At 40.7% G+C, this 72,089-nt stretch overlaps 2 protein-coding genes across 3 annotated transcripts; one reads left to right on the forward strand and one right to left on the reverse strand.

The window, feature by feature from the left end:
* Positions 1–9,867: 9,867 nt before the first annotated feature.
* On the reverse strand, positions 9,868–45,601 carry VWA5A (von Willebrand factor A domain containing 5A). 2 transcript variants are annotated; one of them, XM_053659443.1, is made up of 19 exons: positions 45,524–45,556; positions 45,031–45,155; positions 42,924–42,981; positions 42,602–42,816; positions 42,074–42,296; positions 41,781–41,953; positions 41,445–41,559; positions 36,411–36,580; positions 36,071–36,159; positions 35,728–35,872; positions 35,202–35,281; positions 26,013–26,127; positions 25,089–25,253; positions 24,748–24,848; positions 24,034–24,284; positions 20,976–21,104; positions 19,175–19,305; positions 15,296–15,422; positions 9,868–14,774 (listed from the first exon to the last, which is right to left on the reverse strand). In XM_053659443.1, the coding sequence occupies exons 2-19, from the start codon at positions 45,037–45,039 to the stop codon at positions 14,695–14,697; spliced, it is 2,376 nt and encodes a 791-aa protein (XP_053515418.1). In that variant the 5' UTR covers positions 45,040–45,155; positions 45,524–45,556; the 3' UTR covers positions 9,868–14,694. The 2 variants fall into 2 exon arrangements, with proteins under 2 accessions (XP_053515418.1, XP_036989851.2); XM_037133956.2 differs by lacking the exon at positions 45,031–45,155 and having other exon boundaries at positions 45,524–45,601.
* A 15,209-nt stretch (positions 45,602–60,810) lies between these two features.
* On the forward strand, positions 60,811–61,738 carry LOC119040842 (olfactory receptor 148-like). The gene is given in 2 exon segments (XM_037133954.2): positions 60,811–60,833; positions 60,835–61,738. Coding segments are annotated over 2 exon segments (927 nt in total).
* Positions 61,739–72,089: the final 10,351 nt, after the last annotated feature.

The following is a 72,089-nucleotide window of genomic DNA, read 5'->3' on the forward strand; positions in this document are numbered from 1 at the left end:
CTGTAATTATGTTGCTGTCAATATCTTTCTTGAAGTTCTGTAAAATTTTTAACATATATTTGGGTGCTCTTATGATGGATGCATATATATTTACAATGTTTATGTCTTCTGGGTGGAATCTTCCTTTGAGTACTATGAAGTGACCTTCTGGGTCTCTCTTTATGACCCTTTTTTTAAAGTCTATTTTGTCTGATATGAGAATTGCTACCCTAGCTTTTTTTTCTTATTTGTTTGCTTAGAAAAGTTGTTTGCAGCCTTTAACTTTTAGTCTTTAATGGTATTTTCTCCTGGGGTGGGTCTCTTGTAGGCAGCATATGTGTGGGTCATGCTTCCTTATCCATTCACCTATTCTATGTCTTTTAATTGGAGCTTATAATCCATTTGTGTTCAATGTTATTATTGAAAGTTACTCATTCATTGCCATTTTTGTACCTGTGTTCCTCTCTGTCTCTCTCTTTCCCTTCCTTTCCTTAGAGAAGTCCCTTTAGTATCTCTTGCAGAGCTGGTTTAGTGGAGTTGTATTCTTTTAGGCTTCTTTTGTCTTGGAAGCTCTTTATTTGGCCTTCTATCTTGACTGAGAGTCTTGCTGGGTAAAAAAGCCTTGGTTCCAGGCCTCTGGTTCTCATCACTTGAAATATTTCTTGCCATTCTTTTCTTGCTTGGAGTCTCTCCATTGAGAAGTCAGCTGCTACTTTTACCCAGGCTCCCTTGTATGTTATATCCTGTTTTTCTTTTTGCTTCCTTTAAGATTCTCTCTTTGTCTTGGAATTTAGCCATTTTAATGATGATGTGTCTTTAAGTGGGCCTTTTTCAGTTTCTCTTGATTAGGACTCTGTGTTTCCTGAATGTGTGTGACTTCTTCCCTTATCAAAATAGGGAAGTTTTCCATCATTACTTTTTCAAATAGGTTTTCTATCTGTTGCTCTCCTTCTTCTCCTTCTCGTATCCCTATTATACAGATATTATTACATTTCATATTGTCTTCCATTTCTCTTAATCTCTCTTCATTCTTTCTGAGCCTCTTTTCCTTTTCTTGCTCTTTCTGGGTGTTTTTCTCTACTTTGTCCTCCAACCTGCTGATCTTATCTTCTGCTTTATCAATCATTTTTTGATTCCTTCTACTGTGTCCTTCAGTTCAGAAATTGTATTCTTTCTTTCCTCTTGGTGCTTGTTAATAGTTTCTATTTCTTTTTTTCACATTAATATAGTTTTCAGTGAGTTAATTGTAGTTTCCCCGTAGCTTTTGGTAATTCCCTGTGAGCTCATTGAGCTCCCTTATAACCATTGTTTTGAGCTCAATATCTGGTAGTTGACGTGCATCTACTTCATCTAGCATTCTTTCTGAGGCTTCCTCCTTTCCTTTCATTCTGGGATTGTTTCTTGTCTTGCCATTCTTTGTGAGACTCTGCTTGTTAGCTTCACCTTCTTAAATTGATTTGTTCAGGCTCTCTGGGTTTATGGTTTGAACTTCTGTGGTAGAATACCTGTGAGATTCAGTGGTTGGTGTAGTCTCCTTGAACGGCCCAGCTCACTGGTCTTGGGCTGTCCTTTAAGTTGGCTCTGTGTTTATCTTTGTCTTTTGATTGTTTTCTGGTCTTTCTTTTGGGGGTCCTTCCACCAGCTGGTTAACTGATGGTCACTCTGTCCACCACCTCTTGTAATTTGTTGTGCTGGTGAGGGCAGGTTGAGTACAATCTACTTCTCCCATGTGTACAAGGTTTTGAGGATTCTCTTTTGATCTCGTGCAGTTGTTTGTACTCAGTAATTTCTTCACTGTTTAGTTGTATTTCCAGATAGGTCTTGGGTTGAGGTTTGTGTGGTTTCCCTCCCTCCTTCACCTTCTTCTGTTATCTGTTGTTGGGTTTCCTCTTCCAGTGGGTATCCTGGTGTTCACCACTTCCACCTACTCTTTTTTTTTTTTTGTGATCAGTTGGAGAGGAAGGCAAAATGGTTTATGATAGTAGGAGAGTATTCTATGATATTTACAGTAGCAGCTGGTAGAGAAGAGGTAAGAGATCCTTTGGCTATATACAGTGTTAACCTTGATCTTCAACCCAACTAGCCATTTTTAAGAAAGAATGGAAAGAAGATAAGATTTTTGTTGGGTAGGTAAGGCTTGTGAGTTGGATCTAGAAAGCAGTGAGGTTGTGGGAGGTCAGATTCTGAGATAAGGTGAGAGTAAAGGATAGTAAATAGGTGTAGTGCGTGAGACAATAGAGTTAACCACTGCAGTAATAGAGTTCAGGAAACTGTGAAGTGGGCTAAGGTCCAGGAGGGGTGTTGTGAAGTATTTACAGTTGTATAGAACAGCTATTATTTACAATAATATTAGACCAACAATCATATGACAGACTCTATGTGATCTGGATAACATGAATAGGGGGGTATAGAAATTTAAGTAGTGTGCTAAAGGAACACAAATGACATGAAGTAAATTGAATACACTGTGGAAGAGAGAACAGGGGAAACCTGTCAAATGATACAATATAACCAGCCAAGCAAAGAAGACTATACAGAAAGAAGGGGGGATACAAAAATACTATTAAAATAAAAGATGTAAGTATAATAAAAAATAATACTACAAATATGCAGCAACTTGTAGTTTTTCTGCACCAGCAAAGTGGAATTTGTCTCACTGTCTCAACTGTTGGGATTCTCCCTCTTCAGGTCCAACTCTGGTCCTTTCACAGTTCCAAGTTTTTTGTCTCACTTGTAGGTATTTTTAAAAAGTCACTAGAAGGGAGGAAAAAGAGATAAGATTGGAAAGAAAGGAAGAAGGAATAAAACAAGAAAGAGAAGGAAAGAGAGGGGGGAAAGTATTGAAAGATAAAACAATAATAAAATTTTAAAAATAAAAGCTTACTTTAAAAAAAACACCCCTCTTGTTGGTTTCCAACTGGCCAAACTGCTTTTTCTGGTCTTGCTGGCTACAGCAGGCTGAGGGGTGATTGGTGTGGCATTGCTACCTTCCAACGTGTACTCAGCCAGTCTTGGGAGTACTGTCCCAAAAGCCAGTCTGGTGCCTTTCCCCAGAACCTTAGGTCGGGGTTCCAGGTCTTCTCCAGAGCACTCTTTCCCTGGGGGTCATCACCATGGACTGGGTTGTGGGTGTGCACACTCAGCCAGGCTGCCTCGGTCTCACAGGTTTGGGCTCAAACCCTTCCCAGTGCTATGAGGGAACGCAGGTCCTTCTGCCCAACCTAGGGCTTGCTGCCTGGCTGGGTGGGGAGTAGGCTGAGCAGGTGTCACAAGAGAATCCCCGAGACAGTTTTACTTTTTGAGAAATTCATCCTACTGAAGGCTACCACTAAATACAGCCCAATTGTCCAGCCAGACCAGTGACTATCAGGGTCAGAACCCAACACTGCAACTCTCAACTCTCCCAAGCCAGTGACCACAGACTCCAAGTGTGATCACAGCCCTTGTGTGTTTTCCTCTTTTTTCTTATTCCCCTCTCTGCAACTTCAAGCATCAGGTCTTTCCTGGTGGTGCTCAAACCCTGCTTGGCTGTGGAGGGAAGGAGCAGTTGACCCAATTCTCCACCAAGGACTCTGGGGCAGGCCTGCTGCTCCCAAGGAGTCTGTGGTAGACCCAGAGCCAGCACCAGGAGCCAGGTGCAGGTCACCGGGCCTGAGGCTACAGCTGCCCCTGTCCCTGAGCTGGTCCCTGGCACCTTATTGTCCTGCAACCGTCTCCTTACCATCTGGTTTTTCAGTGCCCACTACAATTTTTGGTCTCTTATTTTCATATATGCTGGAATATAGTTGGCAGTTTGCTCTGTTCCTCCCTAGATCAGCCAGGGTTTTCTCCCAGGTGTAAAGGAAAGTAGAATATGCTCCCTCCTACTCTGTGACCATCTTCCAGCTCTGATTTCTTCCTTTGAATTAAAAAAATTATAAGGTTATAACTAATTCTGATTTTCAAATACTCATTCATAATTAGGATCACCTTACATTTGTGGTTGCTCAAGTTTTCCAATATACTTTTATATCGTTTTAATTAATTTTCTCAGGAAATATACAAAGTGGCTCTAATAACCTCGTTTTGTGCATAAGGAACAGTGAACACAAGCAATTCTGACTTTTCTAAAGTTAAATTGTAGAAGAGCTCAGGCCAAGCTTCACTCTCTTTCCAGGGCATTATTGCTGTTTCCCAAGTGACTGGAAATGACCAGCCCTTTATGAGAGCAGGATTATTAATAGATTTATTTCAGAGATTTGGAGGAGTGTTAGGTACAGCCTTACAGTCATTACTGTGTTTGTCTTATATTCCCTGATAAGATTATGGCCTCAAACTGTGGGAAGGAGGGAGAGAGGAAGGGGGAGAGAGGAAGGGAGAGAAGAATGCAGGGAGAAAGAGAGAGAGAGAGAGACTTGCTCACCTCATGTCTTGTTTCATCGGAAACCAATCACACAAAATTCAGAGCTGTTTTCCTATGGTATACTTGGACAAAAGTTTGCCTTACATGTGACTCATCCTTGTTTTACTCAGAGAAAACAGCCTGTCTTATTAAAGCTCCTTTTCTCTACTCTACAGGAATTGAACTCAGTCACTGGCATATCCTAACAACTCCTGGCTCCTCAATTAATTACTTAGCAAAAAATTTCTATTAAATAGCATGGCTAAACTGGGACAACTGTAATAGCATGAATAATAAAATATTTTTAAGCCCTATTAAAATAAAAGGAATGAGTAGCAATAAAAAATACATAAATGAAACCTTAACAAGAGACAAAAAAGCACCCAGCAATTCCACTTCTGGGTATTTATCTGAAGAAACCCAAAATACTAGAACAAAAAGACAAACACATACATATGTTAAGTTCAGCATTATTTACAATGACCAAGGTACGGGACCAACCTAAGTGTAGGCTTGACTTGGTATGATAAAGGCATGATATGGTCTACAGATGATGTATTATAGAATCCTATGCCTGAAACATATGTAAATTTATTCATCAATGTTACTCCAGTAAAATAAAGTTTATTTTATTTTTTATTTTATTGATTATGCCATTACAGTTGTTCTATTTACCCCCCAATCCCCTTCACCCTGCACGCCTCGGCCCCAAACATTCCCCCCCCCCCCTTTAGTTTGTGACATGTCTCAAGTTCTTTAGATTCTATATTTCCCATACATGCTTGCCCTCACCCCAATCTATTTTCTACCTACCATCTATACTACTTATTTTCTGTACCTTCTCCCCCCTTCTCCTCCTCCCACTTTCCTGTTGCTAACCCTCCATGAGATCTTCATTTCTATGTTTCCCCTCCTGATCTAGCTGACCTTTAATTTGCTTTTGTTTTAGGTGTGGTTATTAATAACTGTCAGTTTGCTGTCCTTTCACTGTTCATGTTTTTATATTCTCTTTCTTAGATAAGTCCCTTTAACATTTCATATAATAAGGGCTTGGTGATGATGAACTCCTTGAACTTGATTTTATCTGAGAAGCTCTTTATCTTCTCCTCCATTCTAAATGAAAGGTTTGCTGGGTAGAGCAATCTTGGATGTAGGTCTTTGGATTTCATGACTTGGAATACCTCTTTCCAGCCCCTTCTTGCCTGTAAGGTCTCTTTTGAGAAATCCGCTGACAGTCTGATGGGAACTCCTTTGTAGGTGACTGTCCCCTTATCTCTTGCTGCTTCTAGGATTCTCTCCTTCATTTTAATCTTGGCTAATGTAATTATGATGTGCCTTGGTGTGTTCCTTCTTGGGTCCAACTTCTTTGGGACTCTCTGAGCTTCCTGGACTTCCTGAAAGTCTATTTCTTTCGCAGATTGGGGAAATTCTCCTTTATTATTTGTTCAAATAAGTTTTCCACTGGTGGCTGTTCTTCTTCCCCTTCTGGTACCCCTATAATTCGGATGTTGGAGTATTTAAAGATGTCCTGGAGGTTCCTAAGTCTCTCCTCATTCTTTTGAATTCTTATTTCTTCACATTTTTCTGTTTTGTCATTTTTTCTTCCTTCTGGTACACTCCCTTGATTTGAGTCCCTGTTTCCTTTCCTTCACTATTGGTTTCCCTGTGCAACTCCCTTCATTACAATTATTTCAGCCTTCCTGTGTTCCTCTAATCTGTGACTAAACTTAACCAGTTCTGTGAGCATAATGATCACCAGTGTTTTGAACTATGCTTCTGAAAGTTTGGCTATTTCTTCATCGCTTAGAGTTATGGGCTCTGAGACTTTGAGATCTTGAGCCATTTTTCATCTGTTTGCACCCAGTAAGTATGAGGAGCAGAGTGTTAGGTGTTCATGAGGGCGTGGCTGCCCAGGTCTTTGGGTTGTGACTCTGTATGTTGGGGGCAGGGTCAGAATGGGGAAATAGCAGCCCCTCTGCTGCTTCCCGCTGCTGGGGCCTGTTCGTTTCGTCTTACTGCTCACTCCTTCTCAGGTCTATATGCAAACAAACGTGTGACCGCATTCAGCCTGCCGCCCTGCGCCCTCCCTGGGTCCACCCATTGCAACTCCACACCTGGGATCCCCGCAAGTGAGTCCGTCTGACCGAGTTTTCCTGTGCAACTCTGCTCAACCAGCTACTGGCTTCTCCCCTCTTACCAGTCTGGCAGAAGAATTCATTGTTATCAGACTTCAGAAAAGTTCAATTTTATGTGTTTGGCTATGTTTTCTATTGCTAAAATTTTGTTGTCTCTAAACTTGGTTGTGTGAGAAGGTACAGTTTTTCACCTATGCCCCAACTTAGCGGAAGTCCCAATAAAAGAAATTTTAAAAAGATAAATGGATAAAGAAGTGATGTGTTAGTTCGGAGTCTCTCAAGGAACCTGAAAGATGAAATGAGCTCTGGAGAACAGGGTTCATTAGTGGAGAATAAGGGAAAGTAGCCTTACTCCAGTCAGAATGGGCACATAAAGAAATCAACAAATGAGTATTGCACAGGATCTGGAGGAAAGGGAACCCCAGTGCACTGTTGGTGGGAATGCAGACTGGTTCAGCCACTGTGGAAAACAGTATGGGATTTCCTCAGAGAAATAAAAATGGAACTGCCTTTTGACCCAGCAATTCCACTGCTGGGATTATATCCTAAGAACCCTGGAACACTAATTCAAAAGCACCTATGCACCCCACTGTTCATAGCAGCCCAATTTACAATACCCAAGTGCCAGAGCAACCTAACTACCCATCAGCAAATGAGTGGATCAAACACTATTGTACATTAACACAGTGGAATTCTATGCAGCAGAAATAAGAGGGAGCTCCTACTCCTTGTGCAGCATGCATGGAACTGGACAGCATTATGCTAAGTGAAATAGGCCAAGTGGTGAGGGATACCATCTGATCTCACCTGTAACTGAAACCTAATCAACAAAATGAACAAGCAACCAAAATATAGACAAAGATATAGGAACATGCTGACAGTGATCAGAGGGAAAGGGAAGGGGGTAATGGGGGAATAGGATGAAGGGGCATGGGAACAATTATAAGGTACACATAGAATAACAAGTGGATGAAAATAGGGGGAGGAGGTGGGGGAGGGCTGGGATAGCGGGGAAGGATGGCAGGGAAAGGCAGAAAACTGTACTTGAGCAACAATAAAAACTAATAATTAACTAATTAAAAAGCCAAACCAGCAGATCTGTAAAAAGCTCATAGATACAGAGAACATTCTGATGGTTGCCAGATTTAAAAAGGGTTGAAGGGATGAGTGAAAAAGGTGGAGGAATTAAAAAGTACAATGTGGCAGTTAGAGAATAGTCATGGGGCTATAAGGTACAACATTGGGGAATACAGTCATTGTTATTGTAATAACTATATGTGGTGTCAGATGGATACTAGTTTTGTCAGGATGTTCACTTCATATACTGTATAAATGTCTAGTCACTCTGTTGTACACCTCAAATTAATATAACAGTGTGTGTCAATTATAATTAAACTATTTAAAAATTTAAAAATCTTAATTAAGGGAGAAATATATACCTCGCTAATGCTAATCAAAGAAGGCTGGAGTGGCTATATTCATTTTAGACAAAACCAATTTCAGAATGAGGAAAAGTTCAGAGTAAATGTGAGAATTATATAATAATAAAAATGTCAAATTCTCTAAGAAGATACCAGAATTTTAAATTTGTATATTCTTAAGATGAGAACATCAAAATACTAAGGCAAAAACTGACAGAACTAAAAGAAAAACAAACAGAATATAGAGTTAACTCCCTACATAGGCTTTTTTCTTGGTTTTTGTCTGGACAATCAGAATCTTCAAACAGATGGACTGTTTGTAAGAAAGCAATGGCTGGGACTTGGGAGAGGAACAGTACCTGCTACGTGTTTCAGAGCGTGGCTGGGTTGGAATTGGGGAAGACAGGCAATGGGTTTCATTCCCAGGTGTATGTAGAACATGGTGCCCTGACCTGGAAGCAGGGGAGGGGGCTCAGTCTGGGCAGGTGGACCCAGAGGCAATGCTACCTGAAGTTCTCCTAGTAGTGAAGGCTGGGGTAGCCAGGAAACCACTGCAGGGTGAGGACAGCCAATGGGAGAGATGAAACAGCTCCTCCCTTGGGCTCCTTGTGCAGACAATTACAGTGGTTTCAGAAAGCACAAGTGTTCCTTCATATTTCCTTAACAGGTGAGGCACCAAGCCCTGAAAGTGGCCTTCAATAAACATGTCTGTTGATTAGGTGACACTTGTTTACATAATCCACTTGTTCGAGAAATTTACAGTTGGTAGATTTTACAACATAAGAGCTCAAATGGAAAACTGAAACCATGTGACTTTAGAACTGTAGTTGAGCCCTGGCTGGTGTAGCTCAGTGGATTGAGTGTGGGCCTGTAAACCAGAGGGTCGGTGGTTTGATTCCCAGCCAGGGCACGGGCCTGGGGGATTGCAGGCCAGGTCCCCAGTTGGAGGTGTGCAAGGGACAACCACACATTGATGTTTCTCTTCCCTCTTTCTCCTTCTCTTCCCCTCCATCTAAAAGATAAAGCCTTTTCTTTAAAAACCTCTCATTGATTCTGCATGACATAGAAGACAGAACACTGGTTTTCTTGGGTTTTGTTGGTTTTGTTTTTTGGTTTAGAAATTCCCAAACCCAAGCTCAGTCTGGAAGCTGAAGGGTGAGGAAAGAAGAGGTAAACAATGTAATAATACTTGCTCTGAACAGTAAATGTAAAGGGCTATTTTTTGTGGGCAGAGGGTAGTTCTACATATTTCATGGTCCTTAAGAAAATGTCTCTTGTCATTACATCAGTGTGGCCTATCAGTGTGGTAGACTTAGATACAGCCTATTTCATGAAAAGTCTTCACTTCAACTCTAATGGGCACATACATCACCTGGAGACTTTGTTAAAGCTAACACTTTAACACAGTAGTTCTTGTGGTTGCCTGAGAGCCTGCCTTTCTAACAAGCCCTACCTACACAGGCTACTCTCAGCTGCAGGCAAACTAGGAAGAAAGTCCAGGGAGATCAGCCTCCACCATGAAAGCCAGGCCAATCTTCCTAATATGAGTTTAGTCCGCAATTTCATGGAACTCAGACCTTGGCAATGCTCTACCTTAGTGAACAGATATCAAGGTCCTGTCGGAGTTCTCATGTGTTCAGGTGAAGTCACGAGAGTTCTAATTCACTCAGTCAGTTTCACAGATGGAGACACGAAGTTCCTAAGGCATTGAATCATTTGTTTATTATCCCATAACCATTTACGTGTATGGTCCGAATTATAATGGTGTATTTCTATGTAGGGCCCTTTATCTACTTCATATAAGACAGGAAAAGAACCTACAACACAAGATATGAGGACAGAACTCAATGTGAAGAGTGGAGGCATCAGAAAAATTGGGAGGGAACAAAAGGAATTCAAAAACCAACACAGATTCAATGACGAAAACATAAAAAAATCAGATACAACAAAGTATGGTGTAGAGATCGTTGTTTTATTATTGACATTACAGTATTTTAGGAAACAATGCATCAAGTAGGGTCATTTCCATTGAAATAGAGCATGTGGGACAGAATTAGCTCCTTTTGTTCTCTTAGCATGAGTGATTCAGTTCTTGGGCAAAGCTGTCATTAAAGCTGCTTTTTTAGTATACCAGATCACAGCCTGACTAGAGACTTCATGGGTCCACACTAGGACCAGATTCCATTATCATCCTCTTACTGAAATGTTTTCTATAGGGAACCTATCAGAGTGTCATAGCAGATGTAGCCCAGACCCTGAATTGGAAAACTGGCAGGGAGACATGCAGCACACAGGAGTTGAGCCCACAGATCAGTGTTCCCGTGGGGAATCAGGCCTGCACTGTACCTAGGCTGCTTTGAGGCTTGCCTTTTTCTAAAACTCTCACACCCTGAATTGAGGTAGAAAATGTTTACTGTAACTTCCTAAAGTATGTGCTAAACCTCCCCAGTATGGAAAGTAACCGGTTCAACCACTTTTCCCCTTGGTCTGCAACACCCTTCTCTTTGAAGTAATTAGTGGCATTCTCTCCTAAAGCAAACCTGAGCATAGTAAATGAGGATCATCCTCGATGTAATGTACCCAGAAAAGCAATAAAAGCCTGTCCAGGCAGGGGTTGGGGCCCTCTCTCACTTAGAGAGCAGCCATGCCATCCCTTTTTCTCCACAGGACTTTTGCAGTCCATGTGAATTTGTTCGTCAAGCCACAACACAGACCCCATGGCCTGGAGTCCGCATCATCCGGCGCCCAGGAACAGACACCCAGGGCTACAAGCTGCAGTTGTGGACAACACACCAACTTGGAGTGCATGCTTCAGCCCAGGTAAGGGCAGATGACACTGAGTACTTTTCATTTAGGTCATAGGGTGTGTTGGATTTCAGAGAAAAAAGGGATTTCTCCCAAGGTTGACCACTTTTGTGGATGCTTTACATCTGCACCCTCTTTAGTAAGCAGGAGCCTTGCTCTCTCGCCCAAGTATCTGCTGCATTTCATAGGTCTGGGCTTGGGAGAAAGAGCAAAGACCTCCCCTTTAATCAGCTTTAAAAACAACTAGTTACAGGGCTATTTACAAGCATCTCAGCAAATTCTTTCAAGCCGCCTCTTGCAGTCCTTTTGATTTTGCCTTTTCCCTCCCTACACCTGCATAAGGAAAAGCAGATAGTGAATGAGTGTTTTGGTTTCAACTCATGATCTTCAGATTCTGAAGACTGCTTTCCAGAAGAGTTTAGTGTTAGTCCCAGGTTTTGTATGAGAGCATCTGGCATTCGCCAAGCTCCGAAGACAAAAGGCACTTCCTCCCCTCCGCTCCAGAAATCGGGTGTTCCCACAAGTCAGAACCTTGCGAGGGTGTCTGGGATCAATTCCCAAGATGTGCAGGGGCCTTATACGGACCTCCAAAACAACTTAATCTAACTTCTGGGTCACCCGGGGAAGCACAATATAAAGTCTGGTCATCTAGCGCTTTGAGCCCCCCTTGCAGCCCTAAACGCTTGGAGAAGAACCAAAACCTGTAAGTGGGGTTAGCCTGGAATGCCCAGTACCCCTCCCTGACTGTCTTTCACCAACAGCACATTTTGACCCACCACACTATATTCCCCAATAGCTAACTAGCTAGAGTTCAGCACAGGCAGTGGAAGGAATTTCAGAAAAGGTTCTTTTATTTGTTAAAAAAATTTCTTTAACAGTTTCTATGAATCCTCTACCAAGGGAACAGGCTCTCTCTAATGAACAGAAGCAAGGTTTTTGGTTAATTCAGCAACTTTTTAAGGCTGCTGGATGTCTCCCAGATAAGGGATCTTTAGATTTAGAAATATAGGGAAAAGGGCAGAGAAGCTCTCATAATCAGGAAAACAGACAAAAAGAGAAGGGACCGATGCATCCCAGCCAGACCCTTCCCATAGGTCCCCCCAGCTGCAGTGGGCATCACGGCTCGGTCTGGTGAGCCCAGCCATGGTGCAAGTGTGCGGGCACTCACAGCAAGGGGGGCGGGGTCTCTCTGTCAAGGACCGGCAGTGGCAGAGAGAGCGTTGGTCCCCCTTGGGCCCCCTCCTCCCTGTGCGTGCACAGGAGCAACCTCTTCTCTACCCAGTGGCTGCAGTCTGGATCTGCCCCAGGGCAGGAGTTCCACACTGTGCCTCACCTCAGCCAGGCACCTAGCAGCAGACTTAGAACTGGCGCAGGCAGCACGTCACAAAGGGGAGTTCCAGCTAGGCCATCCTCGAGGTAAGAGACAACAGCCCCCATGCTTTGGGTAGCTACCAGCGTGCTTAGTTTTGAAAAAGAGATTTCTATTTTATTTATATTTCTATAACTGGAATGGGGGCATTTCTCAACCCTGAAAAAGTGTGCAGTCTCTTAAATGTTTTGGTCCAAATGGGCAAGTTGAATGAATTCAGCCTTACATCTTTCATGCCCCACTTAATATCTGGGGCAGGGACCTCCTCATTCAGTGAGGAATGGAAATCACCCTACTCTGAGTGTTAGCCCTGGAGGGTTACAACCTCAGATGATTTGGCAATCAGATGTTAATCCTGGACCTAGGAACTACCAGGTCCTGAGAACAGTACAGTAATTAACTCGCTGCTCAAACTCACTGCAGCTTACAGAAACAGCAGAGGGCCTGTCTTTCCCAGCAGACACTAACTCAAGTGCTCCACAGGCCCCTCCCCTCACTGGGGAATTAGCAGAGAATGTTAGAGCTGGAGGCCTTCAGTCACTTAGGCCGTCCACAAGAAATCAAGACTAATAATGGCCTGGGATATATTATACAAACCACTCAGGCTTTCTTAGAAAAATGGGGAATTTGGCATAAAACAGGAATCCCCTATAATCCTATGAGTCAAGCAATTGTTGAAAGAGCTCACCAAACCTTTAAAATATTATTAAACAAACTAAAAAGGGGGAGTCAGGTAATATCCCCCAGGAATTTAATCATGCTGGCAATATATACATACAATTTTTTTAACTTGTGATAATTTAAAGTCACCCATAGGCAAACACCTTGTGCAAAACATGCCTGCAGGCCCACACCCCTTGGTCTTGTACAAAGACCCATTAGGGGAAGGAAGATGGGAAGGCCCAGTTGAACTATTAACTTGGGGAAGAGGGTTGCTTGTGCCTCCTCCCCAGAAGGACCTTTGGAGCTTCTGGCAAAGAGGGTGAAGCCATATCATAGAAAAGGCTTCCCGGCAGCGACCCACCTCTACCCCATTGGACTCTCCTGATCCAGACTTCTCCAAGCTGTGCGTCACTCTGCTCTAGTAGAATCCCAGCAGTACTCCTGGAGCGATATTCAACATCATCTAAGAGGGAATTTTTCTACCAATTTAAAAAGACAAATTGATAAATTGCAGTTAGAATTACGTCAGCAGCTGCAGGACATTCAATGCTTGACTAAGCAAGAGTTTTTCAAGCCCTCCATGACAATCTCAGTGGCTAAATCCAAAAAAAATGGTTTCATGGACTTAGCCTGAGAGCATGGGTCTTTGGAGCCATTGGTTGCTTACTGATTATAATAATGCTCTGTGTACTTTGCTGCATTTGCAATTTTTTTCCCAGGGTCCTGTGAGAGACCAGCAAGTAGCAAGCTTTGTGGGATCTATAGTGGTCCTAACTAAAAACAAGAAGGGAAATGTAGGGAACCTATCCAAGTGGTATGGCAAATGTAGCCCAGACCCTGAATTGAAAACCTGGCGGGGAGCCAGCAGGCACATAGGAGCAGAGCCCACAGATTGGTGTTCCGATGGGGAATCAGGCCTGCATTGTAATAGGCAGCTTTGAGGCTTGCTTTTTGCTAAAACCCCCACACCCTGAATTGAGGCAGAAAATGTTTACTGCATATCTTTAAAATAACTTCCTAAAGTCTGTGCTAAACCTCCCAAGTATGGAATGTAGTGTAACCAATTCAACCACTTTTCTCGTTGCATCTGAAACATCGTTTTCTTTGAAGTAATTAATTAGCAACATTTTTTTTCTTTCATTATCAGTAAAGGGTAACCACCTAAAGCAAACCTGTGCATAGTAAATGAGGACTATCCTCGATGTAATGTGCCCAGAAAAGCAATAAAAGCCTGTCCAGTCAAGTGTTGGGGCACTCTCTCACTTAGAGAGTGGCCATGCCATCCCTTTTTCTCCACAGGACTTCTGCAGACCATGTGAATTTGTTTGTCACAGCCACAACACACAGACCTCGCTGGCCAGAGTCCACATCAGTTTCCTAATCCAGAACATCATCTCCAACAGGTATGACTCAACCCTTAGGCATGCAGTAAAGGCTAGTAAAGCCCAAGCAGAATTCATCTAGAAGTTCACCAACAGTGCCCACTCTCACAGCGGACCCTTGCAGCTCTCTCTATCATCCTGAGGTTATAAATCCCAGTGTCGGCTTTCAACCTCCCTCCAACCCTTCATTGTATCTAAGAATAGAAACCTGTATAGTTCACCAGTCTTGTTACATCAGTTCATAAAATCAAAAGCAAATAGACAAAAATGATAAAGAACTTTCCGATTCAGGCATTTACTAACATCAATGTTTCCTAACGTCAACCTTTAGTCTGGAGTCCCTGCTACCTGTTTTTCATGTTGTCACTCTGAGGACATGTGCTGGGGAAAGGAGAATGACATCCATAGGGAACCTGGGACACAGAGGCAATGTGGGCTGGGCACCCTTTACTTTTATGACAAGAAACAGCTTCATGACAGCAGAAAAAAAATGGTAAAGGAAAGGACATGAGCATAAGAGAGGCAGAAAAGGAGGCACTTGTTCTTCTGGTTGGTATCCTCAGGGGGAAAAGACAGCTGGATCAACAGAGGATCTCAGAAGAGCAGTAGCAGCTTCAATGAGCACATGCTGGATGGAGCCTATTAAGAAGAGAAAAAGAAAACGAGAGCTGAGGGGCAATGATGAGATGCATGCCTTTCCCCCAGTCCCCTCTAACCTCCCTGCTCATCACTCAAGCCCTGCTTTTGACTCTCTGCAGTACCCCTGGCTTCCGGTCACCTAGACTTCTGTCTGGCCCAGAAACAGTCAGCCGTGAGACAGTAAACTCTCAGGAGTGCAGTCTCACACTCAGCACAGTACTGACCTAGTGAGGGGAGTAAATGCCACTCCATGTCCTTTTCACAATTCACACTCCCCATCCACAGCCCTTTCCCTCTTCACATACCTCCCCACCACCCCCAGTGTCACACTGCACCCTCCTCCTGCCAAGGGGCACAACTAGCTGGGAGACCAGAAAAAGCCTCGACCAGGATAGTCAGGGGGATGGACAATGGTGTTTCTCTCCTGGGCACACTCTTTAAGGCCTGGAGGCTCCCTGTCTGGGAAGATGCCCAGCTTCCTAAGGAGGGAAGAACATGGGGACTGAGGATTAAGTTCCTACCTGCATGGACGTGAATCCAAGTCACAGCTTTCCTTTCCAGAAGTTCCCACTCACATTTCAGATCCTTATAGTTGTCATGGAGCCAGATCACTGCCAGGACTGTGGCCCAGCCTGAGGGATCCACACCCTGCAACAAGCAGACTTCCCTGAAGCCCCCACTCCCTCCTCACTTACCAATGCCCCCACACTGCTACTAAATGAGACTACCTGGTCTCCCTAAACCTTATTTATGACTTGCAAGGCATAATTCCAGGCCATAAACCTCAGGGCAAGGATACATTGCATCTTAGGATACAAAGATCTTAAATTTTAAAGCCAGTGTAACCACGAGGACAGTGCTTGAAACTCCTGAACATACCCCTAATGAGAATTAGCCATCTGTGATCAAAGAAACACATGCAGCCCTGGCTGGGTGGCTCAGTTGGTTAGAGCGACACCCCATACACCAAAAGGTTGCAGGTTCAATTCCCAGACAGGGCATGTATGGGAGGCAACCAATTAATGTTTCTCTTCTGGCCCCCACTAAAATGGATCCTCAGGTGAGGACTGAAAAAGAAAAAAAAGCACAGCTGTACAGTTGCTTTATATTTTCTGAAGCATCTTCAGGATGTTTTTATTTGAACTCTCACCAAAACAAAAAACGAGGAATCACAAATGTTTAAGAGAGAGAACTGATTCATTCCAAAGTGAAATGATTTGCCCAAAGCTTGCCCTCTAAAACATGATGGAGGTGGGACCAGAGGCCAAATATTCTGGTTTAAGTCACATTGCTCATAAAACTCAACAGAAAGTCTCATGCATAAAAACAGAAAACAGGTTCCTGCGAGTTTTCACCCACGACCCCACAATTTCAATGTTTAGAGACAACAGATCCTCTTTTATCATGACCTTTAAAATTTGCAAACAGCTATCATGTCCTCTGAGTAGTCTTGTTTCACATCAAAATTCTCAGCTCCTTTCATTCTCTTTTAAGAAGATTTATGTCAAAGCAATAAGAATCCCCATATTCGTTCTCCTAGCCTAGAAACAAACACAGTGATTTCTAAAGTATATCTCTTTAAATGGTCACATCTGGAGGTGCATGTACTTATAAAATTCTGTGACTCCAGCCCCAAATGGTATAATACACATAGCTTTTATGACAATTCTGTTGCCCTCAACATGTTTGTAGTTGTCTAAGATCTCCAATTTTCACGTGCAGCAGCTATGAAGTCACTTTGCACCTATTCTATATCTGTAGAGTTGAGAATTTAGAATGAAAAACAGTATGTTTGTTTCTGCTAATTTTTTTTAATTCAAGCCATTGTTCAAGCTTTGGGGGATCCTGGTTTTCTTGTGTAATACTCTATCTCTCAGTTTGGTCACACACAAATAGGAAAGCATTGGTCCACACGTCTATCTAAAGTTCATGGAAAACATGGACCTCCAGAGAGTTCAGAGCCTGGTGGATCTAAACATTGGTTTCAAGTTGAATAAATTCACTATTCAGTAATAGGTTTTCAACTAGTTTGTAATTAGTCTATATACTCATCATTAAGGACTCCCTACCCTTTAAAGTGACAATTCCAGGTGGAACTGGAGAATATTATGCTGAGTGAAATAAACCAGTCGGTGAAAGACAAACACCATATGATCTCACTTATAAGAGGACTCTATTGAACAAAATAAACTAACGAACAAAATAGAACCACAAGCACGGAAACGTGCAAGAGACAGACAGCTGCCAGAGGACAAGGGGAAGGGAACGCTGGAAGGAAGGGGAGGGACTAGTCAAAGAACATGTAGGAATGACCCATGGACATGGACAACGGTGTGGAGATCAGCTGTGGGAGCGGGAGGGGGGCCTGGGCAGAGGAGGGAAAAGGGGGAAAACCTGGGACAGTTGTAACACAATAAATAAGAAAAAATATATAATTTACAAAAAAGAAATATAAATTACAAAAATAAGAGTACCAATGCATAAAGACATATATGTATTATCTTTTAATAATAACATATTACATAAATGCAAAAAAGTAAAAAATAATAAAAAAAAAAATATAACTACTTAAAATATTTTTTTTAAAGGAATAATCAAATACCTTACTGAAATTCAGATACACCAGGGCCCTTTCCTTATTTTAAAGATTTTATTTATTTCTGGAGAGAGGGGAAGGGAAGGAGAAAGAGAAGAGAAACACTGATGTGAGAAAGAAACATCAGTCGGTTGCCTCTCATATCCACCCTGACTGGGGACCAAACCCACAACACAGGCACGTGCCCTGACAGGAAATTGAACCGCAACCTTTTGCTTTGTGGGATGATGCCCAAACCAGAGTCACTCCAGTCGGGGCCGGGGCTGAGGCTCTTGATTCCCTTGATTTATTGGCCAAGTTCCCACGCCGGAGAAGGAAATGTTAGTCTAATATGCTTTGTTCTCAATGAAACCAAGTTAGAGCTTCATGATCCTTAATATCTTCATTTAATTGTTTGTAAAATAACTATATTATTAATCAAATGTATACTTGCTTAATATTATCCTTCTTAATTATCTGTTTTAGAAGAGTGTTTTTCAATAGAAATATAGTGCTAGATGCACATATAATTTTAAGTATACTAGTAGCCAATGTAAAAATGTAAAGATAAAAAGGTACAATTATTTTATTAATATATTTTATTTAACTTAATATATTTAAAATATTTTTGATTGATCGAACTTTTTTTAGAGAGGGAGAAAGGGAGGGAAGGAGGGAGGGAGGGAGGAAGAGACATTAATTTGTTGTGCCAGTTATCTATGTATTTTTGCTTGATTCTCATACGTGGTCTGACCAGGAATCAGACCTGTAACCTTGACATATGGGGACAATGTTCTAACCAACCGAGCTACCCAGATAGGGCTTAAAATATCATCTTAACATGTGATCAATATAAAAATAATTACTGATGAAGTATTTTACATTCTTTTTTATATTAAGTCTCTAAAATGAGAACGTATTTCACAATTATAGCACACCTCAATTCAATTAAAAATTTAGTTCCTCATTTGCATTTACCCTATTTTAAGGGCTTAATAGCCACATCTGACTAGTAGACACTGTGTTGGATATTATAGTTATAGGACACCTGAAGTTTTTTTAATCACCTTCCGCATTTGCCAATTCAAAACGACACTTGTCCTTTTTAGGCTTTCAGCATTTGCCTTCTATTTAACATCACAATTAGAAGATTTAGTAAGTTACCTGGACATCCAGGAGCATAATTTGTCCCTCTCAGCAGACTTGAATACATTTGAAATATTTAGGTCATCCCTATTAATACTTCACCTTTCTGAACTTCAGTAAAATTCTGCTAATTTCTGGACCACTTCCTTTAGTAAGAACAGGAGCAATAATGTGGGTTCTGAAGATAGACAGTCCCAGAACTAAACCTAACTCTGCTGCTAACTGGTTAGGTAACTCAAACAAATTATTACATGTCTCTGGGCTTCAGTTTCTTCATCTACAAACAGCAACATGAATAAGATTTATTATACTTAATTGCTTTGATGAATAAGTAATATGAATATTAAGTGCTTAGCACAGTGCTTTGCACAGAGTAAATGCTCAATGAACAGTTGTTATTATAATTAAGATGCTTGGCAGGGAATTAATTAAAGTAGAAGAGAATTTTGCTTTCCTTTTGTTATCCATCAACTCCTACTAGCTAGACCACTAATTAGTCCCTTGTTCTTTATGTTCTAACCCACCCAAAAAAAACCTTCAACCTCTACTTATTAGAAATTTATTTAGTCTATGGCCTTCTATACTTCCTTCCTCAGGTGACTCACAGTTCACCCCCATTCTCTTTTAGTGACTCCAACCACTCAAGTATATACACACTCTTCTGTTCTCTAAATCTCACCTTGGCAGGAAATGCAGCCAGTATATCCTCCACACTCATACCTAGGATCTTGGCCAGACCTTCATTCAGATCCCAGGAACCATCTGCCTTTTGGAGGGAAATCAGCTGTAGAAGATTATTATCTTCAGAGACTTTGGGAAGGAAAAATGAAAGAGGATGAGAAATTCAGAAGCTTCTCACCTGCAGCATACTTGAGAGAGCGGTCTGAGCTCAGAATGTAGAGCGCGCGGAGCTCTGCAGACCCCACCAGGACCCCATTTCTTCCTTCCCCGGGGGACATGCACTCTCTGGGACAGGATAAGGCTGCCCTGGGGCTGCACTGCACTTAAAAACTCAGCAACAAGAGAAGGTTATGGGGAACTAAAGGGTCCTCAAGATGGTGCTGTTTAAAGTCTTATCCAGTCTTATTTAAATAACCCTTAAAATGTTAGGCATATTTTAAAAATTCTAGGCAAGCAAAGCTTGAATTTTAATTATCAAAAATTTCAAAAGAAAGCAGATATAAAGGAAGCAGTTAGTCGTCCACCTCAAAGAATAGTCTAGGGTCTAAGCATGGTGGTACACCTGCTTCAAAACCACAAAATTTTCATAGAAAGTATCTCACATCTGGCTATATGGGATGATACACTTAGAGAAACTTAAAAATTAGTAGGCAAGAGAAACAGATCTACTCTAATGGGAAAGCAAAGCTAAGGCTCTGGATTTCCAAAGTCTGAGTTTGCATCTCAGTTCTGCTAACACACAAAATCTAATAGCCATTTAACCCACAGGGATCTCATCCTGCTCTGTAAACTGAAGGCAGTAACGCCTGATTCACAAGAAAAAAGGGAAAGGACCTGGAAGGCCCATAAACAGCTCCCTATAAATAGTAGTTGCCAACTAATTTACAAAAACCAGCAAGATGCCACTGGGGAACTTTTCTTTCTGCTTTAATAAGAGGATCCTTAGGAGAGAAAGCTAGAGTGGAGGTAGGACAGCGCAGGAAACCAATGTAGATTGAGAATCTGCTCCCCAGACAACATCGAGAAGGTTCTCATGACAAGCCTGGGAGATGAACAGTACGGCAGCAACCAAGGCTCTAAAAAGTGAATTGATTTTCCTAAAACCCCACAGGAACTGCTAGTACAGACATCAGAATTCACCCTAGACCTCAAAGCCCTCTCTTTATAGAAGCCTAAGAAGAATGAATACATAGTGTGTCAAAGATGTTAAACAATTAAACAATTACATGCCATAAACCCTAGCTATGAAAATTGGAGCAATGAGACGGAAGTTGCCTGTACACCTGTTTAAGTAGAATAGGCACTGCTTAGTAGCGAAATGTACTCTGACTTGATGTGTCAGGTACATGAGAAGCCTAGCTGCTGGGAACACAAGGCAATGAAATGACGAAGGAACACTCTTTGGTGACAGAAAGTCGTCAGACATCGTTAGAGAAATCTGTCTTCAAATCCAACTTCTAAAAAAATGACTAATGCAGCTGGGGGCCCAGACAGGGTGGCAGCCCAGCTCTGCAGGAAGAGGGCCCCGGCCAGTAGGGACGGTTTTCGAGCTGAGATGGCAAAGGGGGTAAGTTTCAGGCTCTTCTCGAAGGACACTGGAGCAGGTTTCAGTGTCCTATACTGTACACCACTGAAGCGGGGCTGACCCTGGCAAGTACAGGGACTAAACAAATTTTATCGTCTGCCTAACACTTTTCAAAGAGATCACCTCCCCGGGAGAGAGAGCCACGAGACAGCAGAGCGACCAGGATTAGTTCCGCAGTCCCTATGGATCGGAAGGGACCTGAGGCCCGCCTCACCTGTGCTGGGGCTTCCCACGCTAGTCCTCAATGCGAAAGAGCAAGGCTTTCTCTTCTGAGGGGAGGCCGCTTTGGGAGACATGGCTTTACCCTTCAGTCTGCATTTACCGACTCGGGCACTGTCTAGTCCTGTGTGTGTGAAAGAAAAACATTGGTGAGAAAAGGCCCCTGGAAAGATGCACACCAACAGGACCCAGGCTCTTGTGAATCATGGACGGAGGGGGGTCGTAACCATTCTTCCAGCATGATGTGCTTAAGTTGAAAAAAGCCCTCAGCAGGCAGACGGGAGGGGGAAGAGTCCTTTGTATGACCTGAGAAACCCCGGCACACACCCACACCAGGGGCCTTTGATAATTTGAGACACGTTCAAGTATGTCCTACCCAATGTTGGCCTCGGTTGCTTTCTTTTTTTTTCTTTTAATATTTTATTTATTTTATATTTTAGACAGGGGAAGAGAGAAAGAGAGGGAAACATCAATGTGTGGTTACCTCTCATGTGTCCCCTACTGGGAACCTGGCCCTCAACCCAAGTATGTGCTCTGACTGAGAATCAAACCAGCAACCCTTTGATTTGTAGGCCGGTGCTCAAGCATCGAGCCACACCAGCCAGGGCTCAGTTACCTTCTTTATTGTGCAGTTTTTCTTCTCTTGCAAACCCAGACCCTGCACACACCTGCCCATTTCAATACATGACAATGGCCTTTTATTCATCTTTACTTTCAGTATAGCAGGCTTCCTCCAACTATGTCACTTAAAACTACATGCTCCTTCTAAAGACCTCTTCTCCCTCTCTCCTTCTGAAATGGTGGATGTTCCAGGTAGCTACTCCAAGCAGCCAGGTTTGAGAGGTGGGGTCAGTGCAGTTAGCAACCTCTTCAGTCCCAATTGCCACATCCATATCATTCCTCTTCATCCTCACCTGGATTTACCTTCCTCACATCCTCACTGCTGTCAACCTCCAACCTCTCTGGCCCTTCCCATCATTCACTAAAGTATCTGAAAACCAGGTCAAAGACTTTCACTTCAGGGCAAAGCCTGCCATCACCTTGAGAGATCATGGATCCATGTAGATAACCCATCTGATATGAAAATTCAAAGCCTCTTGTCTTCCTCAAACCAAAGGGCTTCAGCCTGCATTCTACTCCAGCCAATCCCTCCAAGCCAGTATCCGGTTATCAAACAGTTCCCACTGTAAAAAAATAATTAAAAAGAACTCTACTTTTAAAATATGATATCTAATTTTTCCAGCTTTCTAACTCACAGATTTTTATTTTACCTGGCCTTTGATTTCATCTGGACCTTTAAGTCTTTGTCTCCTCTGTTTTTTGCTACATAGAAATTTCCTTGTATCTTTACTCTTTGCCATTCAGCCTAAATCTTAGGTTCAGCACTCTTCAACTCTCTTATTACTATCTTCAACTTCATGTCCCTAACTTCCTTTTTATCACATCCATTGCCAAAACCCAACCTCAGAATTACGCCAACACTCTACTCTCTTCATTCTTATACCAAAGCTGTCGCACACTGATGAACCGAATCACATAAATGGACTTCCTTTAGTTGTCTAGTGCCGCTGAAAAAGTCAGTGTAGCAAAACTAAACCAGACCTTCAACATTCCTTGACAAATACTCTATTTCTCCCTGAGCATTTCACTCCCCGGATTGCCACAGGGCTATTTCCAACCCTTAGCTCGAATTCTCTGCTCTGCAACTCCAGTCTCACACTCATTAGCTAATCTTGCTGTCTCTCACTAACATAACAGAAAACGATCAGACAGAAACTCCAAAAGCTTGCCTCTCAGCCTCTGAACTGAAATCTAATTCCATCCCTTTTCTTCCACATCCTGGCAATAAGGGAAGAATGTCCTAACACTTGTCCTGTTAAACACTAACCCCTCCTCTGCTGTTCTAGATCCCATCCACCCTCGCTTCCTCAAACACCCTTCCAATTCATTACCCTCCCCAAACCCAGTGTTTTCAAGCCTCTCCAGGGGCATTTCCCTGTTAGCATTATAACATTCTCAAATCCCTTCCATTCTGAAATCATAAAGAGGTGTAACACACACACACACACACACACACACACACAACAACTCAACAACTTCTTTTATAGGTATCACTCTTTATTCCTTCCCCTTTTTGACATTTATAAAAAGCTCATGTACAAGCTGCTTCTCATTTCCCACCTCTCATTTGCTCTTTAACATTGTAAATATAGATTCTTTCCTCATCTACACCAGTGGAACTGTTCTTCATTAGATTAGCAAGGCTTTCTTTGATATTAATACAATATACTCTTTTTGGGTTTTTTAGGGTTTTTTTTCCATTAACATTTATCCCCCCCTATAACTTCTGCCACCTCCACCCACCTCAATCCTTCTAGCAATCACCATACTATTGTCCATGTCCATGAGTTCTTCCCTGCTGTTTTTTATTTTTTGGCTCTATCCCTCTTCCCTGCCCCACAGCCTCCCTAGCCCTCCCAGTTTTATTGTGACTCCTCTGCACTCATTTCTTTTCTTCCTACTTTATTCCTTTTTCACATGGCTTGGGGAATCTATCCTTAGATATTCTTCAGTGTGCCAATCTTATCCCCCTTTTCATCTCATTTTACACCTGCCCCCTCTGAATAATCACATGCGCCCTGAGGACTTTAACTGTTGCCTAGACGGCTTATGGCTGAGACAGTTTCAGCAGTCAGCAGCCCTGTCCAAACACTGCCAGATTGTTCCTCGGCCACCTGTGTAATCCTTAATCATCTAATCATCAATACAATTGATCAGCTTCAGATATAGACAGTGTTTAAGTCTGAACGCTCAGTGTTTATGTGTGCTTTTGTTAAATTTTCCTCATTTTTCCCCTTGGATTGCTATAAATTTTCTTGCTAATGGGATATTTTCTAGGTTTGTAGGACAGAAAAGTTTGACACCAGTCTGAAATCTAAGATGTGGAGAGATAAGAGGGGGGAAAAGACCTTTCATAGGCATTTACTTTAATTGATGTATCCAGACATCCAGGGCCTCTTGTTTAATATGAGTTTAAATAGAATAAAACTCACCAACTGCAGGAGAGCATAACTTTGGAGAACCATAAAACAGCACTGGCCTTGGAATGTCACGTTGGACCAGGGGTCCCTGAACTGGCTTTTCGAGATCCTTGTTGACAGCAATGAAAGCCGTGTGGGAGCTTATCACCCCGCACTCCAGGCTCACTTTCAGCACGTCTTTCTTATGGTTTGCTGGAGTCTCCCCATAGCCCATGTCCTTGGTCTGGAGAAAGGACTTGGCAGCAAGGCGGTGGATGGTAAGGCTGAAAGAGAACAATTCCTGTGACACAGGGGAAAGCATGCACGCCCCCTCAGAGCCTCAGAAATCAGGGATGGCCCAGGAGGAAAAATCAGATGGGGAGAGAAAAAATCTGAGTGGCTTAAAAAGGAAAAGTGGTTTTAGGGAAATAATCGAGCCCAAAATTAAGAGCAGGAAACCAACCCACCAAAATGGCAAAGACGAGAAGGGAGGGAAAGGAAGAGAAACAGAGGGGAGGGGAGGGGAGGGGGAGGGGAGGGGAGGGGAGGGGAGGGGAGGGGAGGGGAGGGGAGGGGAGGGAGGGGAGGGGAGGGGAGGGGAGGGGAGGGGAGGGGGGGAGGGGAGGGGAGGGGGAGGGGAGGGAGGGAGGGGAGGGGAGGGAGGGGAGGGGAGGGGAGGGGAGGGAGGGAGGGGAGGGGAGGGGAGGGGAGGGAGGGGAGGGAGGGAGGGAAAACTAAAAATCTCACTTGGCATCAAACTTGGGTTGTAGAGAAAATGTCACTTTATTCTCAAAATTCTTGCTCTGGAGGGTGTACTTGAGGCAAACTTCTCCTGTTGCCTCTGCTGGCTAGAATTAGAGAAGAGTAGAAATGATGGAAGGGAAGATAGCACCAAGAGAAAAGTCCAAACTGGGGCAGCTCCCCAACCCCACACATTAACACTTCTGACTGGAAACCAGGTGGTGCAGGAAACCAGAGACTCAACATGATGGAGAAGGGGGCAGGCTGAATCTGTCTGGCAAGTGTCCAGAGCAAGTTCAGGGCAGCAGCTACTCTGAATGGAGAAACAAGCAGGAATGGTCTCTCACCGGCATCATCCCAGTCAACTGGGCATAGATGATTAACCTCTGACCCCTAAAGATGACAGTCTGTTCTGGGGAAAGCATTTCAGCAGAGAGACCAGGCGGCAATTCCCAGTGCACAGAAATGTCCTCCACTGTAGGCTGCAGAGAACGTTTCAGGGCCCTAAGAACCTAGTGGAAGAAAGAGAACAGAAACCCAAAATAATAATGGCAACAAATACTCCTACTAACTGAATGGTCATTGTGCACAGGTGCTATGCAGCACAAAATATATTATGCCTATTCCTTAATACTGTATTAGGAGATGGGTGTTATTACTTTTGCTTTACACATGAGAAAGTTAAAGCAGAGAAATTTAGTAAATGTGAATGAAGGAAATGTCTGGGAAAAGAGACCCTAAAGAAGTAGCCACTGGATAAGAAACGGCACCAACTGGGAAAGATGAACTTAGAAATACAACCAGAGATGGAAGATGCCTTCCCTGGTGCATACTAATCAAACAGAGTATCAGTGCACCACCTCCTCCAATCTACCAGGCATATTATAATTGTCCTTCTTATTTTCTGCATATCATTAGCATGGAGGATAGAACATAGGACTGAAAGACATCCTAAAGTGCACACCTGGAATGTCAATCACCACAGTCAGAATTCTTAGTTTCTGTTTCTTGTCTTAAACACAAAGCCCTAACCTTTCCAGCCTTTTCCTTCTGGGCTTCCAGCTGCTGGGACTAGATGCCATTTCTCCAGAAACTACAGTGGACGCTTTTAACATAAGTATAAAGTAGCCCATCAAGTAACTAGCCCAAGGCCTGAGGGGCAGAAGGCAAGGAGCCACAGAGGCAGTGTGTCGCCTCCGCTCTTGCACCAGGGCAGCCCTGCTCCACACTCACTCTGGAGCGCCACCTCTGGATGCCAGCCTGTCCCTCACCTTTGGCTGCATCCTTTCCTTGCCTGTGATGAATTCTGCCGTGCCGGCTGCTGCCCGGGCAACACCTTTTATTAGGCTGGTGGAGGCTCCTTCTCCAATACCAAATGAGAAACATCTGCGATTGTAAAATAGCTGGATGTCAGAGACAGGGACTTAATGGTGACATTATAAAATCAATACATGATGGTCAAAAATACATAGAGAGAGAGTGTACTTCCTTGACCAAAGGCATTATGACTACCACTTACTGAGCATACTCTATGTTTTGGAAGGCCAAATGCCTTAAATTAATGATGAAATTTAATCATCCCCAGACTCCTAAGAGGCAAGCTAATGTTACATTTTGCAGATAATCTGAGGCCCAAAGGGTTTTGGAACTCTCTCCAGATACAGACCATCTGGTACAGATAGAATCTGAGTGCTGATCTGCTTGACTCCATGATTCCCCAGGCAAACACTTAGTATTATACCGATGCTAGAAGCAGAAAAAACAAATAAGATTATATCCTCATTGACTATTTTAATTAGGCCAACAAAAATGGGAGAGTTAGGAAACAATAGACAGTGTACTCAGTGCTGGACTAACGTTGTTCTGGGACCACATCTGCCCGGGCAAAGCGAGCCTTGGGTGGGGCACTGCGCTTCCCGCTCTTCTGCCTAGAGAGCTCCCCGCCTGCCCTCGCTCCGGGGTAGCTTTCCAATCACAGCATGGCTCCCCAACTAGAACTGCCTACAAACAGAGTATGTTGGTAGTACTAATACCAGCAATTTTGGAAGGTGTGACAAGTATAGTTCTCACTGTAAATTAATACTCTACTATTTTGGCTTATGTGTCAGTCTCTTTTGAACTGCGGTAGTGTGAATCATCATCCCCATGTCTAGGGACATCAGCATCAGGACTAATGCTCTAAACCTGTAAGGCTAAGCCAGACTTCCGATTACTGTGATTTAACTGTGACAATGTTCCCTACACATCACAGCCTGCCAGCATCTTGAAATTGTCATCTTTAAATTTCCAACATGCTTTTAAACTGTAGCATAGGTTTTTTATGGCTTATAAAGTATTTGGATGTTGAAGTGTTTTTATGTATAAAGCTAAAGCTGAACAATATTTCTTGATGGCTAACTATATGCCTACAACAGCTTCATGAGATGATAATAATTACAATAATGGCAAAATTTTATATAGCACTTACTTCGTATCAAGAACAGTTTCCAATACTTTCCTTGGGCATAGTATACCTTTTTTAACTCTCAGAGTAAACCTATAAGAACAATTATTATCCCCATTTTCAAGTGAGGAAAATAAAACTTAGAGACTTTTGGCCAAACAGCTGAGAAGCAGGAAAACTGGAACTTAAATACATGGCTTTTGACTTAAAGTATAATACCCTAGGGGAGTTCTGCTCACAGCAACACCAGATGAAGTTGTTCCAAGATGGTAGAGAACCAGAAAGGCTGTACACAATATTTTTAATAATCTCTTTGAAAACCTCAGATGGCTGCCAAGACAATAATAACCTATGAGCTGAGAAGAGGGAGGAGAGGGAAGCCAAGAGCCATGAGCATGGTTCTGCTGTCCCTTTACATCCTGAAGCAAGAGCCAAGTTCCAACTGGTAACAGAATGATCAGAAAGCTAAGCAGTTTCAGTTTGGAGCTCTCCAAAAAAGTGCCTTGGTAGACACTCAGGTGTTTTACTATGAGCCTGTAGAACTACACTCTAGAGAGGTGGATCTAAAATAAACCGGTCATCAATGACTGATGCTCATTCGACTCTAACTGGACTAAGGTTATCTGCTCTGGTCTAGCAACCTGTCAGAAGCAGAGAGTAAATCTTCTTAGAGGAAGGATAACATCATCTAGTGGCCTAAAGTACTTCCAGAATTTCATATATACAATATCTGACAGTTAACAATAAAATTTTAAAAACCCAAATATTGGGAAAGTATACACTATATTTCTGAATAACATAGGCTTTAAAAAGAAATCATAATGATAATTAGAAAATATTCTTGTGACTACCAATAGAAAATGACATATCCAAATTTAGGATATAGCTACAGATGTTTAAACATGTAGTTCTAAATACATATATTAGAAAAATAAGTTTAAAATTCAACCACCTGAGCATCTATCTTCAGATCTGAGGAAAAGAACAACCAGTAAACCCCAAAAAATTAAAGAAAAGAAAATAACAAACATCGGAGCAAACATTATTGATACAGAACTATTCATACAATACAGAGAGGATCCACAAACTCAAAAGTGCTATTTAAAAAAAAAAAGATGAGCAAAACAGCTGGACACAAAGTCAATACTCAGAAATCAAAGGCATTTTGGTACACCAACAATGAAACATGAGAAACAAATAAGAAAAAAATCCCATTTAATATAGCAACAAAACAATAAAGTACCTAGGAATAACCCTAACCAAGGAGGTAAAAGACCTATACTCAGAAAACTACACAGCACTGAAGAAAGAAATTAAGAAAGATAGAAACAAATGGAAACATGTACCATGCTCCTGGATTGGAAGAATTAACATCATCAAAATGGCCATACTACCCAAAGTGATTTATAGATTCCATGCAATCCCTATCAAAGTACCAATGGCATATTTCACAGATATAGAATATTTCAAAAATGTATATGGAACCATAAATGACCCCAAATAGCTGCAGCAATTCTGAGAAAGAAGAACAAAGCGGGAGGGATCACAATACCTGATATCAAAGTGTATTACAAGGCCACTGTAATCAAAACAGCCTAGTACTGGCATAAAAACAGGCACATAGACCAATGGAAGCAGAACAGAAGCCCAGAAATAAACCCAAGTCTCTGTGGTCAATTAATATTTGACAAAGGGGGAAGAATCATAAAATGGAGCAAAAATAGTCTCTTCAACAAATGGTGTTGGGAGATCTGGGCAGCTACATAGAAAAAAATGAAACTCAATCACCAATTTACACCATACACAAAAACAAATCCAAGATGGATAAAAGACTTAAATATAAGTCATAACACCATAAAAGTCCTAGAGGAAAACATTGGCAGGAAAGTCTCAGACATTCCACGTAGCAACATCATCACAGATATGTTCCCTAAAGCAAGGGACATAAAGGAAAAAATAAACAAATGGGACCTCATCAAATTAAAAAGCTTTTGCATTGCTAAAGAAAACAGCATTAAAATGAAAAGAGAACCAACCATATGAGAAAACATATTTGCCAATGACACCTTGGACGAGGGCTTGATCTCCAAAATATATAAAGAACTCACACGACTCCACTCCAGGAAGACAAAAAAAATTAAAATATGGGTAAAAGACTTGAACAGACACTTTTCCAAGGAGGACATACAGAGGATCCAGAGACACATGAAAATATGCCTAGCATCACTAGCCATCAGAGAGATGAAAATTAAAGCCACAGTGAGATACCACCTCACACCAGTCAGAATGGCCATCATAACCAAATCAACAAACAAGTACCAGAGAGGATGTGGAGAAAAGGGAACCCTAGTGCACTGCTGGTGGGAATGCAGACTGGTGCAGCCACTGTGGATAACAGTATGGAATTTCCTCAGAAAACTAAAAATGTAACTGCCTTTTGACCCAGCAATTCCACTGCTGGGATTATACCTTAAGAGCCTGAAACACCAATCCAAAAGAACGTATGCACCCCAATGTTCATAGCAGCACAATTTACAATAGCCAAGTGCTGGAAGCAATCTAAGTGCCCATCAGCAAATGAGTGGATCAAAAAAACTATGGTACATTTACACAGTGGAATTCTATGCAACAGAGAGAAAGAAGGAGCTCCTACCCTTTGGGACGGCATGGATGGAACTGGACAGCATTATGCTAACTGAAATAAGCCAGATGGTGAGGGACAAATACCATATGATTTCACCTTTAACTGGAATATAATCAACAGAAGAAAAAAAGCAAACAAAATATAACCCAAGTTATTGAAATTAAAAAGAATCTAACAATAGCCAGAGGAGAGAGGGGAGGGGACAGTGGGGAGAAGGGCTTTCAGGTACTACTATAAAGGACACATGGACAAAACCAAGGGGGAAGGTGGAAGAAAGGGAGGGAGGTGGGTTTGGAGGGGGTAGGGGGGATGAATAGGGAGAAAATACAGATAACTGTAATTGAACAACAATAAAATTATTTAAATAAAAAGATGATCAAAGTCGACAAACATTTAGAGGAAGAAAAAAATAAAGAAGGCACAAAGAACCAACATAAGAAATGACAACACTACCACTATTTCCACAAAACTTAGTAACATCATCTGGCAACATCTGAGGCAATTTTATGCAAAGAAATTTGAAAATTTAGATAAAATATACAAACTCCCATAAGAATCAACAACATATAAAAATATATATAATTTTATTTCAACAAAGAAATTTAAAAACCTTTCCAGAGAAAAATTCTCCTGGCGACACCTAGTAAGCATGAAAGAAAACCTTTCAGATAATAGAAAAACAGGCAATTATTCTCAGTCCAGTATATGATGCCAGTGTGACACTGATATTAAAACCAAACAAGAAATTACCAAAAAAAATCAGTACATCTCATGAAAACAGATTTGAAAATTCTAAACAATCATTAGCCAAGAAAATCAAAAATATATGAAGAATGATAATAGAGCACAACTAATTTGGGATTATTTCAGAAATGCAAGGTTGGTCTAACATTGAATGAAAGTCATTATAATTCACCCACTAAAAGAATAAAAAATAAAATCATGCACTCATCTCACCAGATACATAAAATTCATTTAATTAACTTCAACACCCATTAATTACTGTTTTCTTAAACGTAAAGAAAAAGAATTCTCCTAACAGAAATATAAGGAAAATTCCTTAATCTGATACAGGATATCTATAAAAAGACCTATAACAAACAAGCACACTATTAATGCAATGTTAATCATGTTCGTTCCAAAATCCAGAATAAGGTAAGGGTATCAGCTATGACCACTGCTACTCAGGTTTGTATTAGAGGTTCTTTCTAGGGCAATACAGGAGGGAAGAAAATTAAAGATACAAGGATTAGAAAGGAAAAACTGACATTATTTGCAAACATAATAATCCAGAGAAAATCTAAAAGAATCTATGAATATACCTTATTTTTGTAAGGTACAAAAATCCCTACCCCACCAAATTTGGGAGGGATAATGGTTTTAACGCTGCTTCTGAGTTCTGTTTACATTTACATTTGGTGAAATATTATGTTATTTATGTTATTAAATATTTTACCACTTTTTTTTTGCTTCAAGATTTTTTTCCTATTTTCCTCCTCCAAAACCTAGGTGTGTCTTATGGTCTGAAAAATATGGTACTACTTGAATGAGTATCTACCTTAGGCAAGGTCAACATAAATTTTAAAAGCCATTGTAATCCATTTCTATGTAGAAATAATCATCCAGTACATTAACTGTTTTAAAAATACTATTTAGCCCTGGCTAGTGTAGCTCAGTTGATTGGAGCATTATCCCATAAACCGAAGGGTTGCTGGTTCAATTCTCCAGCAGGGCATGTACCTAAGTTGCAGGTTTGGTTAGGTTCCAATTGGGGTGCATGTGAGCGGCAACCAATTCATGTTTCTCTTTTACATCGATATTCCTCCCCTCTCTCTCCCCCCCTTCCCCACTCTAAAATCAATAAGCATGTACTCAGGTGAGGATAAAAAATATATATACTATTTAAATTAGCATCAAACACCTAGGAAAAAATCTCATGAAAAATTCATGAAGATCTCTATACAGAGAATTATAAAATATTACAGAGAGATTTTGTACACTCTTAGATTAAGGAAATAAGTAAATTTTGTGGGGAACCAGGTTTCTCATTATGGAGAAAAGAAGACACAAATATAGAATGGAAGAAAAAAAGAATGTAGGGCTGCTACCTTAGAACTAGGAGTGTCAGTAAAAAAAAATGTGTTTTTCTTAATAATTTGCTAGTTCTGTCTTCTGAAAATGCCTTTATTAAATAACAAGCCAGTGGCAAAGAGTTCCACCTAACACTCAAATACTGACTTTTGATTATTGTTTGCACTAAAAGGAACAGGGTCATTCTAGAAATGACTGGCTCCATGAATGCGAATATATAGGTGAGTCTGAATCATTTTTTAAAGAAAATATGCATAAACCAAAGAGACATGTGAAAACACACGGGAGCAAGAAAAGGGGCTCCCACTGGCCAAATCTGGAAATTCTGAGAATCTAAATGCATGATGAGAGTAATGAATCTTAAAAAATTGAAAACTGATACAAGAATTCAAAGTATATGTTGGTACAACAAAAGAGAGAGGAGGAGAACACAGCTCTCCTTTATAGTAGGATGACAAGTAACAAATACAGAAGAGTCGACAGATTGAACATCACTACTCCATAACCACTGGTAGTAATAACACTCCAGCAATAACCCTCAGTGAATGCTAAAATTGCCAAGGACAGGATGTTTCCAAAATGGCAATGTTGTCTGTCAGATACTACCTTTAAGGGGTCAAATTTATCACCAAGCGCAGTGACTTCTGAAATATTTCTTCTAAAATAGTTAATATTAACTTAAACAGGGTTTTAAACGGTGAGCATAGATTGAAATTCTACAAAAAACACCAGCTAGAATTCTCAAAATGTCAGTCACGAAAGATAATTAAAAAGCTGGGAAATTATCCCAGAGAAGACTAAAGAGACATAAAAATAAGATAAAATAAAATACTTGTCAAGAGATTTGCCCCTGGAACAAAATGCAAACAAACAAAAATCTACATAGGACATTATTCTTAAAATGGGCACATATGGCCTATATTTAGATAATGGTGTTATCTCAACATTAAATATCTTGAATGTAGTAGTTTTATTGTGACTACTTATCAAAATGCCCTGTACTTAGAAAATCAGTGCATAATTATTTGCATGTGAAGGATCCCGATACCTGTGGCAAAACAAAACAATGACAGGTGAAACACAGGTGGTACAATGTTGCAAACTGCAGACCTGGAGGAAAGGTGTATGAGTGTCTGCCGTTATACTTTTATAATTTCTATATAGGTTTTAATTTTTGAAATAAAATATGGAAAACACACATTTAAGAGCATCAAGAAAGCCTAAATAAATGGACATTTATTTATATAAACCATTTAAATAAATTGGAAGACTCAATAGAGTTAATACTAAGTTCTCCCAAAGCTGATCTAAAAAGGCAATGCAATTCTAATCAATATCCCAAGGCTTTCTTTTTTGGTAAAAATTGACAAGCTAATTCTAAAATACATACACAAAATGTCAAGAATAGCTAAAACAATCTTGAAAAAGAACAAAGTTGAGGGCTTTACTGGAAATTAATATTTGTCAAAAAGCTGCATTAATTTACATGGTGTAATACCAGCACATGTTGAAATACATAAATCAAGGAAACAGAACAGAGGTGCCAGAAACAATCCGCAGGTGCAAGTGCTTATCTGTCACAAAAGTGGCATTTTGGGTCAGTGAGAGTAAATGGCACAGAATCAATTAATTTCATGTGCAACATAAAAAAAAAAAGGCAACCTGACCTCACTTCACACAATGCACAAAAGTACTTTCAGCTGAGCTATAGGCCTAACTGTAAAATGAAAAATAACAAAACTCCTGGAAAATAGCTTCCTGATCTTGGGTAAGTAAAAGACTTTTTAACAGGGCCCACACACACAAATAAAGTGTAAAGAAAAAGACTAAACAATTCAAGTATATTAAATCTAAGAAAAACTATTAATTAAAAGATAACATCTTGAGAGTGAAGAGGAAAGGTACAGAACAGAAAGAATCAGGTCTAAATATATTTAAAAACTACTTATATCTAGAGCACAGAATGAACTAAAAACAAATAGAAAAATATAAAAGAAATTGTACATCGCAAAAGAGGACATGCAAGTGGTCAATAAAAATATAAAAGGGTGTAGCCCTGGCTGGCATAGCTCAGTGGATTGAGCGTGGGCCTGTGAACCAGAATATCGCGGTTCGATTCCCAGTCAGGGCACATGCCTGGGTTGCAGGCCAGTTCCCAGCAGGGGACACATAAGAGGCAACCATACACTGATATTTCTCTCCCTCTCTCCTTCCCTTCCCTTCTCTCAAAAAATAAATAAATAAAATATTTAAAAATATATATATAAAAGGGTGCTCAACTTCATTAAGTCATCAGAAAAATGCAAATTAAAATCATAATGAAATTCTGCTACAAACCCACAAAATTAATTAAAATCTAAAAAAAAAAACATGCCAAATTTTATGTAGAAAATGGGGTGATCGTAACCCTCATACAATGCTGGTGTGAATGAAATCAGTATACCTTGGAAAATTGGCATTCCCAATAAATTCCACAAGTATGTCAACTCAAAAAATGTGTGTGTACATATGTGAAAATAAATAAGTGCATTTGAGCAAAAAATACATGTACAAGGATACAAGAATATTCACAAAAGTATTATTTTTAACAGTGAAACTGATGTCCATCAGCAATAGAATAAATTATGCTTTAACCACCCTACAGAATACTATATGACAATGAAAATTAATTATGTTTCCATGCAAAATATGTGGGAATCTGAATATACTGCTGAGGGAAAGAAGCAAAATATACAGAATAGAAACAAAGTGTATAGCATTTTTTTTTCAAAAACAAGAAAAATAATCCATGGTGTTATAACTCAGGAAATCTGTTTCTCTGGAGAGGTAAAAATGGGTAGTAAATTTGGGACATGGTGGAAAAGGAGAGAGAAGGAGAAGCCCTGGTAACGTTCCAGTCATTGACCTGTGGCACGATTACACAGGTGGTCACTCTGATGATTCGTCCAGCTGTATACTTCTGATTTGTGTAGCTTTCTGTTTTAATTTGATAAAAATGTTTATATTCTTAAAAGTCTTACTATTCAGTACCTTTTTCCATGTGGTTTAGAGAGAATACGGGACAAAGAAAACATTGTGTTATTATGTTATTTAGAAGGCTGTTTTTATTATTTAGTAGAGAGGGAAAAAAGTGATGTAGAAACAAATGTTGTCAGCTGGTAAAACTAAAAATCTTGAATCGTTCTGTCCTCTAAAAGGAATGTCAACACTGATATCATGAGGCACTAGATTACACATGGCACTACTTGGGTCAGTCACCCAGAAATCACATTATCTTCATACCTGTGTTTCAGAGCATTGCTTTTAACTTCTTTAATGACACTAAATGTGTTGTCAACTTCTCCATCTGTGAAAACAAAAAGCTGAACACAAGAGACATTCATCAAAGTCTCTGTAAAGTTCGGATTTAAAAAACAAAAATTTGCCCTTGAAAAACCCGACAATTTCATGCCAGAGGCACTGATGCCTCTAGACAGGTGTGAAGTCTCTAACGGGACACTGTCACTTGCACTGTGTTCTCATGTGCTTTGTATGGAACCCTGGGCATTTCCATCACCTCCCACTACTAGTCTTACTGAAGGCTTCCCTGGCACCCCACGAAAGAATATTCGTCCATAGTTCATAGCGCAGTGTTAAGGAAGAGGAATTCTTTAAATGCTTCTCATCTTTTCCTCTTTACTATATAACAGATAGCTCTGAACTGCATACCATATTTAGATAATCATACGGTGAAACTCAGGGCTAAGCATCCTTGAACAGAAATTTAATTCTCTCTGTCCCCTTAGGCTCGCTCTGTTCCAACTCCTACCTGCAGAGGATAGCCGGGGATGGAAGAGCCATTGTAAATGCTCTTGAGTGGCGCCAAGATTTCCGTGCCCCCTAGGTCAGCCTGCATGAGTGTGACTCTCTCCAGTGCCTCTTCCATGGTGTGCTGAGTGTACTGCACACTATTCCTGAAAAGATCACACACGCTCAATGACATCGCTACTCAACACTGCTCCGTACTGAGCCCCAGCATCGAAATGAGCCCCGCTGTAAACCTCACCTGAAATCCCCAGTGCCAAAGTCAACTCTACAGCAATCCCTTTAACAATCTAGTCCTTTCTTTAGAGTATATTTTTGACCACTGTGTGACTTTTCTAGAAACTTACTGAAAAAATGCTTCAAAGGTAGATCCAAATCTGTAGATGTTGAAATAACAGCCTATAGGCAAACTCTTTAGCAGCAAAATCAGTGTTTCCTGAAGGAAGAGAGTACAGGAGCTGGTGAGAGAGGGTCCTCTCAGACACGCGGACCCTGCCAGCCCAGCCGTGAGGGTGTGGGCCTTCACCCACACTGTGCCTCCAGGCCTTGTACTCCCCGACACTACGGAGTGTCCTGTTACCGGTAGTTCAGGCGAAAAAGACCCAAGTTCCGGACAACTCTAGTTTAACCCTTGAGGCTCATCTTCACTCGGGCATGGGACCAGAAGGAGAAGAGAACTCGCTTTACCTTGGCTGCCTCTATGCGCTGCTGAGATTTATCTTGGTTATTCATGGGACACTGCATACTTCCGGAGCAGTCCATGAGGAAGACAAATTCCCTACACGTCATTGGCGGCTGAGCTTCTGGGATGTCTGGGTAGAAACTCACCATCGCAGATGGATGTCCCATCAGACAGTCTACTCAGAAAGAAAAGGGACACTGTAAGATGAAAAAGAACTCAAACATACCTACTAACAACACCATGAAACGACTGTACTGACATACATCGGAAGTTGAGAAAACCTGAACCTAAACCACTGTTTGATCTTTGTACTCTCTCTTCCAGCAAAGGGTCTGAGATGAGTTATAAACATGTAAGAAACAGAAGAAAGACAGGCATTAAAGAGAAGAAAAAGGGTACAGGTACCAGAAACAAGTAAAAGTTACAATACTATAATTGGATGCAAGTTTCCCAACAGCTAGGCAAATGAATGAAATACATTAAGTTAAAATGTTCCCATATTTTCCAGAAGAATCAACCTCACTTACTTGCAGGGACACATTCTCTTCAAATAAAATCAATGGGAAATTTATCACATGGGTCCTTGTGGACAAGATGATGACAAAATGATGGCCATGTGGGCAATTCTTTTGTTGACAATGTACAAGAGCTAAGAATATACTAAGTGTTTCATGCACCACGGAGAGCCCATCTCCAGAACAAAGAGAAGCACTCAGATGTGTGTTGGGACAATAATAGCATCATCAACTGGCATAAAAACAGGCACATAGACCAATGTGCCTGTATGGAGGAGACCATGGGAGCTGCCCCATGTCACGAAGTTGTTGAAGCCACAGCTATGATTTTGTTTTAAGGAGCAAGTGAAAACTGAGGCTAGAATTGAAATGCTAATATTAAGATAGAGATGTAGTGAGAATGGCTGATTTATATAAACTCCAGTTCAAAAGTTCAGAGAATACAAGAAGATATAGCAGCTAGTTCCAGTATCCTATCTATATTGTAGTCACCCCAGGACTAGAGGTCTAGGTTCTCAGTAGCCCTGGGACTCTGTGTGACCACAGGACCTGACTGAGCTTACTCTCTTACCCACAGATCACTGCAGTAACCAAACTGCTTCCAAATGAGGTGGGCGAGGGCCAGCAGATATTTGACAGTGCACTGGTTCAAGAACAACTTTTATGCAATCCAGATCCCTGGACATCCAGTGGCTGAGTGTCTCTTTCTTTATAGGCAAGGTAGACTCCTTGCCATTTGAAGAGACAGCTGGGTCTAATGGGACGGGCACTGCACCTGACAGGTGAGAAGGGCCACCCTGAGAACGGAGTAAGCATCTCTACACTGTTTAGCACAGTGCCAGATGCACTGTAAGCACTACAGACATGGTATCGTCTACTGGAATATCTTTGGCTTGGCTCAACTGATTTTCACCCACCCAAGTCTCTGCTTCCTCATTCTTAAATGAGGTATTTCGAACCCTGGCTCTTCTACTTGCTAGCTTCAGTTTACTCATCTAAAGAATCAAGGTAGTAATACCTAGGTCAAGATTATGTTAAGAATTAAGTGACATGATTTACTTCAGGAACCAAATCTAGGGCTCAATTCAGAGTAAGCTCTTAATTTCATAAAATTAAAGTGCTTGATACAATTATATCTATTAAATTGTAAATATTTTTTTTAAATCATGTTCTTCCTATGGTGAGTACATTCTAAGTTTAAAAAGGCAAAGGGCCAGCATCCCCCGCATTACGCTCCAGGGTCTCTGTGATCAGGGACAGCAGCCCAAGAGGCTCCAAGAGAGCAACAGTCTAGCATGTGCTCTACCAGTTATAGCCAAAAGGAAAAGCACATACATATCAAGGACAATTTAGGAAACAAGAAAAATTAAAGAAATTTAAAACACTAAACCTATTAAGAAACTAAACTTACATGAACTAGGAGGACTTCCACCGAGATGGAGGCCTAGGTGGAAACCCTGTGCCTTCTCACACAACCAAGTTTAAAAACAACAAAGTTTTACCAACAAAAATGCAGCCAAACCACAGAAAATGGAACTACATGGAAATCTGACAACAATGAACCCTTCAGCCAAACTGGTAAGAGGGGCAGAGCCAGCAGCAGAGCGGGGCTGGGCAGGAAAGATCCACCGGACCCACCCAGGCATGTGACCCAGGCACCCCAGCAGCCGTGGGTGGATCCCAGGTGTGGAGTAGCAGGCAGACCCACTGAGGGTGCAAGGTGGGGGACTCACTGAGGGCTGACTGCAGTCACACATTTTTGAGCAGATAAACCAGTGAAGGAGCTAGCAGTGAGACGGACTGCGCAGGCCCCAGTGGTGGGAAGCGGCAGAGAGGACCGCTATTGTCCCACTCTGACCCCACCCCCACATACAGAGTCACAAACCAGCGACCTGGGTGGCCCCGCCCTGGTGAACACCTAGGGCTCTGTTCCTCATACATAACAGGCACAAACAGATCAAAACATGGCTCAAGAACAACTCAGAGCCCCAGAGCTGATAAAACTAAGTGATGAAGAAATAGCCAAACTTTCAGATGCACAGTTCAAAACACTGCTGATCAGGATACTCACAGAACTGGTTGATTTTAGTCACAAATTAGAAGAACATATGAAGGCTAAACTAATTGAAATGAAAGGAAATGCACAGGAAACCAATAGTATTGGAAAGGAAATTGGGACTCAAATCAAAGGAGTAGAGCAGAAGGATGAAAAATATGACCAAACAGAAAAGGATGAAGAAACAAGAATTCAAAAAAATGAGGAGAGGTTAAGGAACCTCCAGGACATCTTTAAACATTTCAACATCCAAATTACAGGGGTACCAGAAGGGGAAGAGGAACAGCCACAAGTGGAAAACTTATTTGAACAAATAATAAAGGAGAATTTCCCCAATCTGGCAAAGGAACTAGACTTCCAGGAAGTCCAGGAAGCTCAGAGAGTCCCAAAGAAGTTGGACCCAAGAAGGAACACACCAAGGCACATCATAATTACATTAACCAAGATTAAAATGAAGGAGAGAATCCTAGAAGCAGCAACAGCTAAGGGGACAGTCACCTACAAAGGAGTTCCCATCAGACTGTCAGCTGATTTCTCAAAAGAGACCTTACAGGCAAGAAGGGGCTGGAAAGAGGTATTCCAAGTCATGAAATCCAAAGACCTACATCCAAGATAGCTCTATCCAGCAAAGTTTTTATTTAGAATGGAAGGAGAGATAAAGTGCTTCTCAGATAAGATCAAATTCAGAGAGTTCATCATCACCAATCCCTTATTATATGAAATGTTAAAGGGACTTACCTAAGAAAGAGAAGATAAAAAAGATGAACGGTGAAAGGACAGCAAACTCACAGTTATTAAGAACCACACCTTAAACAAAAGCAAACTAAAAGGACAGCTAGATCAGGAGTGGAACCATAGAAATGAAGATCACGTGGAGGGTTAGCAACAGGGGAGTGGGCGAAGGAGAAGGGGGAAGAAGGTACAGAGAATAAGTAGCACAGACGGTAGGTAGAAAATAGGGGGAGGGCAAGAATAGTAGGGGAAATATAGAATCTAAAGAACTTGAGACACGTGGTCATAAACTAAAGGGGGAAATGGTGGGGGAGGGGTGTGCAGGGTGGAGGGGAATGAAGGGGGGAAATAGAACAACTGTAATGGCATAATCAATAAAATATATTTTAAAAAAATTTTTTAAAAAGAAAAGAAACTAAACTTAGTCTTAGAAACTAAGATGCCAGGGTGAGATGAGCAAGCTCCAAAGGCAGACACTGCTGACAGTCACACACAATGTGAGTGCACTGAGCGTGACAAGAATGGTCACAGCAGTAAAACTGCCATTGTGTGCATTTTATAAGTTTCACACTGTATAACTTTATGCCAACTTATTTGTTTCTGCACACTTAAAATTTAGGTCACATACATTTTACCACAATAAAAAGAAGACAAAAAGAAAACCCAGGGTGAGATCACATGTTGGTGTGATGAACCAATCAATAAAACTTACTTATTAGATAAAACAAAAAATCAAGAAAATAAGCTTATTCTTAATCTAATCACAACATTTGCTATTTCCTGTGGTTTTTAATGTTTTTCTTACTTTGTAGTTTATTTTCTTTTAGTAATCTGTATAACTTACCTTTCTTTTACTTAACATATTTTGGAAGTCCTTTTTTCCCATATTATTTCAATCTGTCAATATACATTATTTTGGTAGCAGTATAATAACTCATGGAAGCCCTGGCTGGTGTAGCTCAGTGGATTGAGCACAGGCCTGTGAACCAGACAATCGAGGTTCGATTCCCAGTCAGGGCACATACCGGGGTTGCAGGCCGGTTCCCTGCAGGCCAGTTCCCCGCAGGGAACACACGAAAGGCAACCATACATTGATGTTTCTCTCCCTCTCTCCTTCCCTTCCCCTCTAAAGATAAATAAATAAAATCTTTATAAAAAAATAAAATAAAATAACCCATGGAGTAATTCTAATATAGTAAATTTAGCTACTGTAAGACATTTTGAGGACATTTTAGTTTATATTTTTACTTACATTTAAATTTATTTCCTTAAGTGAGATTTTAAAAATTGGAATTACAAAAATAAACACTTATTTGGATACATATAGCCAAATTTCTCCTCAAAAGTTTAATAGCAAATTATTTTGCTATAAGGGTGCCAAATTTACCTCACCTTTTAAAGCATGAGGCTTTACCAGATTTGGAAATCTTTGATCATTTGAAAAGTAAAAAGGTCATGTCATTATTTTTACTGTATTTTAATTTTTACTTGGAGAGACTGATTATCGTCACATGTTTGTAACGTAAATGTGTTTCCCTCTGTGGATTCTATTCATATCCTTTGTTTCCATAAGACATAGTCATTGACTTGAACCATTTTTGAATGCCGCAGTGTAAGCTATTTCAGTTTTTTACCCACCACTGGACAGAAGGGCAAAAAAACTGGGGTGAATCTGAGGGTAATTCCGAGACAAGAGCTACCCCACGGGAGGAAACTACGAGGAGGAAAGGAAGTACCGGGCTTTGCTGTAGGCTCCCCCATCTCCACTGCTACCCTGGGGGCATGCACCTCACTGTAGTAAATCAGAAGTTCCACATCTCGATCAAATTTGTGTCCATCGGCCAAGGAAATCTGGGTTGGGAACAGTCAAAGAAGCCACGTTAACACTATCGTTGCTTAGAAGAATGGAGAGCAGGCAGGCTCTGGAAACTGAAGGGGGATAAAGAAGGAGCATGCTGTGATTCCCTCTGGGCTACTAGGGGAAAGGAAGGAATGTTTAGGAAAGACTGAGGGAGAAGATCAGGACCCCAGAACAGGGGTCCCAGCAATGACAGTCTTCTCTTTCTAGTTACCTGAGCAGAAGTCTTATCTCCAAGATACTCAAGGGGACTTAAGGGGCAGTTGCTTCGGACCCTGTCAATGCCGTGCTGGGAACTGATGGCCGCGACCATGCTGAGTGTGTAGGGCAGGTTCTCCAAAAGGACTGCAGGAATCTTCATTTTCTGGCAACTGTCCTCAGGCCGTTCTACAGAAAGTTACCTCAGTGGTGGTTTCCCTCACCACACATGTTAGCACCCCCCCAACCCTGAGGGGCATCCCAGTTGTGCTGCCCCCACTAGCATCTGAGGAGGAGGAGGACACTCACTAGAGAGCTGGTACCGAGGATTCAGGATGGCTGGGAGCACATAGCGCAGGGCCCCGTCTGCTTCCAGGGCCAGCTCCTGCACATACTTCAGGGTGAGTGCCGCCTTCGACCCAGGGGGGAGGTTCCCCACGTTACAAGAGAAGATGTCCCTGGAGTCCTTGTCCTCCTCCAAGAGGAAGGCTTGGTGGCCCTGGCTGATGGCCTCCTCATAATTGGCGTGGGCCTAAGGAGACCAAGGAGAGAAAAGTGGTATCGAAGGGCAGTGTGTTTGACAAGGAGATGAGAAGCACAGGAAACAACGGAGTCTGGTGGGGCGAGACCAGCTGGTCTTGCCAAGCTCACAGCTGTACTTTGAGTGCTCTGATTGGCTTTCCCTTCCAATGGCTTTAGGAAAGGCTCAGTTAGAGAGGTGTGGAGGACAAAGCATTCAGTATCAGCACTTCCGTGAAGTTGCATTTGATAATAACCCTGAAGAGTATGCATCATGGGGAATAAAAAGGGAAGCGATAATGTACTCCTCCTTAGTACCTTCATCTTGTCCTGTAATTCTGCCACAATTTTCTTCCCATCCACCAGGGCCTCAAAGCTATAGACAGCTGAGTCTTCATCCATGGGGAAAACAAAGAAGGCCTCCAACGGAACATTCTCCTCATTCTCATAGTTCAAGGTGGCAGACACGCCAGCCACGAACTCACAAATGGACAAGGTCACAGAGATGCTCTTCAGTGGCACTGGAGACAGACCTGGGCACAAGAGTTCAACAACGTTTAATAGAACATCTTCTGCAGGCCAGGCATTGTGCTAGGTGACAAAGCCACCGGGGCACATAGGAGTCACAAATCCCCCTCACCTGGCTCCTCTCGGCGCGTTAGCAGGCCACAGGGGCACACCATGGTGGCACAGAGTCCCTGTGGGAAAGACACATCATGAACAGAGGCCCATGTGGGGGATTAGCTATTCAAACGCCAGTGTCTCGTGTGCTTCTCTCTGGTGTAAAAATATATTCGGAGGGTTAATGACGGAACTAGGCAGGAGAAAGATGCTGAGAAGAAGGGGACAAAGTGCTGCTACAAAGGCTCCTTTTAAACACCAGACCCAGGCCGGAAGCTGTGAAAGTCACCAAGTACCTGCTGAACAAGAACTTTCTGAAACACCCTAAGTCTGGTTCAAACACCAGGCCCACTTTTTCAGAAGTGTATGATGATACCACTCCTTTCGTGTGTTCAGTAAATGATTGGCTTAACCTTCAGAACCTCCGTATTCTTTCCAAAGTGAAAATCATAATACCTACACATTGTATATGCATATATCAATTAATATCTGTGAAGTTTTTAGAAGTGTGCCCTGCCTATAGGAAGCGTTTATTCAATGACAACAGACATGAGTATTCTTTTAGTTACTACTGTTAATAGACCTTGGCTGTTACTTTGCATCACACTATTCAGAGACCTGTACGTAAGAAGTTCCCTGACCCAAAATGGACCCATGCAACTTAGATAACTTACCTTGTGCCTTTTCTTTGGGGGTTTATAATTGAGAGCACCATTTGATTTCTCTGTCCAAGACTCTTATATAGCATATTTCAACCTGTCCTCTGTCTTAAATCAGGCCACGGTAAACATAGCTTCCGAATTTTATTGTAATCTTAGACAACCATCGCATGTGGTACACTACCAAAAGTGTATGCACATATATTACAATTTACACTATAATCTTTGTACCCAAAGAGTCAGCAGGGGGCTCTGGTCCCAGTCACTGGCCCTGACATCACTAGATGCTGCGCTCTGGCTCTTCTGAACAGAGTCACCCATGAGCGGGCCCCTCCCTGCCTGTCCAAGGCTGACCTGAGCTACCACCTCTAGCACAAATTAGGGGCATTTTTACTGAAAATAAACATTAAGGAACCAAAATGTAATTGCCTGGCACACCAACGATGCCAAAGTGAAACTAGAGTGCTTATCCATAGCCCCAGGGGCAGATGGGTCACTGGGAACCCAAATTTTCACTCAGGAACCTGCGGCCAGAAAAACAGGTGGGCTCTTGAGAAAGGTCATTTTCCTTCCAAGAACAACGACCGCCTCCCTGACGCTCAGAAGGATTCCAAAGCTTTTGGCAGGACTATCTCCGGCCCTCTCCGCTCCTATCAATCACCATTAAACATCGCTCCCCACTTCAACCCTGAGAAAGGCACCCATTGCTCACCCATCTGATAGCAATGGTGTGTCTTATATACCACGCCCCGTATCTACAGATCAGTGCCAATCATGCAGGCTTTTTGCTTTGTACCTGTTTTTATTTTGAAGAACTGGATAAAGACCAATTGTGGCAAAGGGCTCACACTGAAGAAACAGAAGTAGGGCCGCTCCAAGAAAGGTTTCCCTGCGGGCCCGTTCATTGGTTACACCTGCTGCTGCTAGGGCAGTGAGGAATCCTAGGGACCCAGCGGGGAGCTGAACACAGGAGGAGACCAGGAGAAAGGGTAGGAGCTGGAGGAACTGCTGAGAAACCAGATCTGTCTCTGTGGAAGCCCTCGCCCGATGGCTTCCAGGTGAACAGGCAGAGCAGAGGGCTTGTCTCCTGCTGGACTCCAGCCCCAAGACAAATCCCTCAAGGGGGAACCATGCTATTCTGCGCCAGCTCCCCGGCCCCGCCCAGTGCACCCTCTGCTGGGGTCAGAGTTAGTCCTCCCTCACTCAGGATGGCATTTCAGAAATGCCTGTAGCTGCAGGCAAGTAGACTGGCCACAGCAGCAGGGCCAGCTCAGAGCCTCGAATCAGAAGCAACTGGGAGGGCCGGGGGCGGAGCCTTGAGCCCAGGGCCTGCGCGTGTGTCCTACAGCTGCTGGCGATCTAGGAGGCAGAGCAGCCACACCCTGCAGCCCTCGGCCCAGGCAAGTGCAGAACCTGGGATGCAGCGCTGAGATAGAAAGCCAGGGACATTTAACTTTTAACTTTTACCTTTTCCATCCCGGAGTTTCAGCATCCATGTATTAACAGAAGGGATCTGAGCTCGTCCCTAGAATTTCTATACAGAAGGTGCAGGGGCTGCACTCCAATTTGGATGGGGTGGAGGGGGCGTGGAGCTCCATTTCCACAGCGTAAAGTTATAGCAACACCAATTGTCCACAGAAAAGAGGGACAAGGAGAGGGACAGAGAGAAGACGAATGAGAGAAAAGTTAAAGAGATGGAAAGTAGGGAAAGGGACCTTGAGATTATTAGAAGATAACTAAATCCCACTTCTGGTCCCCCACATTCCCCTAACCTGCCACACCCGCAGAAACCCCCGGGGGATGGGGGTTGCACACCAGGACTAAACTTTGTGCCCGGTGGGCTTGCAGGCAAAACCATGCCTCGAAGATCTTGAGACGGGGAAGGGGAGTTAGAAGGGGCAGGTCTAGGACCTCAGGGAGGACCCGGGATCCAGCCCTGGAGCCGCGGCTGAGCACCTACCTTCCCAGTTCTCCCGGCCCGGAGCTTGAGTGTCTGAACCTCTGAGCTAGCGAGTCACTTCGAGCAGGAAACAACTGCAGTCAAAAGTTCCAGTAAACCCCGCCCACCTCTAGGGATCGGTGATAAAGTGACGACTGCGAGACTAAGGGATCCAGGGGAAGTTCCTAAACAAATATTCTAACATTCGCTCTTCTCTGGCTCAAAGGAAAATTCTTCAGCCCTGGGATGTTTTTCTTTTTTTTTGCCTGGTCTAGGCTAAGAGGCCGAGGACTGGCAAAGGAAATAGATTTTTTTTTTAGGGGAAATGCTGTAATAGTAACATCTACAATGACATCAAACACTACATGTTACTGTAATAGACTTAATTACCAAGGCCCTGGGTACTAGGCCCTGCTAGTAACACTTTGTGCTAGGCCCTGAATTTCATTGACTTTATATCAATACTTTATCTCTAAATTGAGTCATTTGTTCCAAGACTGTATCTTCCTTCGGGCAAGCAGACAGGGGGAGGGACGGATGAGGAGCTAGCACAGGAATGAGTCACTTTTTTTTTTCATTGTTCAGTTATAGTTGCCCCAATTTTTCCCCATTTATGGGTTTTTCATCAGAATCTTAAACCTAGTTTGGGGGGTAACAATGTCAGCAATTGACAGAATATCTGTGCTCATTTTCCTGGCTCAGGGACTCTTGAAGTGACATTTCCTAAGTCTTTTTCAGTGCAAAAATGACCTTGTAAATTTGAGGCTTAAAAACGTCACATTGCTGCTGAGAATCTGTATAGGAGAAAGAATGTATGTACTGATGATTCAGGTTGACTTGGTCTCTGCAGTTTATTCACTGTGACACATTTACTCTGAGTTTATTCTTGTATCTGTAAAATGGGGATAATGACAGACCTACACCACCATGGGCTGTTTTTAAAAATCCAGGGGATCTCAACAGATGTGAAAGTAAATCTTTACACACAGACACAGAGTAAAACACAATATAAGCACAAATTCAATTTTATTAGTACCAAGCCCTAGAACCATGTTTTTCACATGTGTCAAACTCATTGTAAAAGGGAATAATCCTTTTATATTGTTAGAATCCATCTCCACTATTGTTTCTTCTGGTTGCAACTTTTTTCTGTTGGCTGAAGATTCTGGGCAACAGTAGCTAGAAGCTGGAAAAGTAGGCATGTCATCACCTGATCCAGGTTGATGAAAGAGGTTACAACAAGAGGCCTGCTACAGATCAGACATGACTGCTTGGTTGGAAAGAACCCATGTGTATGAATCAGGAAATGTTCATATGATGCTGGTTATTGGAAGGGCAGTTACATATAAACTCTCTGAAGCTAACATATAAATATACAATTAAACAGACCTTTTAGCTACTAAAAATATGAATGCATTGTACTATTCACATTTTGTTTAAACATAATAAATAATTTTCCTCTTTTCACATAAACTAATGAATCTAATAATCAAACTTTTGGAAGAGAAATATATAATAATTCATTTTTTTAGTCAACATGTATTTATCAGGCTTCTACTATGTGCAAGGCATTTTTCTAGACATTGATATTATGTTCATAACAACACAAAAATTTTTACCCATCTTGAGCTCACAAAGCAGGGGAAGAAATTTTTCAATAAACAAATAATAAAATACATAAATAGGAAAATAAGTAAATGAGAAAATATCCAGTAGTAAAAGTGCTTAAAGAAAATAAAACAGAGCATGGGCAAAATGGTGGAGGAATGAATGGAAGCCATACTAACCTCCTCCAAGGACCAATCTGGAATTACTGCTAAATTGTGGAGACATCACCCAGAGAAAACAACTGAAAAACAGCAAGACAGAAGCTTTATAACCTACAACAGACAGAATAATTGGCTTCAGCACAACCTGACTGGTAAGGAGTATGGTGGAGACTCAAGAAGGCTGTGTGCCCACAGGCAGCAGCAACAAAGGGATAATTAAGTGGCTTGTTGTATACCCCTGGGATCCATGGGGGCTAAACCCTAAACTGGGATCCCCAGCCTAGAGCACCAGAGCCCAAAAAGTATACGGATAACAACCAGCAGGGAAAGCAGCAGGGTTGCTCTCTGCCGGAGATGAACCGCTAGTGACACATAGAGACATTTCAAGGGCCAGCGCACAAGTTTTCATTTGCAGCCACTTACTCTGGGTTCCAGAAGAAGCAGGGGCAGAGTAGGTTAGAGACAAAGAAAAAACTGTGATTAATAGTAGAGACTGCTGAAGTGAAATCCACTGTGGTCTTCTACGTGATTTGCAATATTTTCTTTCCTGCATGGCTTTTTAACATTCATTTCTTATCCATCAAGATTGTGCATATTATGTCACTAGATTTTATACTATAGTTTATTTTTCTCCTTTCTTATAATAGTCTTAATCTCTTTATACCCTTATTACTGCTGCTTTATTTGCTATTGATAGTGGAATTGACAGGGGGAGTTATTTTTTCAGATGGGGGTTTCTTCCCTGGGCTTTGTGGTTTTGTGCTGGCTGTACTAGCGCAACAGCGTACAAGATGTGGTGGGCAGAGCAACCCTCAGTCAACCAGCAGCAGGGAAAGAAACACCAAAGAATGACCGAAAAACAATAAAAAACAAATTACATCCAGAGAACCAACACGAACGGCATAAAGGGCATCCTAAGAGCATCAAGTTCAACAGATCAAGGAGACTGCACCACTAAATCTCACAGGTCACCTACCATAGAAGTTCACATCACAAAGTTGTGGAGTCAAAAGAGATCAATTTAAGAAGCAGAAGTAAACAAGAACGGCTTCACAAATAATGGGAAGACAAAGAAACAACCCCCTGATCAAAAAGAAAGGAGGAATACGAGAGGCAAGTAACTATTAAATATTGAGTTCAAAACAATGGTTATAAGGAAATTCAATGAGCTCAGTGAGAATTACCAAAAACTATAGGGAAGCTATGAGGAAGTTACTGCAAACTCTATCAGCATGAAAAGAGACATAGAAAATACCAGCAAGAACCAAGAGAAAATGAAGAATACAATTTCTGAATTGAAGAACACAGTAGAAGGAATCAAAAGCAGGCTAGATGAAGCAGAAGATTGAATCAGTGAGCTGAATGACAAGGTATAAAAAAAAACTCCCAGAAAGACAAGAAAAGGAAAAAAGACTTAGAAAGAATGAATAGGTGTTAAGGAAACTGCAGGACAAAATGAAATGTAATAATATCCATATAAGAGGGGTACCAGAAGGAGAAGAAGAAGAGCAAGGGATAGAAAACCTGTTTGAAAAAGTAATGATGAAAAACTTCCCTACTTTGATAAGAGAAAAAGTCACACATCCAGGAAACATAGAGAGTCCCAGTCAAGAGGAACCCAAAGAGGCCCACTTCAAGACACATGATAATTAAAAGACAAAGAGAGAATCTTATTTTTATTAAGATTTTTTAAAATTTATTTTTAGAGAGGGGACAGAAGGAAAAGGAGAGGGAGAGAAACATCAACGTGTGGTTGCCTCTCAAATACCCCCTGCTGGGACCAGGCCTGTGATCCAAATATGTGCCCTGACTGGGAATTGAACCAGCAATGCTTTGGTTCACAGACCGGCACACAATCCACTGAGCCACACCAGCCAGGGCCAAAGAGAGACTCTTAAAGGTAGCAAGGGAGAAACATGAAGTAACACACAAAGGAGCCCCAATAAGGCTAGTGGCTGACTTCTCAACATAAATACTACAAGGCGGGAGGGAATGGCAAGAAATATTCCAAGTCATGAAAAGCAAAGTCCTGCAACCAAGACTACTCTATCCAGCAAAGCTCTCAGTTAAAATGAAAGGTGAAATAAGGAGCTTCCCAGACAAAAGTGGGCTAAAAGAACATACCTCCACCACACCAGCACTGCAACATATGCCAAAGGGACTGCTTTAAGAAGAGGAAGAAAAAGAGTGAGAGAGAGAGGAACACAAGTACAAAGAGGGTAAAATGACAATGAATAAGGACCTATCAAAAATAAGCCTAAATGTAAATGGATTAAATGTTCCAATCAAAAAACATAGGTTAGGTTAGTTGAATGAATAAGAATACATGACCCACACATATGCCGCCTACAAGAGACCCACCTCAGAACAAAAGACCTACACAGACTGAAAGTGAAAGGAGAAAAAAAAATATTCCAAGCAAATAGACAGGAAAAAAAGCCAGGGTAGCAACACTCATATCAGACAAAATAGACCCCAAAACAAAGGCCATCAAAATAGAAACTAAAGGACACATCATAATACTCAAAAGAAGAATCCATCAAGAACACATAAACATTGTAAACATACATGCACTCAACATAGGAGCACCCAAATATATAAGAAATATCTTGGAGCACGTCAAGAAAGAGATAGAGTAACACACGTATAGTAGGGGATTTTAACACCCCACTGTCAACAATGAACAGATGTTCCAAACAAAGTATCAACAAGGACATTGTGGAACTGAATGACACATTAGATCAAAGGGACTTAAGTAATATGTATGGAACCTTTCATTCCAGAGAAGCAGAATATATATTCTTTTCAAATGCACATGGAACATTTTCAAAGATAAACCACATGATAGGACACAAAACAAGCCTCAACAAATTCAAGAAAACTGAAATCATATCAAGCATCTGCTCAGACCACATGGGACTGAAACTAGAAACCAACCTCAGGGGAAAAACTCAAAACCACTCAAATTCATGGAGATTAAATAGCATGATATTAAACAATAAATGGGTTAAGAATGAGATCAAGGAAGAAATCAAAAAGTTTCTGGAAACAGGTAAAAATGAACTCACAACAACCCAAAACTTATGGGACACAGTGAAGGCAGTCCTGAGAGGGAAGATCATAGCAATACAGGCCTACCTAAAAAAGATAGAAACATTTCAAACAAAAAACCTAACCCTATGCCTGCAAGAACTCAAGAAACAACAACGAAGACAGCCCAGAGCAAGTAGAGGGAAGGAAATAACCAAGATCAGAGCAGAATTAAATGACATAGAGACTAAAAGCACAATTGTAGACATCAGTGTATCCAGGAGCTGGTTTTTTGAAAAGATAGACAAAATTGGCAAGCCTTTAAGCAGGCTCATCAAGAAAAGAAGAGAGAGGACCCAAATAAACACGATCAGAAATGAAAGAGGAGAGATTACAACTGATACCACAGAAATACAACAAATTGTAAGAAATTACTACAAACAACTACATGCCAAGAATTTTAAAAATCTGGGTGAAATGGCCAAATTTCTAGAAAAATATAATCTCCCCAAACTAAGTCAAGAAGAAGCAGAAAGCCTGAACAAACCAATAACAGCAAATGAAATTGAAGCAGTAATCAAAAAACTCCCAGCACACAAAAGCTCTTGGACCAGATGATTGATTTCACAGGAGAATTTTACAGAACATTTAAGGAAGAGCTAACCACTATCCTTCTCAGACTATTGCTAAAAATCCAAAAAGACAGAAGTCTCCCAAACTCTTTTTATGAGGCCAGCATCATTCTACTCCCAAAATCAGACAAAGACACAAAAAAGAAAGAAAAATACAGGCCAATATTACTAATGAACATGGACACAAAAATCCTCAACAAAATATTGGAAAATCACATCCAGCAATACACTAAAAAGATCATACACCATGATCAAGTGGGATACATCCCAGGGATGCAAAAATGGTACAATATTCACAAATCAATAAGTGTAATACATCACATAAATGAAAGGAAAGACAAAAATCACATCATCATATCAATAGAAGCAGAAAAGGCATTTGTTAAGGTACAGCACCCATTTATTATAAAAACACTCATCAAAGTGCGAGTACAGGGAGCATACATCAATATAATAAAGGCCATATACGAGTAACCTACAGCCAACATCATACTCAATGGGCAAAAACTAAAAGCTTTCCCGCTAAGATCAGGAACAAGATCAGGATGTCCACTTTCACTACTTTTATTCAACATAGTGTTGGAAGCCCTAGCCACAGCAATCAGAAAAAAATAGAAATGAAAGGCATCCGTACTGGAAAGGAGGAAATAAAACTGTCACTGTCTGCAGATGACATAATAGCATAACATAGAAAACCCTATAGAACCCACCAAAAAACTACTAGACCTAATAAGTGAATTTGGCAAAGCAGCAGGATACAAAGTCAATATTCAGAAATCAAACACATTTTTGTACACCAACAACAAAACATCAGAAACAGAAATCAGGAAAAAAATCCCACTTGCTAGAACAACAAAATATATAAAGTACCTAGGAATAAACCTAACCAAGGAGGTAAAAGACATGTACTCAGAAAACCACACAACACTGAAGAAAGAAATAAGGAAGACACAAACAAATGGAAACATATAACATGTTCATGATTGGATGAATAAACATCATCAAAATGTCAGTACTACCAAAGCAATTTGTAGATTCAACACAATCCCTTTTAAAATAGCAATGACATATTTCACAGATATAGAACAAATATTTAAAAAATGTCTATGGAACCATAAATGACCTTGAATAGCCACAGCAAGCTTGAGAAAGATGAACAAAGTAGGGGGATCACAATACTTCATATCAAACTGTATTACAAGGCAACTGTAATCTAAACACTCTAGTACTGGCATAACAACAGACACATAGATCAACGGAACAGAATATAGAGCCCAGAAATAAACTCAAGTATCTATGTTCAATTAATATTTGACAATGGGGACAGAAGCATAGGGTAAAAATAGCCTCTTCAACAAATGGTGTTGGGAGAACTGGACAGCTATGTTAAAACATAATAATAAAAAACTAACCACCAACTTACACCATACACAAAAATAAACTCAAGATGAATAAAAGACTTAAATATAAGCCACAACACCATAAAAATCCTAGAAGAGAACATAGGCAGGAAACTCTCAGGTATCCCACACAGCAATATTTTCACTGATATTCCCCTAGAGCAAGGGACATAAAGGAAAAAATAAACAAATGGGATCTCATCAAATTAAAAAGCTTCTGCATGGCTAAAGAAAACAAATTTCATTTCAGCAAAATGAAAAGGGAACCAACTGTATGGGAAAATATATTTTCCAATGATACTTCAGACAAGGGTTTGATCTCCAAAATATATAAAGAACACACATGACTCACATCAAGAAGACAAACAGTCCATTTAAAAAAAATGGGCAAAGTACCTGAACAGACACTTCTCCATGGAAGACATACACAGGGCCCAGAGGCATATGAAAAGATACTCAGTATTACTAGCCATCAAAAAGGTTCAAATTAAAACCACAGTGAGATACCACTTCATATCACTCAGAATGACCATCATGAAGAAATCAACAAACAGTAAGGGCTGATGAGGATGTGGAAAAAAGAGAGCTCTAGTATACTGTTGGTGGGAATGGAGACTGGTGCAGCCACCGTGGAAAACAGCATGGAATTTTCTCAAAAAACAAAAAATGGAACTACTTTTGACCCAGAAATTCCACTACTGGGATTATATCCTAAGAATCCTAAAACACCAATTCAAAAGAATTTACGCACCCCAATGTTCACAGCAGCACAATTTACAATAGCCAAATGCTAGTAACAACCTAAGGTGCCCACCAGTAAATGAGCGGATCAGAAAACTGTGGTACATTTACACAATGAAATAGTACACAGCAGAAAGAAAGAACTCTTACCTTTCATGAGAGCATGGATGGAACTTGAGACTATTATATTAAGTGACATAAGCAAGGCTGTGAAAGACAAATACCATATGATCTCACCTATAAAAGGAATCTAATGAACAAAACAAACAAATTAGCAAAATAGAACAAGAGCATGGAAACAAGAAACAGACTGACAGCAACCAGAGGGTAGGTGCAAGGGAATAACAAAGTGGGGAGAGGATAAGGGTCATCAAGGAACATGTATAAAGGACACATGAACAAAGCCAAAGAGGGGAAGGATTGAGGTAGGAAGTCGAGGTGGGTGGGGAGGGGGAATGTGGTGGGGGGAAAATGAAGACGACTGTACTTAAACAACAATAAAAAATGTTAAAAAACCCCACAATTTTTAATACTAAAAAAAGAGAGAGAAATGGAAGAGATTTGAGACCACTGTTGAGATTCAAAAAAATTCAGCACCTTCAGGGCAGCTGAAGGTGATTGGGAGAACTGTGTGAGGTTCCAAGATGCCTGCTTTGAAGGGGTCTGAAGGGGTCATTGTCCTATGTTCAATGTTTCTTGTATCTTCTTCAATAAATGTCTCTATTTTTTATTAGAAAAATAAAAGAAAACATATAATAAAGAATAAATAGAGGCTACTTTAGATTATGTATACCCACCCAAAAATCTGTCCTTGCAACTTAATGTTGCTAAGTATTCTGCAAAATTGACTCTCAAGTTCAGCACAAGTTTAAGCAAGTTTATGGTTATTCAGAATAAAGACATTTCCTAGCCTTCCTTAAAGCTAGGTGTGACTTTACGCTACCTCCTGGCCCATGGGACACAAGAAATCATGTGTGCAGCATGTTATCACACCTTTCAGAGAAAAGAGTATGGCCTCCCCTCCACTTCCCTTCTCGTGACTCACTGGAGGGACTGCAGGCATATTCTGAGCCTTTTCAGGCCATGAGCACCATGGTGATAACCTGCAAGAACAGAAAAGAAACAAGATAAAAGGTCCCCCAGTCCCTGAGGCTTACATGGAGAACTGCTGTATTATCATTGACTTTTACAAAGGACAGTAATAATTTTTTCTAGGATTTATAACTGTTACTTGGGCTGTGCCACACAATCTTCATCCTACCTGACTATAATCAATAAAAAGTATAAAAGTTTAAGGAAACTACCTTCCCTTGAATATGAAAAGCATATTTGCAAAAAATGAAAAAACATCTGTGCATTATGAGAACAGTCTCCAACTTATTTCAGCACCCACCACTGTAACTCATGTGCCTTAAGTTTTGCCAGTGCATGCTGAGCATAGAATGCTGCCTATTTTCATCCAGTCCTTCTGGGAGACATTTCCCTTCCTGAAAAGAAAAGCTATTTGTGGTACCACATAGAATACTTAGCACTGGTTTGGAACAGGCTTTAAATAAGTTATTTTGCTCATCTTCTCTATCAACACAGAGTTTCATTTAATTCTTCTGTTCTGTTTGTTGTCTCTCCTCAGATGTTTCCATAGCAATTTATCTAAGATTTCCTATTATTCTTATCATACTTGAGCCCTTTATGTATTCCTAAAACTTATAAACCTTTAAGTAAAAAAAATTCTTAAATGTCTAAAATTATTTGATTAACAAATAAGTGCATATAAATGTTGAACAAATAAGTGCATATAAATGTTGATAGTTGTATATATTCATAGGCCTTATGATTGCTATTTACTATAGATATTATAAGACAGATTTCAAAAAGAGCAAGTGCTAAAAATGTACACAGTCTTATAAGTGTTTTTTACATGACCTACTGGTAAAAGCAATTACAACTAACCAATAGTTATCATTTTCATATGATCACTGGTAACTTGCAAATTTTATGTTTCAAGAGATCACATGAAAACTGAGTTCAACAGAATTTTATCACAGATGGATAAATAATAGATAAGATAGACAGAAAAAAAATCTACTATACATTAAGTACTATTAGAAACCAGTGCTATCTAGTTTACATGGTAAGACAAGCAGCTTTACTTTCAGACAGAAATAATGGCTGTCATCATAGAGGAATGAGTGAAGACAGGGAACAGGCAAAATGGAGTCACTTTAACCAAGCTGCTAAAATCAGCAGCAGGGTGAAGACAGGCATGAGGAAAGACGCCATTCTTATTCTAACTAGCCTGGGAACTTAATTTTTTTTCACTTTCCAGTCCATGGATTGGGTCAATGATTGGATATACAACCCCCTGAAGGACTCACATGTCCTGGCTGCCTGATGACTTCACATCCATGATCCAGGCACTGGACGTGACCAAGACCTCCTGGCACTTATCATCCTCATTGCCTGTCATCTGACTGATGAGTGTCCTGGACCAATCTTAGAGCTAAGAATGAAGGACTAATAACATCAAAAATGTACTTTTTGCTCTAAGAACATTTAACTTTTCTTTTTTTTTTCCTTTTTCCTTTTTCTGAAACACTCCTAGTTTTTTGCCTAGCTGTGTTTCCAGTTTGCAAACTATAAGACCCTTGAACAAATCTCTATCATTTCCTGCTACCAAAGTCTCCAGACTTTTCCTGAGTTTGTTCAGCATCACAAAACCACTTAGTAATTTGGCAGAAATTTTAGAAGATTCTGATTATTGCTTAAAAGAAGCAATTGTCACCAACTACAGCAAATATGTTAGGCAAACCAGAGGCATAAATAAGTGCAAAAAAAAAAAAAAAGCAGGACCAAGCTCAAGTCAAAATTCCTGAGGACTAGTAAAGGGCATAACTTGCTCATCCCAAAAGTCAAAAACTACAGAGAAAACTAGAAACCAGGCAATGATACATTGAAATCAAGTTGATTCTGCCATGGAATTTCATCTGTTTTAGATTCAAAGAGCCTGAACCTCAACTTCTACCTCTACCATTTACAATAGCTGTGTGGTCCTGGGATCCATGTGGTCATTGGTAAAGAGAACTAATAATACCTACCCAACATACATGTTGAAAAGTAAATAAGATTTCTACCACAACATCAATAAGATGTTTAAAGATATCTACCACAAGTAAGCACTCTTTAGGTGTCAGTTCTATCTTCCCTTTCTTAGACTGGCCTGGTTAACCCCAAGAATCTGGAAATTCTATGTTGTCTATATTCAGTAGAGATTGGGTTACTATTATGAGAAGCATTTCTAAGATTTCTTATATTTTTCTAACTCTAGAAATACTAGTGTTGTTTTTGCTACTCATCATCTCTTTTTCTATAATTACTAGTAGTTAAAACAAAACTAAACCAACCAAGCGGGAAAAAAGGGGGGGAACAACACCTTAAAATTAAGAAGGAAAGGAGTTAGGGAGAAATTTTATAACAATAAAGAGGATCTATGCTCTACCCAATATCAACAAAAATCATAGAACATGTAGTAAGTGTCAGGAAATGTATAAGAATTATTTCACTTAATCCTCACAACCAACCTATGGAATACAATCATAACTCCATTTTACAAACAATGATATTAAGGTTCAGTGAGCACCACTGACCTACACAAGAACTTATAGCTAATAAGAAACAACTGTGTTCTTTACACTAGAACCTTCTGGATCCAACGTAGTTAAGTACTGTTTTTATTATGTTACAGTTCCTCAATTTCTTTATAGAGGTAGAGGAATAGGTAGAGAATGGAAAAATAACAGTTAAGCAGACCAAATCTCTGAGGTCTACAGAGAACAAAAGGGTTCCATGGGAAGTCTGCCCAGAAAAGAAAAGTAGGGTGGCCAAGGCAAACCCAGAACCTCTTTGATTCCCAATTTCTTTAAATATTACCTTGACTGTTGTATACAACTTTCTCCTAAACTCTCTCAACACCAGCGTTTAATTGCTCCTATGCCCAGAAGGCTCCTGCTCGCTGAGTCTTGGGACATGCCATAATTTGCGCTCCAGAGGGACTAGGAGGCAACTTAAAACCTTCAAAGGTAAGAGGTGTTTTTACTTCTAACTCTGAGGAAATTCTTCTAGGTGACAGGTTGGCCATCAGAGGTATAGTATCCTCTCTTTGTGTGGTTCTGAATGAAAAAGACCATTTGGGGCCTGCAGTTCAAGAACTCATGCCTGATTTGATGGCACTTAGAACAGAGAGACTTTTAGGATGGGAAGACCCACAGCTGCATAGAAGAAACTAAAGATAAAAAAAGGAAACAATGTTTTGTTTTCCTTACTTGAGCTAGTATGGTAAAGTGCTCAGAACATGTCATTTCTCAATTTCTCCTTTTAACCCCACTCCAGAGTCTGGGTGGCAAGGACCATTGGAACGAGTTACAATCAAAGGCTTCCTTCTCATCATATGCATTATCTAGGGTCCTTTCCTCCATTCACTCAATCAAACAGCACATAGAAATGCATTCACTTAGTTTTTTGTTCCATCATTCATTCAGCACCTATCATGTTCTAAGCAGGACACAGTTGCTTAGGATTTAAAAAAAAGTAGGTGGATGTATTCTCTGACATACAGAGAATATATTTCTGCCCTGACTGGTATAGCTCAATGGACTGAGTGTGGGCCTGTGAACCAAAAGATCACAGTTCAATTCCCAGTCAGGGCACATGCCTGGGATGCAGGCCAATTCCTGGCAGGGGACACACAAGAGGCAACCATACATTGCTATTTCTCTCCCTCTCTCCTTTCCTTCCCCTCTAAAGATAAATAAATAAACAATCTTGAAAAAAAATTGTTTAAGAAAATATATTTCTATGGCATGGAGAAAATAATAATTTATATGATGCAAAGATATTAATAGACATTCTTCTGGTTCTCTTCCAAATTGTCTGAAAAATGTATGTATTTCCTCTTATATGGCCCCCTTTCCTTCTCCATTTCCTAAAATGTATTTCTCAAGGTTTAGCTTTCAGTACAATTTTGTCCTTGCTTTAACCCTGTCTACCCTCATCCAGGCTTAAGACAAATAACTGCTTTCCAAATTCTTTGACATGAGACTTTCTATAGCAAATATAATAATTAACCATTATATAGCATATTATATATCGAACAATCTTGACAATATCATGCTCAACAAAATGAGTCAGACAGAAAAGTTAAAAACTATGTGATTTTACTCATATGTTGGATATAAAACTAAAAGCAACAAATGAACAAATGAGAACAAACAGAAACTCAGAGACTCAGAGAAGAGTACGGCTGTTATCAGAGGGACAGGGTGGGGTGATAAAGGGCAGACATGGTCAAACACAGGTGAAGGAAGGGGATTTGACTTCAGGTGGTGGGCACACAGTACAATGTAGAGATTGTCTATCATAGGAATGTGCACTTGAACACTATACAATCTTATTAACCACTGTCACCCCAATAAATTTAATTTAAAATAAAGAAGTAAAAAAGTTATGACTATCACCATACACAGTTCATTTTTACAGCAATTCTGAGAGGTAAAGATCACCTACATTAGTCAAAAATTTAGTGGGCACCCACTGTGTACCAAGCACAATCACAAGAAACTCTGCATTTTCAAGGAGTACAGTCATGGCGGTGCATGCCCACGCACACATGTGTGCGACACAGTGAGGGCATCACACCAAGGAGGCCAGTCAGCACCATGGCACTTCCCTAGTTTACCTCCGTTGTCCTGGCTTAATTACTTATAATGCCCCCTTTCACTGTCAAAAGTCTCCTAGTTGTTACAATACATTAGTGAAGATTGAGGTTACGAGTGCAGGGAATGCTTTCTGCTTCTCTAAACATGAGAAGCTGAGGCTCAGAGATTTTTAAGTTACTTACCCATAATCATATCACCAAAAATCATAGCTTCTACTTGGGTCTTTACATCTGTAATCCAAGTTTGTTTGTTTGTTTGTTTAATCCACCATGTTGTCTCTTTCCTAAATAAGTTTCAATCTGAGTGAAATCTTCTAGGAACACTGTACCCATTCCTATCATGGATGTGCCCCTGAATTACTATTTGAATTATTATTCTTACTTCCATGTGTGTGTGTAGAACCTACAGACCTATATGGCTGTGGGTCTTGAAACAGTGAGGAGCTTGAATGTTTAAGATTTTTTAAAAATAGCATCTGAAGTTATAGGACAAATTTTTAAAAATAACATGGTAAGTAAACTCTCAGTCTCACATGGTGTTATGTTCATGAAAGAGTCCCTGCAGATTTCTTTGTTTTCAGTGCTTTGTCAGTTTTTATCTTACAGGGGATAATGTTTCTTTTGCTTTAGAACCAACAGAAGTGTCTCATGTTTCACTGCGTACATTACTGATGTCACGCGTGAGCAGGATTCACACTTGACTGTGTTTTGAATGGTTTAGCCAGGTGGGTGCTTAGGTGTAGGAGGTAGGGGATGCCATAGACACTGAAGGCAGGATTCCTAGTCCTCTCTATTACATGTTTTATTTTTGGACCTCTACCTACTTCACAGGTATGGGTACCTGGGGGTATTTTCTGAACACACCCCACAAAATGGGAGTTATTTAGCCTTAGCCATGCTCATGTTCCTATTAGGTCATTACAAGAGGGTTTTCCTCTTGCCCAGAGTATAGGAGTTAATAGCAGTGGCTTGGCACCCAAACATGACAGGTACCTCCTCAGATGCCTCACCCCGCATCATCCCATTTCATCTACCCGACAATGCTTAGAATGCGATACTGTGCCTATTCTGAGGATAAGGAAACTGAAACATCATGAAGTTAAAGAATTAGTAAGCAAGATCCTACATTTAAGACCCAATCTTCCCAGCACAACAATCTTGTCTTTCCTTATCAGAATCTACCTCCCCAGCAATGGTTCTATCAGCTCCCTGGATTCATTGACTTAAACTGAAATTGTTCAGAAGCCTGCAAAGAGGCCTGTGTAAATGACTGGCTTCTGCAAAGCAGGGGGCCACCTGGGGGCCACACACTTTTTCTTCAACTGCATCAGCACAAGACTAGGGGCTTCAAGTCCAGATGGTCTCTGACTGGAAGCCAACTCAAGTAGTCTAGAAAAGATGCAGAATTCTGGCTTTCCTCCACTTGCAGAATCTCTCTCTCCCAATGTGGTACTGTAAGACAATAACAACAAAGTAAATCAATTCGTTAATATATTGTGATAATACTATTTTAGTTCTAATTGTCACATGAAGTAAGACACATGATCTAAATCCATCAATCTCAATACAGGTGTGGATGCCCAGAACAACCTTAAATGAATATTTAGGGCATTTGATTGCTCCCCTGAGTGACTGTAGATATGCCCTGGAAAGGAATCAGAAGGATCAGGCTTCCAACCTGGTCTGTTTCAAGGCATTTATTATGAATAACTGGTTTTTGAACATAAATTAAGTTTTTCTGTTCAGTATTGAAATATTTGTTTTCTTAGCACATTCAGTATTTCACCATGTTAATGCTTTACTTGCTTTGTGTCATTTCATTAAATAATATGGTATCTGTAGATATGGAGGCATAAATTTGCTTTACCAGCCCCTAAATGTCTTTGGAAGAATTTCTAATTTTTAACCTCCCATCGTGTTTAAACAAACACTAGTGACAATAATTCTATTGCTCTTGTGTCTGTCACAGATTCCACATTCACTCTTTCATACCTGTTGTCTCTACCCAGACCTCCAGCGCAGGAACATGAGGAACCACACAGAGCTAATGGTTTATCTTACCGGGAAAACCCCAGACACAGGGACTGGAGGCTGTGCTCTTGGTCATCTTCTCATTCATTTACCTCTTTACCCTGCTTGGCAATTGGCTCATCCTTACAGCAATTGTTTCTTACTCCAGTCCTCACACCCCCATGTATTTTTTCTTGCAACTCCTAACTAGTTTTGACACGTTGTTTCCATCTGTGACCTGTCCCAGGATGCTATTCTATCTCTCTGGCCAGAGCCATGCCATTTCTTGTAAGGGATGTGTTGCACAGCTCTTCTTCTACCACCTCCTGGGGGCCACCAAAGGCTGCCTCTGTTCTGTGGTGGCTGAAGATCGCTTTGTTGCCATCTGTGACCCACTGAGGTGTATGCTCATCATGACACCCGGAGTCTCTGTCAGTCTGGTCACGGGAGCCTCGTTGGTGGCTTGTCTTCATGCCTCCATCCTGACCTCCTTCACCTTTCAGTTACTGTACTGTGGCCACAGTCGGGTGGACTACTTCTGTGACATTCCTGCTGTCTTACCCCTGGCTTGTGGTGATGGCTCCGTGGCCCAGAAAGTGGGTTCTACTAATGTTGGCTTTCTGGCTTTAATTCTCTGGCTCAGTGTTTGCATCTCCTACACGTGCATTGGGATTGCCATTTGGAGAATCTGATCAGCAGCGGGCAGACAGAAAGCTTTCTCTACACGCAGTGCACACCTCACTGCAGTCCTCTGTGCGTATGGGCCTGTGATCATCATCTACCTGCAGCCCACACCCAACCCCTTGCTTGGTGCCCTGGAGCAAATATTAAACAATATTGTCTCACCCATGCCAAACTCGTTAATCTATTCTCTTAGGAACAGGGAAGTGAAAAGTACCCTGAAAAGAGTGTTCCACAATGTAGTACTTATATTTCTGGGATAAGTTACTTACATTCCTGGGTTTTGTAATGGATTTTGGAAATTTATTGTGTCTTAACATCATTCTTCTATATGACTATGTTCCTCTTAAATAAAAACTACTTTCTCTAAATCATTATATTTTCTTTGCCTAATAAGATTTCTATGTTTATGTTGTCTTCCTAACCTGTGGGACCCCATAAATAACTCTAGCTAATATTATTAGTGCCTTAATTCTGGGTAAGGAATCCAAGGGGCACAGCATGCAGATTTCTTATTGCAACCAAAAGCAGCCCACGTTGGCTGCTTGAGGGTAATAAGGATCTCTGTCAGTCTGAGCAGCACCCTTCAGTGGTCCATCTCTGTGCCAAATCACCCCCATTTTGCTTTTCTCACTTCGTTTGGAATGCATTTCCGCTTTCTGCCCATAAACACCTCAGTCTCCCCGTGCTGCTAAGGCCGGTGCTAACTAACATTTCTAGAGCATGACCTGTTCTCCAGGCACTATGGCAAATATCTCATGCACATCATCTTATTTAATCTCCACATCATGCCCATGAAGTAGAGTTTCCTTTTCAGAAAGAAAAAAAAAAGCTTTGAGAATTAGAAATTTTACATCATGGACCCAAGGTTGAAGCTCAAGCACAAACTGGACATTGGACAGACCCATTAGTGCCAAAGGCCCTGCTCTTAATGCCTCTAGGGCCTGACTGCCTCAGAGGCCTACTGGGCAATTCGGCGCATTACCCGTCTGGAAGAGCTTAAAGTCCACTAAGAAACTGGTAAATATGCACTAACATGTCACATTTCTATATTGGCTTTACTGTTACCTTCCTTTGTTCTGTGCCCCTACTCATTGCACTCATCCACAGATGAGGGCCTGGAATAGAGTGGTGAGCCCTTCATGACACATCTAATTATGGTGAAGCTGGACACAGACCCAGGCCCCCTTAACTCTTATGGTCACGGTTTCCTGCTGCACAATGCTGCCAATATCCCAAAACACTGCTTAGTGCAAAGAACTGGGCAAGCCTTCCAGTCCAGTGCTGTTTGAAGAGAAGATGACCTACTTATGGGGTTTAATGACTGTGCTCATTTGGATCTCCCACCAAGTTATATTTGCTAGCTTGTTCTTCAGCAATACTGAGTTGATAATTATTTCTCAGTATTCTCTAGAATCCAGGGAGAAAGAACAGGTACCATATACTAGGTACACACAGACACACTAACCCTTAGTTTTCATGACATTTTAGTCGCTTGTATGGGTTTTTTTACTCCTATTCTACTACATTTGTCCCATTTTCCCCCTTTGCCCTCCTCCTCCCAGCCCACCCCCCACCCTGCTCCCATAATCAATCACCACACCATTGTCCATGTCCATGGTCATTCACACATGTTCTTTGTCTAGTGCCTTCCCCTTCTTTCTACCATTATGCCCTTCCCCCATGCCTTCTGGTCACTGTCAGTCTGTTCCATCTTTCCATTGTAGAGTTCTTTTATTCTGTTTTTTTTTACTGGTAAAGCTTTAATCAGCCTAAAAACTGAAAACCCCAGATAAAATAAATTGCTGTACTTACAAAAGGTATGCAGCATAAAAGACAAAATTAAGTCCATTTAAGTATACATAAATGGTTTGAGGTACAATATGAGGTTTTGATGGCCCATTTTAACCTGACTAGCAAAACCTAAAATCACACAGAATCTTATTCTCACATTTTGGGAATGCCTATTCTAGATTACATTCTGGATACAGGTAATTCTAGTATTGGTTTGTTGTCCTATCAACACCAGGTATTGGTGAAAGAACCCACATTCTGTATCTGGTAAAGCCTGAATAGTGCTTATGAACAGATACTCATCACACTAATACTTACACTTAGCCAATGTATATATTTTTATACAATGGAAAATTCCATAAAAAAGAGATTTTGTTTGTCTTATTCACTCTTGCATCCATAGGACATAGCCCACTGACATAGTAAGTACAGTGTAAGTTTGTTGAATAAATGCTACTTAGTGATTCAAATTATGATAAAAAGAGGACCACAAGGGAAATAACTGGGATTCAAAACAATAACATGCACAGATTTAAGTATATATTTGCATTTAAGTAAAATTAAAGGTACAGCAAAGCTTAAATCTGAATGATCTCTGACGACTTCTGATCAACTCTCAGCAAGTGTTGTTAATGACAGTCTGGTACACACACACACACATGAGACCCTTTAAAATAGTTTAAGTTTCCCTTACATCTAAAAGTTTAGTAAATCTCCCAACATGGAGCTTTATTTAAAATACACTTATGTACACACGTGCACACATTGCACCAAAGAAATGAACATATGAAAAGATGCTTGATATTACTACTCGCTAGCAAAATGCAAATTAAATTCACAATGAGCTATCACCTCACATTCATTAGGATTGTTATCACTTAAAAAAGTAAAAAGAAATGTTGACTAAGATGTGGAAAAATTAAAGCCCTTATGCACTGTTGTTGGGAATATAAAGTGGGGCAGCTACTATGGAAAATAGTATGGTACTTCAGAAAATTTAAAGATACAATTAACAGCAATCCAAGGTGGTGGCAGAACAGTTGGAAGGTACACTCACCTCCTCCCAGGATCAAACTGGAATTACAACTAAAATATAGAGTAAGCAACCTGAACAACCACTGAAGACTACCTCTTGCTGAACAGAAGTCTTATATTCACAGATTTACAGAAGAAGCTACACTGAGACTAGTAGGAAGGACAGAGACACACAAAAGGGCTGGCCCCAAACCCACACCCTGCCAATGAAAATCTGAAGGGCTATCTCAGGTGCAAAGGTAACCCCTGAGAAATGTGGGGTCCCAACCTCACATAGACCTTCCAAGCCCAGAGCACCAAGCCCAGAAGAGGAGCCCATATAACATCTGGCTGTAAAATCAGCAAGGACTCTGTCTATCAGGGAGAGACAGGCATCTGATAGAACTTCAGACACCCTCTCAAAGGACCAACACAAAAAATCTCATTTGCAGCTACTCACCTTCAGCTCCAGCAAAGGGAGCGCAGCTCTGAGGAGACCAGAACAGTGTGAAAAGCTATAGTGTGAAGCTCTATTTTGGGTTGTAGGGTTCTTGGGAGAAAATGGAAGAGACAGTGCCAGGGTCCCTGTGCTGAGTCCCTCTCCCACACTGCCCACAGGTGCTATCTTTCATAGGTTGAGCATTCCCTTCCATACAGCATATCCTGGGGAAATGCAACAGCCCTACACTCCTTAGTCCAGGCAGCCCTGCCCTGCTAAGCTAGTGTTCTTGAGGAAGTCTAGCCAAAATAGGGACAGAGTTTTCTGGTTCTAGTGTCAGGGCCACTTTTTCCTCAGGTACTTGACCTGTGCAGAACCCTCCCATCATAGTGCAAAACCCTGGTCTGTTGGGGCCTGATGCACACTGCTAGCCTCACCCTAACAACTCACTAAGACAAGACACTGCCTCACCACAACAGTCTATGGGCAACCAGTGAGTGGCATCTGGCCTTGGTGTACACTGGGACATTTGCTAAGTGGCCTCAGACCAACCACCAGCAACAACTTTAATCCATATCAATCTGGTGAATACCACTCATTCTACCTGGCAACTCACTGAGAACCTACCTCATACAACTCAAATACCACCAGTGGGTCTTTCAGTGGCTGAGCCTAATAGGCACCTGGCAAGTGGAAGCAAGTAGAGGTAATTCTCATGGTGCTTTAGGCCTTTTGCTTCCTGCCCCCAGGTTTGGTGATGGTAGAAGCCAGCCTTGATGCACACCTTTGCCCTCCCAATACACACATGGGCCAGCAAAGACAGCCACAAATTATGGATTGTTTTGTAGCTCAAAAACATAGCCCAAGGGCAGTTACACTCAATGTCTGACATTGACCTGCACCAGAGTTTCTCCCAAGAAGACCAATAACCGACACACTTGATGGCAAGCTTCAGATTACATCAGGGCAGGACTCAATTTGCTCCACAAGAGGCACATCCAAAGAGACATCTCAGCAGGCATCAGACACTGCTAAGATGAATGCTTCTTCGCGTGGTCAACACTGGCACATCAGCTTGTACCCTGGGGTCAGGGTCAATTGTGATAGTCAGCCAGCCTGGGAGTTGACCCCACACACAAATGGGACAACAGCAATCAAGACTCATCTACAACAGGAGGGCTCCCAAAAGCCAACCAAGGGACACTTCTAGAGGACCTTGCTCAGGTGATCAGAGAGACTACACTATGGACTCCCACAAGACACCTACTACATAAGGCCACCCCATGAAGTCTGGAAGACATGGCAGATCTACCTAATACACAGAAACAAATACAGAGAGAATTCAAAAATGGAGAGACAAAGAAATATTCCCTCAAATGAAAGAAGAGCAGAAATCCTTAGAAAAAGAACAAAATAAAATGAAGGGAAGAAATCTATCAGATACAGAGTTCAAAAAATTATTATAAAGATGCTCAAGGAATTTAAAGGAAGATGGGATGAGTTCAGTGAGAATTGAAACAAAGAGATAATAAGTACAAAGGGGTACACAGAAACCATTAAAAAACCAGCCAGAAATAAAGAATAAAATATCTGAAAAGAACACACTGAAAAGACTCAACAGGAGGTTAGATAAAGCAGTGAATTAAATCATTAATTTGGAACAAAGTAGCAGAAATCACTCAATCAGAGCAGCAAAGAGGAAATAAAAATGAAATGAAAAAAGTTTGAGGGACTTCTGGGAAAACATAAAATGTAACATCTGCATCATAAGAATACCAGAAAGAGAGAAGAGAAAGTAAGGTATTGAGAAACTCTTTAAAGAAATAATAACTAAAAACTTGCCTAACCTTTTGAAGAAAAAATAAACACAAGTTCAAAAAGCACAGAGAATCCCAAACAAAATGAACCCAAAGAGGCCCACATGAAAACACATCATAGTTAAAATGGCTAAGGTTGAAGAAAAAGAGAAAATTTTAAAATCAGAAAAATTTTAAGAAAATGAGAAAATTTTAAAAGCTTCCTTGTCACTACAAGGAAGCTCCCATAAGACTGTCAGTTGATTTCTCAACATAAACATTTTAGGCAGGAAGGGATTGGCACAAAATACTTCAAGTGATGAAAAACAAGGACCTAAAACTGAGACTACTTTATCCAGAAAGGCTGTCATTTAAAATAGAGGAAGAAATTAATGAGCTTCCCAGGTAAGAAAGAGCTAAAGGAGTTTATCACCAACGAACCAGTATTACAAGAAATGTTAAAAGGATTTCTGTAGGAAGAAAAAAAGTTATAAAGGATAAATGGGCAATAAATATACACCAATCTATAATCACTTTAAATGTAAATGGTGTAAATATCCTAATCAAAAGATAGAGGGTAGATGAATGGATAAGAAAACAAAATCCATATACACACTGTCTGCAAGAGACCCATCTCAGAACAAAAAACACACACACAAACTAAAACTACCACACACACATTCACACACACAACACATATATAATGCAAATGAAGATTTTAAAAGGCTAGGGTAGCAATACTTATATCAGATAAAATAGACCTTAAAATAAAGACTATAATAAAAGACATGAAAGGACATTACATACTGATAAAAGGATCAGTCTAACAAGAGGATATAACCCCTATGAACATGTATGCACCCAACACAGGAACAGCTAAATATATAAAGCACAGCTTGATGGACATAAAGGGAGATGTCCACAGTAATACAGTCATAGTAGGAGACTTTAACACCCCATTGACATCAATGGATAGATCTTCCAGACAGAAAACCAACAAGGAAACAGTAACTTTAAATGGCACACTAGATCAGATTAATTTAATTGATATCTTCACAATATTTCACCCAAAGCAGCAGAATATGCATTGTTTTTAAGTGCACATAAAAAATATTTTCTAGGATAAATGACATGTTAGAAAACAAACCAAGTCTCAGTAAATTTTAAAAGATTAAAATTATATCAACCATTTTCTGTGGCCATAATGGTATAAAACTAGAAATGGATTACAAGAAAAGAAGTGAAAAACACAAATACATGGAACCTAAATAACATTTTTCTAAATCATGGATAGGTTAACAATGAAATCAAAGTAGAAGTCAAAAATAACTTGAGACAAAGGAAATGAAAACACAATAACCCAAAATTTATGGGACATGGTGAGAGCAGTCATAAAAGAGAAATTCATAGCATTACAGACCTACCCCAAGAAATAAACAAACAAGCAAAATCTCAAATAAACATGCTAAACTTACACCTAAAGGAACTAGAAAAAGAACAAACACAGCCCAAAGTGAGTAAAATAAAGAAAATAATAAATACTAGAGAATAAGTAATGACATCAAAATTAAAAAAAATACAAAGGATCAATAAAAACAAGAGATAGTTTTTTAAAGATAAATAAGATTGATAACGTTATCCAGACTCAACCAAAAAAAAAGAGAAGACAAATAGATAAAATCAGAAATGAAATAGGAGAATTAACAACTGACACACCACAGAAATACAAAGGATTATAAGAAATATTATAAACAACTAGATGTCAACAAATTAGACAATCTAACCAAAATGGATTAATTTTCATAAATATTCAATTTTCCAAAAATGAATCAGGAAGCAGAAAATCTGAGCAGACTGAGTACAACTAATGAAACTGAAGGAGTGATAATAATTTTTAAACTTTCAACAAACAAAAGTCCTGAACCAGAAGGTTTCACAGGTCAATTTTACTAAACATTCAGTAAAGAACTAACACCCATCCTTCTCAAACTATTTCACAAAATTCAAGAGGAGGGAAGACCCCAAGGCTCATTTTACAGCATTATCCTAAGTCCAAAGCCAGATAAAGATAATACGAAAAAGGAAAATTATAGGCAGATATCCCCAATGAACATAGATGCAAAAATTCTCAACAAACTATTACCAAACTGAATTCAGCAATACATTAAAAAGATCATATACCATGAATGAGTGGGATGTATTCCTGACATGCAAGTGTGGTACTATATCCACAAAACAATTTATGTGATACACACTTAAATAAAATAAAGATAAAGATTATATAATAAAAAAAGATTATATAATCATGTAAATAGATGCAGAAAAGCATTTGACAAAATCCAGCACCCATTTATGATAGAAACTCTCAGCAAATTAGGAGTAGTGAGAACACACCCCAACATAATAAAAGCTATATATGTCAACTCACAGTTAATGTCATACTCAACAATAAAAAAATTAAATGTTTCCCTTATGATCAGGAATAAAACAGAGATACCCACTTTTACTACTCTACTCTTTGTTGATTTCAGAGGGAGAGAGAGAGAAATATTGATTTATTGCTCCACATATGTACACATTCATTGACTTTTACGTGCCCTGACCAGGACCAATGTTCTAACCAACTGAGCTCCTCAGCCGGGGTTCACCACTCTTACTCAACATAGTACTGCAAGTCCTAGCCACATCAATCAGACAAGATGAAGAAATAAAAGCATTCAAAATGGAAAAAAAAAGAAGTAAACTGTCATTATTTGCAGATGATATAATACTGTATATAGAGATTTCACCCAAAATCTTCTAGAACGGATAAATTAATTCAGGAAAGAAGGAGAATACAAAAAGCATTCAGAAATCAGTTGCATTTTAAACACATATTATGTTCATGGATAGGAAGAAATAGCATCATTAAAATGTCCAGCCCTGGCTGGCGTAGCTCAGTGGATTGAGCGCGGGCCTGCGAACCAGAATATCGCAGTTCGATTCCCAGTCAGGGCACATGCCTGGGTTGCAGGCCAGTTCCCAGAGGGGGACTCACGAGAGGCAACCACACATTGATGTTTCTCTCCCACTCTTTCTCCTTCCCTTCCCCTCTCTCTAAAAGTAAATAAATAAAATATTTTAAAAAAATAAAATGTCCATACCACCCAAAGCACTCTACAAATTCAACATGATTCCTATTAAAATACTAATGGTGTGTTTCCCAGAACTAGAATAATTAATACACACATTTGTATATATTACCACAAAGACCCCATACAGCCACAGCAATCTTGAGAAAGAAGAACAAGATTGGAAAACTCACTCCACCTGATAACAAATATCATTAATACTTGATAAGGAGGCAAGAACATACAACAGGGTGGAGACAACCAAGCCAATAAATGGTGTTGGTGAAATTGGACAGATATATGCAAAAAATAAAACTAGACCATCAACTTACACCACGCACAAGAATAAACTCAAAATGGGTGAAAGCCTTAAATGTAAGACTTGAAACCATAAAACTCCTAGAAGAAAACATAGGCAGTAAAATCTCAGACATTTCTCATTGCAAATTTTTTTCTGACATATCTCCTCAAGCATCGGAAACAAAAGAAAATTAAGTAAGTGAGGCTACATCAAACTAAAAAAAGTTTGTACAGCAAAGGAAATTATCAACAAAACAAAAGGACAACTTACTGAATGACAGAACATGTTCATCAATGTTACCTCAGATAATATCTAGAATTTATAAGGAACTCATACAAACCCAACACACAAAAAAATAAATAATCCATTTTAAAAATGAGCAGAGGACCCGAATAGACATTTCTCCAAAGAAGACATACAGACGGCCAATAGACATAAGAAAAGATGCTCAATATCACCGACCATCAGAGAAATGCAAATTAAACCCATAGTGAAATATCACCTCACACCTGTCAGAATGGCCATCATCAATGTATCAACAGACAACAAGTGTTGGCGAGGATGTGGAGAAAGGGGGACCCTCCTGCAGTGTTGGTGGGAATGTGGACTGGTGCAGCCAGTACAGAAAAGAGTATGGACACTCCACAAAGAATTAAAAATGGAACTGCCTTTAATGCCCAGTAATTCCACACCTGGGTGTGTATCTGAAGAACCCCAAAACACTAATCCAAAAGAATATATGCAACCCTGTGCTCACTGCAGCATTATTTATAATAACCGAATGATGGAAGAAATCCAAGTGCCCATTAATAGAAAAACTGATAAAAAGCAGTGGTACATATATACAATGGAACATAACAGCCATAAAAAAGAATGAAATCTTACTATTTGCAGCAGTATAGTTGGTCCTATAGCCTATTATGCTAGGTTAAATAAGTCAGTCAGAGAAAGACAAATGCCATGTGATTTCACTTATATCTGGAATATAAAGAACAGTATAAATCAACGTAGAAAACAGAAACAGACAGATGGTTTCCAGAAGGAAGGGAGGGTGTAAAGCAATTGAGAAATATAGATTGACACTTACGAAACAATCACAGGGATGTAAATACAGCATAGGAAAGTAGTCAGTAATATCGTGATGTATGGTGTCAGGTGGGTACTAAACATATTGGGAGAGCATTTTGCAAAGTACCTGATTGTTTACTCACTATGCTGTACAACTGAAACTAATCCCAAATAATATCAAATGTAAAAAATTAATTAAAAAATAAAGTTAACATTTTTTAATCATTTTACAATATAAATAAATTAATTAATTAATTAATTAATTATTTAATTAATAATTCCCAAATGACCCAGCAAATTTGCCTCTGAGGAGATATAGAAAAGAACTGAAAGCAGGCAGCGCCCTCCACAGCCCCCCACCCCCACCCCGGCAGCCCCCCAGGGCCTGCCTGTTGCTTCAGCAGTTGTTCGCATGAAACAGACCCAGGGACATCCCTCCTTCCAGCCTTGGATTACACTCCAGCCACCTTTCCAGTTACTACCAGAACCACCTTAGCTGTCCTCAGCCTCTGAGACCAGCCAACATCGCTTTTTGACCTTAACTCCTATTGCCAAACAACCAGGAGCTCCCAAATTCATTGCAATTATTCCACTGCGGTGGAGACACTGCCAACTGCCCCACCGCTGTGCATCTGCAGGCCTCCAGCACCTCCCTCCTGCCTCTGGGCTCCTCCTTCCACTGGGACCACGTGGTTCTGGAGGGTGTGGGCCGCTTCTTCTCGGAATTGTCTGGAATTGTCTGAGAAATGCGAGGGTGCTGAGTGTCTCTTGAAGATGCAAACCCAGCATGGCAGCCACATACTCTTCCAGGACATGCTGAAGCCTTCCCAAGATGAGGGGGTGACACTCAGGAAGCCATGGGAGCCACCTTGGCCTTGGAGAAGCCTTTGAACCAGGCCCTTTAGGGTCTGCAGGCCCTGGGCGCTGCCTACACAGCACCTCTGCTCTGTGACTTCCAGGAGAACAGCTTCCTGAGTGAGGGTGTGAAACTCACCAAGAAATATGGGCAACACCTGGCTCACCTCCACAGGCTGGCCAGCCCCAGGCTGGGCTGGGCCAGTGTCTCTTCAAAACTTTCACCCTCGAGCACAA

Source organism: Artibeus jamaicensis, unplaced genomic scaffold, assembly GCF_021234435.1.
Source record: "Artibeus jamaicensis isolate MK-2021 breed Jamaican fruit bat unplaced genomic scaffold, CSHL_Jam_final scaffold_660, whole genome shotgun sequence".
Taxonomy (NCBI): domain Eukaryota; kingdom Metazoa; phylum Chordata; class Mammalia; order Chiroptera; family Phyllostomidae; genus Artibeus; species Artibeus jamaicensis.

Bases quoted from the DNA above. Each gene is read 5' to 3' on its own strand.
- VWA5A (XM_053659443.1), bottom strand. The intron at 42,297-42,601 runs GTACTAAGGAGG...TGGTCTCCTTAG, and splicing joins AATTACAGGACAAGATGAAG to GCCCACGCCAATTATGAGGA. The intron at 14,775-15,295 runs GTAGGAACTTAA...TCTTCTTAATAG, and splicing joins TTGGATTCACGTCCATGCAG to GCTCCATCCAGCATGTGCTC.